This window comes from Lissotriton vulgaris, chromosome 12 (assembly GCF_964263255.1).
Source record: "Lissotriton vulgaris chromosome 12, aLisVul1.2, whole genome shotgun sequence".
NCBI classification, from domain to species: domain Eukaryota; kingdom Metazoa; phylum Chordata; class Amphibia; order Caudata; family Salamandridae; genus Lissotriton; species Lissotriton vulgaris.
Window position 1 is genome coordinate 110,617,194 of NC_141700.1, and position 72,089 is coordinate 110,689,282.

The following is a 72,089-nucleotide window of genomic DNA, read 5'->3' on the forward strand; positions in this document are numbered from 1 at the left end:
GCTTGTGTTTTTCCCAATCTCTGCACTGTGAGGCCTTCTTCAGGTCCTCCTCAATATCACTGGTGCTAACTGACAGAAAACATACACACTCCTAATATTACATAGAGATTTAGTCTTGATTTAAAAAAGTCTAAAGTTCCCAAAGGTCTCCGAGACTACTACAGGCAAGATGTGGCAGTTACCAAAGGAGTATGCCAGGAATCGATTTGTACTTCCATTTTCGCATGAGCAAACATACGCTTGAATATTTGGCCTTACGAAGAATCGACAGGAAAGTGAAAAATCAGTTGCTAACTATTTGTGCTTTGCTTCCACTTGGAAACCAGTGTTTAATTTTTAAAGGAAAAAAATGCCAGGGTCGAAGTGTCACTCAACGGCCCTCGGCCGGCGCTATTCAAAGTTCTTGTGCCAAACACCAAGGCTTCGTAGACTTGGCTCCACCTGATGCCTCTTTAGTTCACCACCAGTGACCAGGCACTCCTATCTGTATCAGTCTGTTGAGAAAAAAGTGCTCGCCCCCAAAAATGAGTGCTTGTTGGTCCCCTCTGCAACCACTGGCTCTAAATTAAGTCATGATGGACACTATGTTGGCCTGAGAGGAAAGCGGTTCCTCCGCACCCCTATTCATGTTACAGGTGTTCCTTCGGCAGTGATGCCCTGGAAAGCAATTTACTCCTGCCCTTGACATGAGACAGTCTCTGCTGGTTCCCAGTGCAAGGATGGGGCGAGAAAAAGTCTGAGAGTTTGAGTACAAACTTCCAAGGGTATCCTTTCCCAGGAACGAAGACCCCAATCGCCTGATTTTACTCGAGCCCTCAAGAGGATATGCCTTCACTCTCTGGAGTAATAGAATCAGATGTTAATAGTTTGAATGACTAGATCCATTGTTCATCTACCAAATCGGCACCGGTATCCAAACGTATTTGTTATAGAACTAAGCCATCAGCCCCTTGGTATAAGGAGAGCCTTGGAAAAGGGAAGAGAGACAATGGTGGAAAAATTACAACATTTGGGATGAAAGAACCTATAAAGAAGCAATACAAAAATGCTATTTAAAGGTATGCCTAGCTAAAAAAGCCTCTTTCGAGGCAAGGATAGCAGCGTTTGGCAATAGGTTCAAGGAAATCTTTAGAATAGTAAAAATGTTCATGAGCCCAGAAGCCGCCATTAAGGACCATCAGCCCACTGTCGATTGGTGCAATCAACTGGCTTCTTAGTTTAAGAGTAAAATAAGAACCATTCAAGCTAGCCTTTCCATCAGATTCTCTGGCTACTGACATCCCACTTAAGGTTGCTTGTATGATGACCACTGGGATGGCAAATTTGAAAAACACCCTCCTATTTCTTTAGAGGATTTATTAGTAGCCATTAAAAGCCTCAGTTTGCAAAAGGGGCTCCTTTTATTAATCAGTTAGGAAATAAAGTGCTCAACGCTTCTTTGCCCACAGGAGTGGTTCCGGTACAATGGAAGCAAGCTAAAATCCTACCCTTGCTCAAAAAACCGTCAGCTGACCCACATGTTCAGGAACATTATAAACCAATTTCATCACTTCCTGCTCTTTTAAAGGTTTTAGAGAAATGGGTAAACCATCAACTCTCACAATATCTAGAAACTAATGATCTTCTGCATCCGAGCCAGTCTGAGTTTAGACCCAATTTCAGTTCTGAGATGGCCCTGATGGAGGTCTCTTAGCATATTAAAGGCACCTTAGATAATTGGGAAAGGCCATCTTGGTCATGCTAGACCTGTCAGCGGCCTTCGATACAGTCCCCCATTCAAGGTTGTTATCCCGACTCCAATCAATTGTAGTCATTGGCATAGCCTTAAAGTGTCTCTCATCCTTTCTGGAAGAGAGGAGTCAGGAAGTCCGGATACCCACGTTCTCTTCAGAAGTGCATGAGGTATCAGTTGGAGTGCCCCAGGGCTCAACTCTCAACTCCACTCTATTTAATGCCTGTCTTACGCCCGTAGGCTGGTTAGCCGAGGAGTTAGGAGCCAAAGTGATTTCTTATACTGACTACATTCAGCTGCTGTTTACCTGCGGAGAGTAGAGATTGCTGGGGAGTCTGTTAAAGAACGCCTTTCATCTGTGCCTCATTGGAAGTAGGCATCAAATTTGATAGGACCCTGTCTTTTCAACCACAAATTCGATCGGTGGTAGGAACGTGTTTTGGTTTGCTACGTATTCTGAAAAATTCCTTCCTTTGCTTTTCTTTCCTGCTAAAGAAAACTGTCATTCTGGCTTTGCTAACTTCCCGATTGGACTATGGAAATGCCCTATACTTGGGCCTTCCAGATTATCATCTTAATAAACTACAGGTTGTCCAGAATGCGGCAGCTCCAATCTCCTTCAAATGCTCATATTTTCTCTTACTTGAAGGCTCTTCATTGGCTTCCAGTAAAAAAAGGGTTCTCTTTAAAACACTTGTTCTTGGTCACAAAGCACTGCCGGCCACTGGGGCAAGCTATTTCAGGGAAAGGCTTAAAAAATATGCTCCTTCTATAGGTCTCCGATCTTCTTCTGGTCAGTTGGCTAAGATCCCAAAGGTTTATCGAGCGAGAATTGGAGGCAGGCCTTTCGCTTATCTCGGGTTGGTTGCCTGGAATAAATTCAGTTTGAAGCTACGCACAACAGCCAAGACATCAATCTTTTAGAATTTTTTTTAAACGTGGATGTTTCAACAGGAATAGTATCACTGTTTGCCTGTGCAGATAGCGCCGGTACACTCATTTGAGTATCCGTGCGCTTTATAAATCTCTTTATCACTAGACTCACTATAAAGGCAGCAGAATTACTCCTCTTTAATGTCAGACCTCACTGGGATAGTGTGATTTGTGGGTAAATAATTTATTAGTTTAAGCCCTTCCATGCTGATGACGAACCCCAGCCGTCATGCACTACGGTGCTCGTGTGCTGATGACGGCTGGGGGTCGTCACGGCCCGCCCCTGTTCGTGTTGTTTACAGCACACCAGGGGAATCGCGGCCGCATGGAAAGGGTTAAATTCAGGTTTTGCAATACTGAAATTCAAATGGCTTTTTGAATGGGCCAGTGTCTATATTACACTTGTGTTTAAAATTTACGGAGGCGTATATCTGGCCAACACTTTATCCCTGTGCAGACATGTGCTCGCAGCCCAGGAATCCCCCACTCTTACCAGGACTAATTATCTATTGTCCTCAAACGTCTCATTTATAACAAAGGATTGTTTTAGCAACCCCAACACACTTTAATTAAACTGTCTGGTCTTGTACTCTTCTGAACTGAGGGGCTTTCTCCAGAACTCTCAGTAACACAATGCACTTAAGAATCAGCCAAGTTTTTACTTAGCGCATTAGTAAAAAATAACCGTATACAAAATACATCATTTCGCGTGTCAAAAACCAGTTCCCTTCAGCTGTGGGTGACAAAGTGCTGTGTACCGCTGGGTCCAAAAGCAGAAGGATGAGCTTGGGGAAGTTGATTGGAGTGAGAAAGATATGTTCCTGTTCAGAGTTCTTACTGCTGACAGAATCACATGTCCCTATGTCGCAGTCTTCTCCTTGTCCTCGCCCCACAGTAGAGTCTTTGCAGAGATGGCCCATGGTGGCCACTCTGGTCTTCAGTCTCTGTAGCCGCACGTGTGGTGGGCAGCAGATCCGTTACACTCACAATGTGCCCTCCTCGATAAGTTTGTTCAGGCCGTCGCAGATCTTCTGAAGATGGGGTCTGAATGGCCCTTTGGGCTCATAAAGCTGGCTGAGCAGTTCTGTGTCGGCAAAATGGTTGAAGACGTGGCAGATGCGCCCCTTCGACTTGGGTGTCAAGTGCTTGTCCACCAGCTGGACCAGCAAGTCCCGGCACTTGCCGAGGATCACGGCTAGTACGTCCTTCTCAAAGGTAAAGTCCACCTCGTGGAAGCTGATGGCTGTCATGGCACCCTGGTGCAGCTTGCTCTTGAAGTCTTCGGCCAGTCGCAACTCCTCCGGGCTGAAACAGTCATTACGGTAAAGCACGCTGATCTTCACCGAGATCTTGATCAAGTTCTTGATGACCTTCTGCGAGGCGGCTTTGTTCTTGGTGTACTCCTTGGAGACCTGGTAAAGCTCGTCCAGGATCTCGCTACTGGTCTCGTCGATTAACTTGTTGACCACTGACCTGGTGGCCATGCGACTAAGAATCTTCTTCTGTGCCTGAAGCGCCAGGTCATGGGAACTGAACCGCTCCATTGTAGCTGAAAGGAAGACACAAAAAAATAGATCTCTCAGATAAGAGGCAAATACATGACAAAAGATGATACACCTTTTAGATCAGAGAGAGAATTCAGTACATATCAAATCTTAGTTTAGATGTATGAGGAAATGCACATCTTGGATCTGAGATGGAAGGAAAAACATTCTTAGATAAGAAGCACAAGGATGTCTCTTAAGATTAAACCCACAGAGTAACCTGTCCTTACATAAGAAACATTTCTTATATTAGAAATACCAGGAAACACCTTAGGTCATAGACATAGTGAAATACATGATTTATATTAGAGGCACAAGTAATTTCATCTCTTACTCCAGAGATACACTCCACATATGCCTCTTACATGAAATAAACAAGGAAATACATATTTTACAATAGGCATACATGAAATGACATATAGTAGACCTTAGAACAAAGAACAGGAAAGGTTCGAGATCAGATTCACAAAGTAGAACTTCGCTTAGGAAAATCCTAGGGAAATACATCTTCTAAAAAAACAGATCCATACAAAAATAAATCCCTTAGAGGCCCTTGTTTATAAATCCCTTAGGTCGTAATTGCAAGGAAGTAAACACCTTAAATCAGAGATAGAAGTAAAATATTTAATTCAAATGATGGTTAGTACCACATATGCTTACAGCATCAATAGTATAACAGCAGTCACAGAGCTTGAGCCTAATGTGGCCAAGAAATTCATGGTAGTCTGTCAGAAACCCTGGTCTCTGCCCACCCCAGACGAGGGCCCAACACCACCTTTATAGATCCCTGCCTGGCTGGCACCTCGAAGCAGAAAAGGAAAATGAAAGTGTGGCTAGAGAATTTGCCCCCTTGTCTTTCACAAACAAACTCCCAAACCCTAAGTATGTTTGTGAAAAAAAAAATCATAAATGTGTTAGTTTCTCCCTGTGCGCGAGAGCATTATTTATTGACCCGGGTAGGGGAAATATGCAATTGGAGAAACTCTCTACTATGGGCAGAAACCCAGTGGATCAGTGGTGGCAACCCTTTGACAGACTTTTACTCAGTGGCGGCTGCTACCTGGAAGCAGCAGTGGGGCAGGGGGGGGGGGGGGGGGTAAGGGATGGGATCGGGGTAAAAAAAAAATCACTTACCTCCCAACCGGCTGGCTGGCCGGCTGCTGCCTCCTCTCCTGCGTCCTCTTCCTGGCTTCTTGGGGGATACAGGAAGCACCAGGGCTCCCACGCTCCCCGCAGCAATGCAGCGTTGTGATTGGTCTGAGCACCGTAACACGGCGCTCAGCCAGGGGATGGAGGTGGGGGCATGTTCTCCACGCAGCCTGCATGGAAAACATGCTATGTGCGCATGACTGTTTGCTCGGCATAAGAGGGCCGGCCAATCACTCATGCTGACATAGGGAGTTCAAACCACTCCACCTCCTGCTCTGAGAGCAGCTCCGCCCCACAAAGACGACGCTAACGTGGAAAAAAAAAAGAACCTCAAATTATTATCATTTTTTTTTCTTTATTACACTGCATGAAGCAGTGGGGCGACGCTCCTCCGCCTCAGCCGAGGAGCTGCCACTGGTGGTACTGGCTTTTATTCCGCCACTGGTTATCACCCACTGGATCCTGCACTCTAAATGGGCCAATGGGCTGCAAGTTTGGCGGCAACAAATCGCCATTTAATGGCAACTCTCTAACACTGCTGAACTCTGCGTGACCCTTTTGTTCCTTCTATGGCATTCCAGAGGGAGAAAAGAGTGAGCCAGGGAGGGCCGGCCGCCCCCATCTGCTCTCAGTGTCTGTTTAATTATGTATTTTACTATCTACAACTGAGGTGCAAAGCAACTGCCTCACCACAACAGCAACCAGCCCATCAACACCTCATTGAACAGAGATTGTTTCTCTGTTCGGACTGATACCGCTCAGATTCCATGCATGCCAGCATTCCTTCTCCACCGTTACTCAATCATTAGCTGTGAAAGAGATATCTATGTTTCCACTCTCTGCTGTCTTCCCTGCTGGAGTTCACGACAAGGGAACAGGAGTTTATGATCATTCAACTTCTACGTGGCCTGCAATATCTTCAAAATGTTTTATTTCTTATATTATCAAAAGGTTTTCAGCTTCTAGGGCTATAGCGTTCTTCCGCCAGACACACAGAGATCCATTTAATAAGCAAATTATTTTTGTAGGTAGGTAGGGTGTTAAAATTGGTTGTTATTGTTCACTAGCACATGAGGTTGAAAATAGGTATTCATTTTTAAAGGTACTTAATATGGAATCTTCCTACTAAACACTATGTAAATATGGGCAGTTATTACCAGTTCTGCGGTGCTCCATTAGTAAACCGCAGAAGGATTAGGGGCTGACAAGCCCTGCTATGATCTGAGGCTCAGGCGATAGGTGGGCTTCTGAAGTGTACAGATTGACCCACTGGATTACTGACTGGTACAGGTTTGCTCTGTTTCATGTACATTTTTATCATTTCTCGCCTCTCCACCTCTGCTCCCATGCTGACAGGGTAGTATGTTTTCAGTTTAAGAAATCAGTGCATTCTGGGAGTTGTAGTCCTAGTTCTCTTCAAGTGAACCAGTTGTAATCCCGCACCTGAAAGTGGTGATTTGAAAATGGAGGACAAGGAAAGCCAACGCCCTGTGACCGTGGAGCCTTCCTCCTCGTGCACAGGTAATACCGCCCCTACTTTCACTTCAGGTGAGAGGGTGGGGTGGGGTTACTGCAAGGTAGTTTTGTGTAATTTCCTATTTTGTCACAGGTTAGTGGGTGCTATTTTGCCCCTATAACCTACCCAATGTCGGGCCTGGAGGCTTATGGGAATAATGCATCTGCCTTGGGAATCTGTATTTGCCATCGTGGTCAGAGATTTGCAACCCCAGCAGGTTCACTCTGCCTTTCATCCTTCCAAGGACAATAATAGGACTACCATTGGGTTGGGTAACAATAAACATCTTTTATTCTGCACCAACTTGCCTCACAGGGGAATGTACGCTTTACAAATATATGTTGTGCTGCCAGGGAGGCAAGCTGTCACTTTGCCGAGGCTGCAGCGACTCCTAAAATTGGCCATGCCTAGACAGAGGCCAATGTCTGGCCCCGCCTCCTCCCATCCTTGGCACCTGAGCTCCGCTGAGAGCAGTGACATGTTCTATAATTACTCCTGCATCCAGAGCTGGCATCGAATCCTGCCACAGGTGGCTTCTCTCCAGCCGCCCACAAACAGCCGGAGAGGAGAGGTGCAGACATGGTGCCAGGAGCGGCTGGCACACATCTGTTCTTTTCTGTAGCCTTGGTCAGGTGAGTGTAAGGCCGGTTCATATATTTATAAAGACCCTCGAGGAGCAAGACATGATGCCTGTAGATAGATGTAAAGTTAATGTAGGGGCCCGGCTGATCACTATACATTAAGATTAGCTTCAGGGAAACATCCATTACAACGCAATGCCTTTACAACGCAGTCAATACAACGCAGGATCCATTACAACTCATATCCCTCAGTGACCATCACCTTCCCTGAGGTAAGCACCCAATGGTGTTAGAATAGTAATGTTTGTTGTACTGGAGCATGCGTTGTAATGGACACTGCGTTGTTTTGCCTGCTTTGTACAGGTATGCGTTGTAATAGTTTGTGTTGTGAGGGCCTACATTCCAGTTTCAGCAGTTCAAGTGAGATGAAAAAGTGGGGTGGCTCTAAAAGGGGCGTTGCCTATGAAGTCCATCTAAGAAACACCCCCAAGAAGCCTGGCTCGAGGGAACTAATGCATGTGAAGGAGAATGCTGTGCTTAAATAAAATCACAGAGCCCCACTGGGAAAAATAATACCAGCATCAGCGGGTAACAAATTATTTATGTAACAGTTTTTTATATCGCCATTATCCTGGGTCATACCAATACAATGACAAGGGGGTCCCTTTACTCTTTGCTGTCACTAGCCTTGGAGAGTCACGTGCACAAAAGGGATCATTTAGTTACTCAGTTAGACTGAAACAGCATGTTAGGCCTTGGTGCACCATCACTTTGTCCTCATTTCACAATTGAGTCTTTCGGTGGCGGTGAAGCTGTGTGAGGCTTTGAGGTACATTTTTGCTTCAGATGGCGAAGGGGTAAAGGAATCCATAGAGATTTGGTTTGCTACCTCTTACATTTTGTTTGCTTTAGATACTTGCACAAGTGCCACCATTGCCTACGTAACGTTTGTTCTTGTGTTTGAGTGTCTGCCATTTATTGCAGTATTATACCTCTACTTGCACTTTGTATGCGTTTGTAACTTGCACACGTCACTTTTTCCTCCTGTAATGTACCGTTTGCTATCTCTTGTATTTTGTTTGCTCACAATTGTCACTTTTGCCTCTTGTAACTTAACGTTTGATTCTTGTAATTTGTTCACTTGTAATTTTCTCCTCATGTATCATTACTGTTCCTATTGTGAAGCGCTCTGACACCTTCGGGTAAAGTCCGCGCTATATAAAAACGCATAAAATAAAAAATAAAATTAAAAAAAGTTATTTGTCTGTTTTTTGGGGGGGTACTGATGAGTGTAGAGCACGGACTATAAAAAACAGGACGGATCACTTTTTGAGTGCGACCCCTTTACAAGACGCATTGATCCACGCTGATCCCTTGAGTGGCTCTAACATACATAGCGACCCACCCAGGTTCCTACCTCGCCCTTGCCATACAAGTGATCAGCGACATCTCCCATATTAGCTCATGTTACTCCCATTTATTTTGCTCACATTCATTGGCTGGGATCTGCAGCGCTTTCATTGGTCCGCGGGTGACTTTCCAAAGGATTCCAAGGTTTCTGTCGGCAACTGAAGTCGGATTCGACATGTGGAGATGCGCGATCAGTGAGTTGAGCAGGTATTTTCCTAAGCTAAGTGACTATGTCAACTTCTGTTAGTCCTGGAAAATATTGTAGTTGTTTACAGCGGCGGCCGACACAGGTAAGCGCGGTGAGGCAGGGTGGGGCAGGGCATTGCATTGGGGGAAGCAGACAGAATAGGTATTAGTTCTTTTTTTAATTAAAACCAGGGCACAAGTCCTTAAAAAGGAAGTGGAGAGACGCTGACGTCACAACAGGAAGTGACGTCACGAACGGTGCATTGCACCATCAGACTCATTGCCTCTCCTCGCTCACCCCTTAGGTGCGATTGCAGCAGAGTAGCCAGCACGTGAGCAGCGTTCTGAATGAGCTCCGATCCTGCCCCATAGAGGCCAAAGAGTGAATATGGGGCTCCATTTGCTCCAGTTATCGAGCTCCCGGGTAAAATAAGTGGGGGGACGCCGTCCACCCGCGTGGTACCCCGACTCGAGCCCTGATTATACCTATTCCGTTGTATGTCGACTTCCAACCCCGTCCCGCCCTGCCCTGCCTCACCGCTTTACCTGTGGGTGGGAGACCAAGCGTTGCAATACTTGATACAGCAGCTTCTGATAAAAGGAAGGGATGAGATACAGCTTATAAAAGCATAAAGTATAAACTTTGGGACCTCTATAGACAACAAGTTTAATCACTCCATTAGGCTCTGCTATTGTAAGGGCTGGAGACTGTTAAATAGGCTATAGGAGCCTGGGTTCATCATTAAATGTGCTGAATGTCACTGCAGGCTACTGAAGGTCATCACTATATATGCTAAGACATTTATTGAAGCCAGGTCCAAGGCCTATTAGTTAAGGCTGCTGTAAGAGGCCAGCTGATCCTTATGAAAGCTCCCAGTTTTCAATTTTTAGATATAAATACAAGCAGACAACAATGGGTTTCCAGTCTGTTGGTTTCTTTTTAACTGGAAAAAATACTGAAAATTGAGCATCTTCTCAGTGACTCTCCTTGTTGTTCATGAATTCCCAGCCAATAGTCGTGCAGCTTGAGAGCATGTTTAGCGAAAAAACACATTACATTTCCTTAAATAACTGCCTATCTTACCATACGTTTGTGCTATTATGCAAGTGTTTTTATGTCACTATAGTGCTAAAATCGGACAGGCATCAAAGTACGAGTGCACATTTATTGGTTAAATAAATGTGGATATATACGAGTTACTGCTTCATTTCTTCATTAAACGCAAAATAAATATGGATAAATACAGGTAAAATGGCCAAAACATAAATATGGATAAATACAGATGGAAATGTTAAAAAAACATAAATACCGTAAAACCGGGAGCCCTAATCATTACATACATCAAGGCTGCTACAGAAGCCTCGGCAGATCACTGTAGGTGGTAAGGCCACTGCAGGAACCAGGTCTGCACAGTACATATGTCATGACTCAATACTGGTCCCCATCATCCTCATCAAAGTCCCAAAGAGCTGAGAAGGAAATGGGACTGGGCCTCCATTTTACTACGTCTTGCTTCCGAAGGAGCTAGAAGGGTTCATTGCATGCGTTAAGCGGACTTGCTCTAACCAACAAGAGTGTCCACCATGAATAGAGCCAGTCCTATCTTAGGGCCGACGCAAGAGCCGGAGCTGGTCACTCAAGGAGAGTTACAATCAATAGACTGAAAGGGAATCACCTGAGCCTTGTGTCCAGTCATCCATCTCTTGGCCTTGTTGCAGTCTTTGTTTGTTTTTAAGACATTTTAGGCAAAATAATGAAATCACACATACTTCTTTTAGAATGAATGGCTTGCTAGGCCGGGCCTCCAAAGCTCTTTTGTAGGGATCTCAGTTTTCATACGTTTTTGTTAATTTCAACCCCAGGCCACGTCCATTGAGAGCTCAAACTTCTCTTCCCTTTGAAGAAACATCACAGCGGCATCGTATCTAATTAAATATCTTAGTGTGGTAGGGAATCAAGGGCTTTAAAACCCCGCCCAGCACCCATCCCTGCATAACTTTAGAAAAAAAAGTAAGTACCTACCTGCCTGGCCAGTGTTACAGATACACCTGTTTTGGGAGGGTGGGGGACAGCAACTCTAAATGAGAAAAATTATACCAAATGGGCTAGGATGAAGGTCGGTGACATGAGCAGTAGCCAAGCAAACTTTTTGAAGCCAGGGGTACCGCCTACTACTGTACAAATTCACTTATGCTGGGGAAATAGCCTTTACCACGCAGTACCTGAACCATGCAGTCTGAACCACGGGTAAGTCTTAGTCGTAAGCCTTATGCTGCACAGGGTCAAGGCTGATTTGCATATGGCCATGTCTGAACTGGGTTGGTGTGGTGAGCAAAGAAACGATGGATTCAGGCCTAGATCTCTGTACTGGAGTAAATGTAGGACATTGTTCTGCATTCTGTCCATCAACTGTTGTTTTTGCATTTGTCACCCCGAGTGGGATGGGTATGCTCAGACGTGAGTCCCATGCTCTCCACACCACTGGAGTCATGCTATCCTGGCTGAAGACGGCTGATAGCCAGAAACCGGTCCTAGGATGCTTGATTCCGGTCCAGGAAAGACATGGCTTGGCAGTTCAGGCTGCACTGTTGCCATGAGGCCCAGGGTCAAGGCTGATTTGCATATGGCCATGTCTGAACTGGGGTGGGGTGGTGTGGAGTGCAAAAAAACGATGGATTTAGGCCCAGATCTCTGTACTGGGGTGAATGTATGACATTGTTCTGCATTCTGTCCATCAACTGTTGTTTTTGCATTTGTCACCCCGAGTGGGATGGGTATGCTCAGACGTGAGCCCCATGCTCTCCACACCACTGGAGTCAAGCTATCCTGGCTGAAGACGGCTGATAGCCAGAAACTGGTCCTTGGATGCTTGATTCCGGTCTAGGAAAGACATGGCTTGGCAGTTCGGGCTGGATTGCTCCCATGAGGCACAGGGTCAAGGGTGATTTGCATATGGTCATGTCTGAACTGGGTTGGGGTGGAGTGCAAAAAACGATGGATTTAGGCCCAGATTTCTGTACTGGGGTGCATGTATGACACTGTTCTGCACTCTGTCCATCAACTGTTGTTCTTGCTGCGCCGCAAGACTAGAGCACCTCTCTGGTCACTCATGCACGACACCAAAACGCTTCGCACATTGGATGACAACATATATAACACAGTAAACCACACACTGATCCTTTGTGTGACACTGTACCCATCCGAAAATGTGTTTCGGCACCCCACAACGGGGTATGAAGTGCTATATAAAAGCCACAATACAATCGAAAGGCACTTCCATCTCGAGGACCACTGCCCCGTGTTGAAGTCATAATCAGTTGACAAAGATAGTCGCGGTCGAGCAAATCTGCAACTTCCTCTCTCAGAGAAGAGGTGTGACCGTTGTGGGTGCAAAAAATATCAAACAAAAACCCAATGTAAATACGTGGCTTTGCTACCTTTTTGTAAATTACAGACATTTCTGTCAGAAAATCGTAAGTTCAAAGAAGTTTTCAAATTATACAAAACAGCTGCAACATCACCCTTTACTTTTAGTTAATGAAGCACTGAAATGAATGTTTGTCTACGGGAGCGAAAAGTTGGCTGATAAAGAATACTTTCAATTTTCATTAAATATAAATATATTTTCAATTGTTAATTTTATATTTAAAATGTTACAGTAATATTTTACTATATACGTCTGAATTACAAAGAGGGTGCACAGTCTTTGTTTGACTGTTCCCATGAGGCACAGGGTCAGACTGATTTGCATATGGCCATGTCTGAACTGGGGTGGTGGAGTGAGCTAAAGAATGATGATGGATTAAACCCAGATCAGTTGACTGGGGGTAGGTGTTTGATTTGCTCAAGCACTCCGTCTATCATCCCCTTTGGTATCGCTTATATATATATATATTTTTTTTTTTTAAACAACCTTTTAACAGCTACAGCAGAGACGTAAATCTCTACTCAGGACTTTAAAGTACTCCTTTCTGAGCAACACTGGTGGTACACTGGTGGTATGGTTGGGTTAGACAGACAAGAACACAGGTGAACCGATGGAACAGATAAGGGAACATACAGGGGTACAGTGAGCTGGAAGAGAGGACAGGTTACTGATTTGTAGAGCAGGGTAATCAAGGAAAAGGTTATCCTGGTGCCAGGCTTGAAACTGACAGAAAGAGAATATGTGATATAGAAGGAAGAGGAGAAAAAGAACGTTTTTAGAGATTTTCAATACAGCAAGCGATTTTCGAGAAAGGAACAGAGATAGGAAGTGAGTTCCATGCTTAGCCAGTCAGATGCAAAAAAAAAACCCTGATATGACTTCTTTTGATTCTGGAAGTACCAGATAAGAGGAGACGGACCATGCCTGCTCACTTGGGATTTACCTCTTATATAAGTGCCCAGTGAAATAAAGGCCTGTTTTTGAGACCGCTGGCCAGCATAGGCATTTGAACAGGGCTCGTTTGACCACTGAGGACCAAGGATGAGACTTCAAGTGGTTAGAGATAGGGACGCGTTTGATAAGACCCCGTGTTAGACGAGCACTGAGTCTTCAACTACCTGGAGTTGTGCCAGCAGGTGCCATGGTGGACCCAGGAGAAGGGAACATCAGTGGTTCATTAGTCACATGATGTCATCTGGCCTAGTGGTTTCCCTATCAGTATGAGTGGAATCAATCAATCAAAGCATTTATATAGCGCACTACTCACCCAGAGGGTCTGAAGGCGCATGGGGAGGGGGGTCCGCTACTGCTCGAACAGCCAGGTCTTGAGTTGCTTCCTGAAGGCGAGGTGGTCCTGGGTCAGGCGGAGGTGGGTCGGGAGGGAGTTTCATGTCTTGGCGGCGAGGTAGGAGAAGGACCGTCCCCCTGTGGTGGCTCTTCGGATGCGGGGGACGGCGGCGAGGGCGTGGCCGGTCGATCGAAGCTGGCGTTTGGGAGCGTAGAAGTTGAGGTGGCTGTTGAGGTAGGGCTTTGTGTGCGTGGGTGAGGAGTCGGAAGGTGATTCTCTTGTTGACCGGGAGCCAGTGCAGGTCTCTCAGGTGTCCGGAGATGTGGCTGCGACGGGGGATGTCCAGGATGAGTCGTGCTGAGGCGTTCTGGATCCGCTGGAGTCTCTTCTGGAGTTTGGCGGTGATTCCGGCGTAGAGGGAGTTGCAGTAGTCCAGACGGCTGGTGACGAGGGCCTGGGTGACCGTCTTCCTGGTCTCGGTGGGGATCCACCGGAAGATCTTGCGTAGCATGCGCAGGATGTTGAAGCACGACGAGGAGACGGCGTTGACTTGTCTGGTCATGGAGAGGGAGGAGTCCAGGATGAAGCCCAGGTTGCGTGCGTGGTCTGTAGGTTTGGGTGCGCTGCCTAGGGCAGGGGGCCACCAGGAGTCGTCCCAGGCGGAGGGTGAGGATCCCAGGATGAGGACTTCCGTCTTGTCCGAGTTCAGTTTCAGGCGGCTGTTCTTCATCCATTCAGCTACCTCTTTCATCCCTTCGTGAAGATTGGCTCTGGCTGTGGCGGGCTCGTTGGTGAGGGAGAGTATCAGCTGGGTGTCGTCGGCGTAGGAGATGATGTTGAGGTTGTGCTGGCGTGCGATGTCTGCGAGGGGGCTCATGTAGACGTTGAAGAGGGTTGGACTGAGCGAGGAGCCTTGAGGAACGCCGCAGATGACTTTGGTGGATTCAGATCTGAACGGGGGGAGGCGAACTGTCTGTGTCCTTCCGGCGAGGAAGGAGAATTCCACTCCAGTGCCTTCTCCTGGACTCCGACGTTGCTGAGGCGCTGTACTAGGGTACGGTGACAGACAGTGTCGAAGGCCGCGGAGAGGTCTAGGAGGATGAGGGCCGCTGTTTCTCCGTTGTCGAGCAGAGCTCAGATGTCATCGGTGGCTGCGATCAGGGCGGTCTCGGTGCTGTGGTTGGCCCGGAAGCCAGACTGCGAGGGGTCGAGGGATCCGTTCGTCTCGAGGAAGGCGGCCAGCTGCTTGTTGACGGTCTTCTCAATCACTTTCGCAGGAAACGGGAGCAGCAAGATGGGGCGGTAGTTTTTGAGGTCGGTGGGGTCGGCTGATGGCTTCTTGAGTAGGGCGCTGAGTTCGGCGTGCTTCCAGCTCTCCGGGAAGGTAGCGGTGTCGAAGGAGGTGTTGATGATGCCCCGCAGGTGGGGTGCGATGACAGCGTCGGCCTTGTTGAAGACGTGGTGAGGGCAGGGGTCGGTCGGAAATCCGGAGTGTATGGAGTTCATCGTGCGGACGGTGTCTTCGGTGCTGATCGGGGTCCAGGCGCGGAGGGTGGCGGTGGGGGGCGGTGGTTCGGTCGTGGCGTGCGTCGGTTGAGTGCTGAAGCTGTTGTGTATGTCCGCGATCTTGTTGAGGAAGTAGGAGACGAGGGAGTTGCAGAGGTCTTGCGAAGGGGTGATGTAGTTGTTTCCGGCGTTGGGGTTGGAGAGCTCTTTGACGATGTTGAAGAGATCCTTGCTGTTGTGTGCGTTGTTGTCAAGTCGTTCCTTGAATGCGGTTTTCTTGGTGGCGTGGATGAGTTGGTGGTGCTTTCGGGTGGCGAGCTTGAGGGCAGTCATGTTGTCTGGAGTTGGGTCTCTTCGCCAGGTTCTTTATACCGTGGTTGGGGAAGGGATCTAGAACTTGTGCAGAGTACCTCAATGACGCCTCATGGACTTCAAATGCCGTGGTCGGTGAAGAGATCTAGAACTTATGCAGAGTCCCTCAGTGAGAATCTTCCACATCACGAAACACGTAAAGCTACTTCACAAGGCTACACAGGGAGTGACATGGCATGGGGTGCCCACCACAGGTATGACCAGGGGATAAAAGGTTGACCAAGGATGAGTGTTTCCTCTTCACCTGAGCTGAAGCCGGGTTGGTTGCTCCGTATCCAGGTGATTGGCATCTTTTGGATCAGTGTTTGACTGCATTGGCGTCTCCCGTTATACGGATCGTAAGTTACGTATCAACGGAATAAGACAAAAAAATAAATTTGAAGGATCAGATGAGAGTGGCAGGGGGGCAACGGAATATAAGAAAGCAAGGCCAGATCGAACAGGTCTGGCCTTGGTGATTGTGCAATGTGAATTTATTTTCAACATATTGTATTGTAATTGCATTTATATAGCACTTACTCCATATGTAACATGCAAATAAATATAAAAACTAAAGAAGTAGCCAAGCATCCCTGGTGCACTAGTCTAGGCAGTAAAGTGCATTCCTTTTTATGCACCTGAGGTCAGAAAGTGCTAGACAGCCAATGGATGGAATTGGCTGACCCATAGCTTTGGTGAATGGCAGAAAAACACCAATGACAGTTGAGCCGACAAATGGATGAAGAGCGCTGATCACAAGCCCCCTGTACGTGTGTCATTATTTTGTGACCATTTCACTCCAGGTCATTACGGACACCATCTGCAGTCCTGGAATTTAACCTACAAATCACAGATTTTATGTGTGTTAGACTAATCAGTTCAATAGGAGCACAACAAACACTACAACACCCAGAAAGCATTAGGGTATCACTCAAAAGCCCAGAACTAGATACCGAGACCAATCCATAATTACATGGAGGCGGCGTGGTTAGGTGGTCACCTTAAAATAGTTGTGAAGTTTCCCAGGTCCATGCGAGATGTGATGCTGCCGTCCAGGTTTGTTTCTTTGAATTCTGGGACTAATCCTGCTTTTTATGGAATAAATAAGACGACAAGTCCCAGAGTTCAAAGGAAAAAACCTGGCCTGGAGCAGCACATTCCACATGGACGTGGGAAACTTTGTAGGGCTGATCCAATCATACATTAAAAAGTACTCAGCTAGCCAGACAGGTTTAGGCCAGACCTAAATAAGGGTCGCAGTTATAGCGCCCCACACTTAAAGGCCTTTAGAGGGATGACCCAAAAAAAAGAGAGTTAGTGGGGGGGGGGGACCAGTGGCCTGGTCAGTGTGAGATGAGATGATCCACCCACGTCCTTTACCTCGTATAGGTGTGATGTCACAAGAAAACAAGCGTGGCGTAAAAACGAAAGAAGAAACAGTGCCTTCCGGAAGCGTTCGCGAGGTCAGACGCACACTGGATGGGGTCATACGTTGGGAGCAAAGATGGGAAGGTGAGCACTGGGGTGGGGACAATGCAGGGGTTAGAAGGCAGTTGCTCGGGGGAGGGCACATGTCAACATTGGGCTATCATCCCCTCAGACGACGGCCCCCTCACTACTCGGCTCCGCCTTTCATCCACAGGGCCCTGCACTCTTTACGCACCCGGGTCAGCTGGCCACGAGTCTCGCCGCACCTGTCTGCCTCCGAGGGGGCTGGCCCTGGCCCGGGCGCGCTTCCTGGTGCAGCGTAATGAGCCGCGAGCCCAATATAACATGTAACGCGAGCCTAATCCGAAGCGTGCCCTGCGTCCCAGAAGGACGGGGGTGCTGGTTTCTACTACCAGAGGTGCGGCCTTCCTCCAGGCCTTGACAGGAATCGCCCTCTCGTGCTTTTCACCTCCTCTGTTTGTTTATTGAGGAGCGGACTCCACAGGGTCTCTTCCACTCAGACAAGTTTCCACCTTTTGGCAGAGTAAAAGAACGACCAATGTTTCTGTTTATGTAGAACTTTATATGAAATCGTCCCTATACATTTATAACATGCCTTTCCTGCCTTTGTTTGCTTTAATTATAAGTCAGGGTTCATTAGGGCATTTCTAAAGATTTATTTCCTTCTTACATTAACTGTATAAACTATGTGCTGATAAGTGGAAAAAAACACTGGCTTTAGGTGATTTTATAAATTTTGTACCAGCCTGGACATTAAAATGGCAGTCATGCTGGCATAAAGCTGGCAAGGTGGCAGGCCTGCGAGGTGATGGTCATCTGAGCCAACCAGAGCCTGGGGCAGAAGCAGCGAACCCGGCTCTGCGTGTGACCCGCTAAATTATTGTACCTGAGTGAGGAAGTGATGTAACGTGGATGGAGAAGGCACTTAGCGAACTCTGGCGAGCACATCCCCAGGTTGGGTGGATGTCTGCACTCTAAGCCCTCGTGGGGCGGGTTGGATAGCGTGGGGTGACCGCAGTGCTTAATTTGAAAAGATGAAATCAAAAAATAGGGCTAGGGTCCAAAGTTTTCTTACCCTGTAGCTGGCACTACCAGATGCTGATATTGAGTCCAGCCCATGACTCAGTCTGCCACCACCCTCCACCTTCTGTCTCTTTTATCTCTTGCATATTCCGTTTCATCCCTGCTTTCTTCCTTTGTCACGGTTTCCCTAGCTCTCGCTTCCTTTTTTTGCTTTCATTCTCTTACTCTGGAAGTCTGACAGTGAAATATAAGTTCCTGTCTCAAACAAGCATTTGCAATGCAATAGGTCTCGCATTTATGCGAGTTTGAGCTATTTGCACTGTAAATGACAATGCCTTTTAGTTATGTTTTGGTTTTTAAAACATAAGTAAAAGGCATTGTCATTTACAAGGCTAATAGCTTAAACTGTCGCAAATACGAGACCAAAGTCAGGCGAGACCGAAGTCAGGCGAAGCACTGAAACCCTGGAGCTGGGCTGACTGCCGCTGCCTCCGCACCCGGGCTCCGTCCTTGCCTCGCGGGTTCTTCTTCTAACCCACTCTGCCGCTGCTAATGGCCGCTGCTGTCCCCTGTGATTTCACCCAAAGCAAAAAGTCGACTGCATCATTCCCAGCAACATTGTTAAAAAAATCTCATGGTTATTGTACTATGTTGCTGGAAACGACGCAGCCGACACTTTGCCCCCATTGCTAAAGCTTGCGTCCTGCCAGTGGTGTTTACATTACTTAAGCAAAGAGTTCTTGCTAAGGGCTAATAAAATTTATACAGTAAGGACACAGTAAAAGGTCCAGTCCTGATGGGAGGTTACAAATAAAAGACAAGGCGGTACTAAGTAGGGACTAACAAGCCTATTAACGAATCAGAAGCAAGCGTTTACGAAGGACAATGACACAAGCCAATGAAAAATATGTGCGGAGAGTGGGCGGGGCTTCAAGTCCATACTCCAATACAGCATGCCTCGCAGCAGCGCATGCGCAGCCCGGGCTCGACCTAAAAATTAGTGCACTCACCCCCATCTGCAAATGCCAGCATAAGTTAAGCGCTGGCCATCCAGTGAACAGACTATATAACATAGTGAACACTGAGGAGAGCTGGAAACCTTTACACAGAGCAGTCTTGCTTGTGTGCGGAAACTGTCCTAAGCTGTTGGCGTTTGTGTGGCTTCTCAAGTGACGGTGCTTCAAGGCCCCTCCTACGTCTCAATCACCTAGTGAGAATTTTCACCAGATTGCTGGGTGTGTCAACTCGTCAACCCAATTAATTCTATTTTCTGATACTGTGCCACTTGGGAAATTATATTTGTATCAAATGGTATTCTTGCAACGATACTCTGGTACCACACCCTTATAAGACGCGTTCCATTGCTATTGATTTAATAGCAATGTTTGGAAACACTTTTATGGATTTTGGCTTGTGGTTGACATAGTATTCAAATATGCACTCAGTAAGGCTCATACATTGTTTGTTTTGCAACACCCAGATTTCAAACATTGTTCAGTGTGGGCATCGTTCAGAGACACAACATTTATAAATTAACTGCTGCTATTTTTGGGTGGCACTTGTAGAGATCAGCATTTGCAAACGCCGTGCCCTGCGGGCTGCCGGTCTTATTTTAGGTTGTTGGATGGTATGTCTGTCTACAGATTAAACTCCTCGAGCTCAGAAAGCTGTTCTATTTCTTATTGGAATTAATTTTAGGAAAAAATGCTACTGTAAAATGCAGCTCTATATTACATCACATAAAAAGCCATGTTATCAGTAGCTTTTCTGAATTTAAAAGTGTAGTTTCTTTTTGTGAATCAAAAGGCAGGTTATTCCAACATTTTGCTGCTAGAGAGAAGGCTCCGCTACCAAGCTGACTGGTTTAAAGTTTGTGGTATTTAAAAGGAACAGCCCTTCTGACCTCAGAGACTGGCAGGGTTTACAGAATGTGCATCCTCCTGCTAGCTGATTGTGCCCGGCAACTTGCAGAGCCTTATGCACAAGGTATAAGGATTTGATTTTTAATTCTTTGAGCTACTGGAAGTCAGTGTAGACAGTAGCGGCCAGTGTGTCAATAGAGTGGCGGGGCGGGGATGGACAGATGACGAGAAACAACAAAATCTCACTTACCTGTCACATCGCACCCCTCTCCACTGTAGGCACAGGCTCCCAGAGTCACCTGCAGCCAATCTTGATGCTTCTTTCATGCTGATTATTATTATTATTATTATTATTATTATTATTGATGAAAGCAGCATCTTTATTGGCCTGAGCGCCGATGATTTGAGAGAGCTTCAGTGCGCATGACTGTTTGGCCGGCCTGAGACGGCCAGCCAGACCCTCATGCGCATGGTATAGCAGTGCAATCACTCCTCCACCGACCTGTCCTCCCCAGGCCCCACCCGCAAGCCTTGTCTCCGAGAGCAAAAATATATTGATAATAAACAAGTGTTTATTTTTGTTTTATTTTTCATTTTTTTGGCTGCTAGCAGGTGGGGCGACGCTCCTCTGCCACAGCGGAGGAGCTGCCACTGAGTGCAGATTTCTCAGTGTAGATCCCAAGAGGTCAAACTTTCTTAACTTAAATATATCTCAACTTTAGTGACTTTTCTTGAAACCCCCACCCATAGTATTTACACACATACACAAGCACCTTTACTGTTACTCCTGGAAGAGTGCCGGTCGATCCTCTAGTGCTGCGGTTCTTAACCTTTTGACTTTTAATATTATTTATTTTGTAAAACAGTTGCGGACCCCCTGAGTAGGCCTCGTGGACCCCTAGGGGTCCTCAGACCACAAGTTAAGAACCACTGCTCCAGTGCATCATGATGTGATGTGCGTGGTGCATTCATGTGTGAGAAGTCTGAGTGTGAGTGTAATGTGTGGGGTGCGTCTCCCCCATGAAGATGGAGACAGATATAGATAGATAGATCAACTTTCTGGTAGAATTTGTTAAAGCCGCTGGGCAGAGCTCAGCTAGACAATACAGCTCTTACTAAATATGGACCTGCCTTTACTAAACTTTCGGTAGGTCCTTGCATGATGTAATTCCATTTATCACTGGGCATGCAAACCTTTAAAACAAGCTCTGGCAAAGCCTCTAGGGTCCCCTTTTCGACCTATTGCCTTTGGCTTTTGGAGGTGCTCTAAATTGTCTGGTTTTTTTCTCGATGCTATGCAGAATAGTAAAAATAAATACATTAATTAAAAAAGGGACAGTGGCGCAACTTCTGGTGGTAGTCATGTCACTCCACTGGTGCGAAAAAGTAATGGCATGCCTGCTCGTGCACCATAATGCTTATGCAAGCTTGTGAGAAGACATGTGTGCCATTTGCTTTCATTTTGTATTTCCCGATCCAAGGTGATGGACGTGTATATTTTAAAACATGTACGGAGGAGAGCGCGATAGGGGGCCAGGGTAGAGAGGTGCACATGGAGAGAAGAACACTGAGTGCGGGAGATGGGAGAACACAGAGAGTCACTGGCGTAACAAAACTTGAGGGCCCCCCTGCAAGGTACGTGGAGGAGCCCCCTCCAGACTCCATCAGGAGCTCTCCAGTCAGAGTATTGTGCTAAGGGGGCCCCCTGGAGCTTGCTTCCCCCTGCACCGTGGGGGCCTGTGCTACACCACTTGAGAGAGCTTGGCTAATGGGAGAAGCACACTAGAGAGCGAAGAGCACATGAAAGTGAGAGCAGCGTGAGAGCGGGGAAGAGGAACATGAGTGTGTGAATAACACAGCATGAGGGGCGCGGTGGGTAAGTACAAGAGGGAAACACAGGAGAAGGAGACTGAAAATAAAGTTCTCTAAAATTGAGCAGTAGAAAGATAGAAGCCAGCCAATCATAGAGATGGTAAATGATGGGAAAATACTGGCGCGATTTTATAAAACCCCCAAAGGGTCTAGCCATTTGTCAATATTTATTGACATAAAGTAACTTAGTTAGTCACCTGCTTCACTACTTCTTATATGTGTAGGTACACATAATTTATTCTCTAACCCAGGCTCTCCTGCAGTGTATCCACATATCAATTAGTGTATTGATGCAGAGAATATTTTTAAAAACAGTCCCCTGTCTATTTTAAATTCCAGTCAATGCCCCTTTTATTAATACTATGTGTTAAATACATATTTGAAAGACTGAAAGGTCACTTGCAGCAGGGCAAGTTAGTGTTTTAGCTTACATCTCACTTACCAACCGGTGACATCACAGTCCTCCAATATATCCCACTTCCGACACCATTTTGATGGGGAAATACTGGCACCCTCCCAGGAGCATATGATTGAAACTCACCAGACATAGCAGGCTTGCTCAGAAACAGAGTGAAATGTATTTATTGGTACCAAAAGCATGCATCATTGCTAATTAGCAAGGAAGAAGTCAGATCTGCCACCTAGGGGCTCTCAGACCGCTTCTTCCCAGAGTGACAAGTTTCTAGGTCTTATATACTCTATGAAATGCCATGTCAGCGGAACTAGGATAAGGCACCAAGCCAAATATGGCTGACATGGATGTGCAATGTCTGCACCATGCAAAACAGCCAGATATGGGCAGACCAGAAAGGCAGGCTCTTCAGTCAAGACAAGCAAGGTGACCTGTAAGGGGGTACAGAATAGCTTGTTGAAGCTTGTCCAGTCAAGGTCAGATATGAAGCCCTTTTGAGCTCCAGGCCTCATGTTAATGTGATCTTGTATAAGCATGAAATCCTTTGAAGTGCATGCACATGACTTTATATGGATATTCATATATATTTTACAACAGTAAAGAGGCTGTGCTCCAGGGGAGGGATGAACTCAAGATGGCAAGTAAAGACATTAAGTAAAAAGCAAGCAAATGAGTCACAATACAACCAACCAATGGTAAGCGATGGATGATCTGTCAATCCCTGCAGGTTCTTGGTAAGCCCATAATAGTTTTTTTGCAAACAGACAGCTTGTGCTGTCTGATAATCTTGAGCCAAAAATGGAAAGTCAAACGATGCTATTTTTAGTGTGGCATTCATCAAGACCTTTTTTATTTTACTAGAATTATATGCTCATGATCCTTAGTTACAGGGGCTTTCAGCCACCCCTCTAAATCCGTTGATTGTTATTTGGGCAATCACATTGTTCCTCTGCCCTCTACAACACACTGTACAGCACAATAGGTCAATCCACATCAGACATGGGCTAACTTCACTCGGAGTGACTCCACTCTTCTCTTTCACATGGAGCACATCCACACACAAAGTAATTTTCTTTATCACTAGCAATCACTATAGCTATGGGTGCTTTTTGAGACCAAAATATATTTTTGCTTTTAATCGCAGATTTCTTTGACCAGACCAAAACAAGCATTAACAAAGCCAAAAGGCTGATAGGCAACACCAGACCTTTTAGCTTTGCCAGTGCTTGTTTGCATTGAGTAGGTTTCCACAATTGCTGTCAGAAAACTTGAATAAATGTGGCCATTGCCTAGTTAACTGGGTAGCTCCGTCCCGTGATCTGCAGTGCACAAGGTTATGCTTGATGAGGGATCTCTATGCCGTGTCCTCCCAAATGCACGAACCCATAGGCCATCTGTGCTACCATCGGGGTCTTGCGCGGTCACCTGCTGATAAACCACAGTGATCAAGGTCAGTTAGTCTGCACTCCCTCCAGTGGAATACTCAATCTTATGATCAGTTGGTGACTGCTACATCCCTCCCTTTTATTGACGAGCCCAGAAGATATGCTTTGCACAGGCGAGTCGAACTTGTAGATTTTAAAAGTGGCACCTCTTGACACCCCCAAAAAATGCTCGGCTGATTGGATAAGATGGCCTTCCATGTCCCATTCCTTGTTTTAGTCTGAAGTTCGGAAGGCAGCAATAGGAAAGAGGGGTCTCCAAGAAATCTGGAGATTTGTCCATGTTCACCTCAAGGCTGGTGCCAAACATATGACATGAAGAAACGTTGCCCTGAGGAGCAAGGAGATTATCTGATGGACTGTCCTGCATGGAGCTGAACCATTCTGCACAAGAGGACATGAGGAAGGCCCAGCCGCAGGGATGTGTTTTAAGGAGAAACGGTGCCGCCTCTGAAGGTTCGAGACCCCGCCACCAGGTTGTTTTGACCAAACCTGAAGATGGGGCTCACCGAAGGTTCGAGATGTCCTGATCTGTGGGAGTACTGCACCTGTTGGTGAGCATCTGTCACCCTAGGATATCAGAGTAGGTCCTGTTGCACTGATGCAGACAGTAACCATTTGAACAGTCGATATTTGCTGCACCGTTCCTGGGAGGTCATGGTTTAAAGGCAAGAAGCCTAAATTTGTGTTCCCCCGTTCAGGTGGCAACTAGTGGGCTCACTGTGTGCCTGAGCCTCATTAGTTCACCCTTGACCCCAATGAACCATTTCAGCGATGACCATCGTTTATACGAAGTAGGTCTCTAACGTTTGTTACCCTAGGAAAATCACTCTGGGTGTCGACCCCATAGTCGGCACTCTTGGTTCTCCCTTGGAAAATTAACTGTGAACCAGTTTTGATATTTTATAGAAATGTATTGCACACAAACAATAACCCGAGGTGTCCAGGTGCTAGCTCCGAGTGAGACAAGGCGAGAGCCCCAGTGTTTCTGCTTGATGGAAGTATACTCTACTGAGAAGAGGTGGTACCTAATACTTCTACTTAGCAAACAGCCAGGGTTTTAATGCCTTCCCAAAGAAACCCTGCAAGTTTAGCTTGAACTAGTTTTCCCCTTTATCCACGGAACATGAATATTTTGTGGGAAGGAAGGAATCTCAATTCACTTGTGTGATGGATTTTTGCACTGTCTGTGTAGCACTGCTGTAGCTTGGGCTCAAACCCACTGAGATGCCATCCTTGAACCCAACGCCAAAGGAGAAATTAGTTCAATCGTGTGGCAGACCGAGCGCCCGCAATAACTCTGTATCAAGCACCATAGACCTCAAGGCTTGTACTTACTAAATGTCATGTTTGAATGGTTTTTGGGATCACCCTATCGCACGAACGTTGAATTCCAAAAAGCGTGCGCTAACCATGGCCTGAGGACACTAATATCTCATTAGTGGAATTCCATCTAATTCGCGGATATCCCTTCTATACTCTGGAAACCTTTCTGGGCTCATAAAATTGTACTCTAAGACCCACTATTCAGGAGAACTTTACGTGCTGTGGATGCGTCAGACTGTCTCCCTACGGACCTTCAGCACCGGCTTAATATCAGCCGGTGGTTTCCGATGCTCTGCACGGCACTTAATCATCAACAACGGCACTTTTCATGAGCACCAGGTAAGGACACATTCATCCAGAATCACAGGATGTTAAGCCGACACAGAGACTCGAACCTGGTTTCCCGGCTCCTGAGTCGGCAGCTCTGACCATTATGCCACATCTGTGCCCCATTTTTCATGATAAGTAGTTGGTTCTGTTTTAGGGGACGCTAACTGGAGAAATGGGCTGGTGCAATCCTGACGAGAGCCCCAGCACTTATTTGTTTACAAATTAACCACTGGGGTGGCAGATGGTCACTTGCCCTGGACTTTATGCATAGAATAAAGCCCCATCAGCCCCCTGGCCACAGCCCTCCACCAACAGGTTCAAAGCAGCCACCAAAACTGTGTTGTTTGTACACCGTTCTCTCCAATCAAGTACCACCAACATAAGATGAGTGCCTAGATGTGCTAAGACTCAAAGTGTGCGCTATACAAGCTTTCTCAATCAACCAATCAGTATCGACTCCAGCAGGCTTTATTCTGTGTTTTGTGTGTTGGTAAATTTGCACTGTCCTGCCTCACCACTCTGTAAATAAAGAACTATTTCTCCTTCTTTGTTCCACCTCTCGTGTCTACCAGTTCACACCTAGTGGCAAGCACAAATACAAGTACCAAAATATGGGACAGGCTGGCGCCTGTGACGTTCTGACAGTGCTGGAAACTGGGGGGGGGGGGGGGGGGGGGTTGCATTTCGGGTAATGGCTGCACTGACTCCGCACCAGTCCTGCTGACGATCCAGATTCACAGCTAGTTAGTCCACATAGTATTTTGTAGGGCTGCGCAAAATTGGCGTAAAATGCTTTCCATTTTGCACTCAAGGATGCATTTTGCTCTTTATCCCCTTCCATGCGGCCGCGATTCTGCTCCTGTGCAGCAAAATCGCAAGTGGGTGGGTTTATGACGGCCCCCAGCCGTCATCAGCACACGAGCGCCGTAGTGCATGGCGGCTGGGGGCCGTCATCAGCATGCAATTGGTTAAAAAAAATATCGCTAAAAACACAAATTCCGTAAACGAGAGCCACTTGCTTTGTGGTTGTTGTGATTGGTCCTGCTTCCCTGCCCTAGAATGTTACCACCAATAAAGCGTAATTCCGCGATGTGGAGCAATGGCGTAATTACACATAGCCGGAATTTCACGAAATTACAAGTGTGTTGTGGAATTTCGCCCGGGCGTATTATTTGTAATCTGAGCCGCCTATCCGCCTACACTGTTTCTGACACTCACAGGAGGCGCGCCTTCCGGCGTGCCCAACAGTTAAGAACTGTGGGTGGCTGGTTGGGGCTGAGAGTTGCTTGAGGAGCCGAGGAGGAAGGCTCAGGAGAAGCGAAACTCGAGCTCACCTCATTGTCTTTTTTAAATGCCGCCGAGCATCCTGGTTTCAGCTGCCACCGAGCCTGTCTGCGATGAAAACAAGCTCGCCCAACACAAAGGCCAGATTGCGTGTGTCACCTGCGAGGTACTTGGCAAATTATAGTGGAGCGGCTCATAATTGAGGCCTCTTGTTTACAAGACATTGTCTCATAAAGAGGTGTCATCAGGCGGCGCTCCGCCAGGCCCGCCTATTCTCTCGTGCCACCAGGGTGAAAGGAGGGACAGACCTGTGCGCACCCAAACACTGCAGACACACACATTGACTGCAGCTGTAACCGTCTCTGGAGCTGGAGCCGCGTGTCACGCTGCTCCTCATGTTATCATCACCAACATTCAGGTATTTCACGTCACAAGTCCTATAAAAGATGCTCTACAAGTTCTGATATTGCTCGCCGGCAGAGCGCTAGACTCGTTTGGGTGATATGGGCACACACAAGGTGCCACTCCTTTTATCCTCTTAGGAGGTGCCTGTTTTTTCACTGTGGGTGTGCTGCTATTTATTTTCCAGGAAGGCTATTCAAATATTATCTCACTTACAAAATAACATTGGTGTGAAACATCTGATTAAAAGAAGCATTGGGAAAGCCAACAGTCCTTGCCTTGTGTAACGAGGGATAGCTATTTGCCCTGCCAATGCTTGTTTGCCCCACATAATGAAATTCCAAAGTGCCCCTCGGTCTCTGGATTCCAGTAATGATTCAGTGCGGGTCCACAGAAGTCGAAAAGTTAAGAACTACTGCCCTAAATGTCTACTGTACATATTATTTTAGTAAAATCAAAAGTTCTTGGTTAATGCCAGACCCAAAATTAATAGAATTTTTTTTAAAACAATGAAGCATAGGCCCTGAACTTCAGGGGTGTGGGACCAATATACAAAGGGGTGGAAATGTGGTTCCAAATAGCAGAAACAGAGCTGCTTGGGAGAGAGGGGGGGAGGGAGACAGACTGTGCTTCAATAGAGTGACAAAAGTAAAGTGAGATAGCAGTTTGCGCATGTCAGGCGTGGACGTACACAGCTTATCAAATCGAAAGGATGGTAATGCAGCAGCATTCCAGCCGCTGGGCAAACACACTAATACAAAGGAAAACCATTGCATCAAGAGCAAGGCATCCGACAGATAAGACGGTCATTCAATCGGGAGCGGGGGCCTGCCCAAAGCCCACTCTGGATATTTTATTGTATTGTTCAAAATAAGTCTCCAACTAAAACTTGCAGTTGGCAAGACTTAAACTGCTGTAGGCCAAAAAGGCACAACACGAGTTGAAAAAGAGGTTTGTAATTACCCTCCCCATGATGTCCCCCCCCCCCTCTTTTCCATAATCCATAAATGGTTCCTTCCTTTCAGTATGGGTAACTAGCTGGAGCCAATCCTGACCCTTCCCACCATTTTTCTTCCCTCCTACCTGTGAGATGTTCATTGAGACATCAATAACCCTGGCTAATCTCTGCTTCAATCTCACTTCACTCATAGCAGGGCCTCTGGAATTATGCGGTTCTATAGCTGCAGCTTTTTTCATATAATTAAGGATTTGCCACATAATCATTTGCTGCATAATCTCCAGGTTTTAACTCCAGAAAATTGTTTCTAGCTCAAACAGATCAAAAGTTACTTACTAATAATATGGCGATGTGTTCGTGTGCAGTGGAAGTTCCTTTGCAAAGGTTAACTGGTCATCTTTCAGCTGCTGATTTTAGTTTTTTGTTGTTAAACTGCTATATTGAGCTGACATCTTTGTCCTGGCAGTAGTATCTTGAGTAAAAATTACAAAACAATGAAGGAAATCTATATAAAAAAAAAATGTGCTGTATAGCTTGCGTTTTCTCGCTACATAATTTAGTGAACCCTGTCACATAATTTGGTGCTTCCTTGCCACACAATTCCAGTGGCCCGGCTCACAACCCAACCGCACCATGATCTAATGGGGCAAAGTGTTACATGGGCCACACCAGCTCCTTGGGTCCCTCAATGCCCAGTTTGCTGTTCGTTGTAAATTTTGGGGTTAATGCCACATGGTGAATTTCCCTATCCATGAACAGTGTCACCAACGCCCCCAGGTCAGCACTTGACGTTGATATGGTGCGCTGCTCATGGCCAGGACACTCATTGGCTGTTTGAGTTTACGCAGTGTCACCAGGAATTTCACAATCATCCATGGCTCCAAATAGCCGCCTTATGCGTTCCATCGCGCCATGGACCAGTTTTTGTGGCCCTCGCTCACTCGGAATATATATATTTCTATTTTTCGAAGCGTATGCAATATACTAAAAAAAAACTGCCAAACGAATAAATCATCTATAAAAAATAAACGAATGATCCAGCAGCCAGGGGACCAGCTCTAGCACTGAAGAGCGCTCCTTTTTCGGCGGATGTGCACCTGTGACCAGTCAAAATGTCCTCACTTGGAGTACAATAGGGTAAGTCTCTGAAGTGGACTGAACCATTTCCCCGTGCTGCAGGAGGCAGAAACATGTGCATGACACCTGGAAAAGGAAAGGATGAAGACACCAGACCTAAATCCACTCCATATAGGTCTATATGTTTACAATGTTATCTGAACTTTCAGGAAAACATGAGGTTGGCGAGATAACTAAAGCTGCCTCGTGCCAGACCCAGGGTGCTCTGAAATGAATCACATAACATTCCTGCTCGAAGTAGCGCTGAAGCTTGTGCAAACAATTCCTCGCCATCCACTTACTGACAAGGCCGAGCGTTTACGTGTGGCCAGTAATCCAAGCGCCGACAGGCAGACGCAAAACGAACCGATTTATTTGCCGGGATCCGACGTGTAAACGCGTAGTTTTGTTTTTCCAGAATAAATGTTTAGAAGCCTGAGTGAGTCACGCAGAAGGAGCGCTGTTTGCACAGATGGGGCTGGGGAGTGCTAAAGACGGCGGGGCCCGCCAGAGCCCGAGGGGCGAGGGACTGCCCTAGAACCACTGACCTCTCGAAGAGGACAGCCTGTTGGCTGAACTAACACAGCAAGGAGTAGGACAAGCATTGGCAAAGCCAATAGGTCACGCCTATGCGAGAGCTTTTGGCTTTGGCATTGTGTTTTAGCCATGTTGTGCACCAGCATGGGTGCGGTTCAGCATGGCTAAAAGTTAATGGGGTGGAAGAGAGTGGTGCGGGGTCTCGTAGAGTGGAATGGTGAGGAGTAGAGTGTCATAGAGTCAGGGTGGCATAGAGTCTCATTGGAGTGGCATACAGAGTAGAGTGGCGTGCAATGGAGTGATGTACAGTAGAGTGGGCTGGTGTAGAATGCATAGATGTAGAGTTTTGCAGAGTATAGTGGCATAGAGTGCAGTGGTGTAGGATGCAGTGGCATATAATTCAGTCGTGTACAATGCAGCGTCATAGATTAGAGTGTTGCATAGTAGAGTGTAGTAGAGAAGAGTGAAGTGGTGCAGAGTAGGGTGGGATAGAGTGCAATGGCGTAGAGTGGTACAAAGTAAATAGTTGTAGAGAGTGTAGTGACAGTGAGTGGAGTGATGCAAAGTAGAGTGCATTGGCATAGAATGCAGTAGTGCAGAGTAAAGTTGAGAGATGTAGAGTGTTGTAGATTACAGTGGTGTGGAGTACAATGGTGTAGAGTATAATACAGTGGCATAGAGTGCAGTGTTGTAGAGTGCATTGGCATAGTATTGCTGAGTGCAGTGGCATAAAGTGCAGCACCGTACAATGCAGTCGCATAGAATGGACTGTTGCATAGCAGAGTGCAGTGGCGCACAGTAAAGTGGCGTAGAGTGCAATGGAATGGCATAAAGTGAAGGGATGCAGGGATCAGTGTCGTAAAGGTCAGTGTTGTAGATTGTTTCACAGCAGAAGAGTGAAGTGGCGTAGAGTGGAGTGGTGCGGGCTAGAGTGCAAGTCAAGTAGATTGTTTCAGAGTAAAGTGAAGTGGCATAGAGTAAAGTGGTCTAGAGTGCAGTGGCATAGAGTGCAGTGGTGCAGAATAAATGAGAGTGGCATAAAGTGGATTGGTTTACAGCGCAGTGGCGTACAGTGGACTTAAACAGAGTATAGTGCAGTGGAGTTGTGCAGAGTAGAGTGGAGTGGCCTAGACTGAAGTGGTGTAGAGTGCAGTGGGGAATGCAATAGTGTAGAGTGGCGTAGAGTGCATTGGCGTACAGTAGAGTGGTGCAGAGTATAGAGATGCAGAGTAGAGTAGTGCAGAGTGCAGTGGTGTGGTGCAGATTACAGTGTAGAGGTGTAGAGTGGAGTACGCATGGCGTGGTAGCTCACTGCCATTACAGACAACACATTTGCAATTGAAATGACCATTACATTTGCACATATTTTACCAATAAAACTATACAGTGCACAAATGAAAATTTGTGGAAATGGCATCACCTAGTGTGCTGATTTGTTTTGATCGTATTCAAGTATTTTTTTCCAACACATTAGCAAAAGTGTGCTTCATTTGTGCTTTCCTAATTCTGATATATTCTGAAATACTTGCGCAGTTCATATAAATTTGGTATACTAGAAAGAAAAACATTTCCTATCCCTAGTATACAGCAAGATTGTCACATAAATCCTCTCACTTTGAATTCAGAGAAAGAATGTAAACACCAAGCTCCCTCAGAACACTGAGCCTGACATTTGACCTCTGTCTTTGAATGTGACAAGATCAGAACAAGATTTACAGGCCTGTTTACAGAAGGGAGCACTTGTGTAAGAATACAAGGAGAGGTAGCATGAAAAGGCTTTGCTCTTTGGGAGAGACAAATTTAACATGGACAGCCTAAAACAAATAAAGCCAGCACATAGCCAGAAAATGTGAGGTACAAACCGCTAAGCCAATGGTAAGCAATGAGTAGAATACATTTCCAGGGAAGCTTTCTGAATATCCCCAAGGTGCCTTTAGAAAACCAGCCTGGTAGACTTTGACCTAAAAAGGTTTAGGAAGGGGACTGATCCTCCTATCTTGCAGCGCAAGAGGTGGACATATGCCATGTGCTGTAAGAACTTCTTCCTGACATCGGCCTTAAGCTTTAACCACATCTGGCCAAAATAAGTGTGATTCTGTGAGAAACTGAGCCCAAAATAGGTCTGATTCAGTGAGAGATTCAGCCAAGCAAAGGCCTGATTCTGTGGGAGGGTCATTGTAATGTAGGCCTGATTCTGCAAGAGTTTCAGAGTAATAAAGACCGGAATCTGGGAAAGCGTGTTTCGAATATAGGACTGATTCTGTAGGAAATTCATCCTCATAGCTTCAGTAAAACCAGGCCTTAGACATATTCCTGATACTGTATATATTTCCTTCAGCGACAGCTAGATTCCTCATTACTTGACCCACGAGCTAGGCCTCATTGCTTAAGACTAGACCCAGGCGTTAGACCAGGTTTGGCAGGACTTTCCAGGCATTGGACTGATTCAGTAACATTTGCCACCAGTCAATGGGTGGATTATGCAAGCATGCGACTTTGCATAGACTTGACTATAATAAACCAGACCCTGGACAGATCTACATTAATAAGCATTCAGGTCTGTGTATCCTCCTTGAAAATATAGCAGATTCCTTGAATTATTGCTAGTATGTGAAGAAGCAGGTAAATCAATGTTTCTTGATTGAAACCGATGTCAAAGGAGGGTTTCGCAATTCCACAAATGGGCACAGAAAACACCCTCTTTCTTGTTCCGCTAATATTAATCTTTGTGATCCTCGCTGCTAAATTAAGTGTCTGCAACATCAATCTGTAATCTAATGTGGCGAAGACATACGTTTTGTGGAATTTGCAACTTGGTGTTGACGAATTGCTACGTCTGACTTTTGCGTGACCTCCGAACCGGATTTACTCAGAGCTTTGCCTTGTCACAGTGAGTGAGCGATTCGACAGAAAGTGGTGTGGCGAAAGCATCTTACGCCACTCTAAGAGTTATGAAGCTGGTGTCTTCGAAGGAGCGTAAGGCTTGAAGCGGTGTTGGGCAGACTTTTAGCAGTCCAAACGTTGGTAGCGGTGGTGAAATCTTTTATGGTACACAGTGTTTGCATAGCGCAACAATCCCAACTTAAAGGTATTCTGAGGATATGTGTAACCTGCCCCGAGATGGGCTACCCAAGTCTCACCAGGCTTTTGTCCCTTTTGCCAACCACTACACCTTTTCCTCCATTTCTGTAACAGAACGGGTCACATGACTTTTGATTGGTGGTAAAAGGCGGCAGTTTATTAGCATTATGGAACATGATTGAACCGTGGACATAAGGCATCACAATATTAATTGGTCATTATTCTGTCATAGTTCTTGCCCTACTGACCACCATAAACATCAGCAATCGTAGCTCGGTGTTCCTTTGGAAAGGACTATACCCTCAAGCCAGAAGTCATCATTGTGACAGCTCATTGTGTTGTGTGCTGCAGATCTAGGCTTCCGTTATAATCGATGTGTGGCCCACAAGGCCTTCTCCGGCTGTGCCCAGGCTGCAAGTGCGATATCTGCTCTGCCACTCTCTCTTTGGCTCCGTTGTTGCCCCTCGGTGTCCCTGCCATGAGGCATCCCAAGAACTACCCTTCTGGCAATTTCTTATCCTCCACCGGCCTACCAGCCACCCTTCAGAGTCTACTGGTGCAGATTAAATGGTGCTAACTCCACCCAGGTGGCTGCGACACCCGCCTGGCTTGGTGGTGTAGGCGGTGGGACAACAAGGGTGAACTGCAAAACAGACGTCGCTCGCTGTTCCCTTTGGATTGGGGGGGTCCGCCCCAATGCTTCCAATTGGCCCGTTCATGCTGGACCCAACCAATTGTACACATGCAGGATTTCCTGAACGCGCCTAGTAGCAATAGCACCAAGTTGATAGGGGGGAGGGGGAGTGAGATCAGGACCCGCCTCTCCCTAGCCCATGCCTCCGGCTGCCTGCCTCACTGCTGTGCTCTTGGTGCCTGTTAGCCATGGCCTTCTTAGGGTCCAGCTGCGCATCCCTGGCTGCTTGTCAACCTGCCTCAGTCGAGCTACCCGTTGTACCCCAGGGTTACAGCACTTTTGTCAACTACTACCCTGTCACCTCCAATGCCGAAACAAACGGGTCACATGACTTCTGGGTGGTAGTACAGTTTATTAGCATTATCTAACATGACTTAATGGACATAAAGCATCACAAAATTAATTGGGCAATAACCTGCCATAGTTCTTGCATTACTGACCACCATAAACCTCCACGGTCATAGCTAGGGTTCCTTTGGGAAGTACTATTCCATCAAATCATAATTTTGCATCATTGTGACAGCTCGTTGTGTTGTGTGCTCATTGGGCTTCCCTTGCTACTGATGTGTCGCATAATAGTTCTTCTCCGGCCGTGCCTGGGCGCAAGTGCTGTCTCTGCTCTGCCACTCGCTTCCTTGTTGCGCCTCAGTGTCCCTGCCGTGAGGCATCCCAAGGACTAACTTAATGGCAAATCCTTACCCTCCACTGGCCTATCGGCTGCCCTTCAGAGTAATATGGTGTTGACCCCGCCACGCTGCCTGTGATTTCTTGACCTTTGACTGCTCCTCCCTTTACAACATCCCCAACGTCCTATAACCCCTTCCGTCGGCAAACGGCTGTCGCAAGCACTACCTGGCTAGTGCTGCGCATGTCCGTTTGCCGACGCAGCCCCACCCACTCTTGCTAACCACAATCTTGAGAGCTCACGCAATATTTAGGAGGAACATATAAACAGCCACTCCGTGAGATGAACACTGTCCTCCGACTAGTAGCCTGGTGCCTTCAAATTAATAAGGCGGTGCCTAATGAACTCACATCCCATGCCCCTGCAGAATATGCTATGATTCCCGACCACACACATCTTTGGTTCACACCTTTTGGCCACTTCGGCCAGGCCAATTTTCATGTCTTGGAGAAGCATTCACCTGCTCAGAGTCACGTCTGTAACACAACTGGGGCTCATGTAAAGCTCTAGGATACCTTCGGGTCAAGTTTGTGCTTTATAGAACTCCAGAAAAAAAAAAAAAACAACCACTTGAACTGTTTCTGCGAATTTGCCCATTGTTGGAACATTTACATTTTTTTACAATAGCCGTTATTTCCTATCCTATTTACCTCCGCTGGGGTTGATGGCGACTTTCCACCCCAACCTCGAGGTCTTATGAGTCCTCCGAAACCTGAGCGAATCATAATTTTAACATATTAATTAAGAACTGCGATGAATCACGTTTTTTTTTTACAGTTTTTTAAAATCACAATTTAGCTTAACTGACAAACATATCTAAAATACACCTAAAAGCCTGAGGAGCCTGCATCAAGCCACACTTGACGCATTTACCTGAGGTCACTGCTGACACCAGTGCCTAAGGTCACCCTGGACCTGCCTGCCCAAGGTCAACCTTGTGACTCTTTCCTCACGGCAACATTGACACGCCTGCCTGAGGTCACCAGAGACTCTTGCTCCATGTCACCATCGACACGCCTGCCCGAGGTCACCATTGACACTCCTGCCTGATGTCACTGCTGACTCTTGGCCGGAGGTCACAGTTCACATTCCTGCTTAAGCTCACGTTGAGAACCCTGGCTGAGGTTGTAGCTAGCACCCATGCCTGAGGTCACAGACCGCACATATCTGAGGTCGCGGTTGCCACGCAGGTCTGAGGTAGAGGACGACACGCCTATCTGAGATTAAATCAGACTGGTATGACATTGCAGCTGACTCATCACCTTGGGCTGCAGCTGACACAGGTGACCGTAATCCTTACCGGCTCACCTGGGACGAGGGACTTGTAACCCGGCCAGGACTGAGTACGACTCACTCTAGAGGCGCTCAATTGATTCTTACTGATGAGAACCAATCCATCCGGTTCTAGCTGGACCACAGCCAAACCCAGGAAACATCAACGAGAAGGATCAAAGTGAACACGACACAACCCGAAATCATCACAATCAAGGATGGCCAAACCAGTTTAGAAGCACAATGGGGAGCCACCAAGAAGGAGTAGGCCTACTAACTTAAAGGCACTCCCTACTCCAGACTCTAAGAAACGTTTAATATTCGGGACAGATCTCAGATACAGAAGATATCGCGATTTAGCTAATAGATGTTCTCCGCTAACAGAAAAACAAAGTCGCGAGCACCAGGATCCTGCATGCAACACAATGTGAAAATATAGGATTGCGATGATCCTTGGTGAAAACCCTTTTTCTGTAAAATCCTAACAATCCCCGGCCAGTAATGCTCAATCAGACTGGTTTAGAGTTTGGGAGAACTGGGACATCTGTCTAAAAGCGACAGATGTTTCATCTGCCCTATTAAGAATGTACTGTGGTCTGTGGACTGTAAATAGGGTAACAGTATATGTACACATACCGCTCTTTGGCAGACGTTTATGCTGCAAATTATAAATCAGGCCCTAAGGTATCGGTTGCAAAGATGCCAGGTATAGCTGGTGGTGTCTGAGCTCCTGGTCTATGATCTGCTGTGACTATGAGACGGCAGATGTTTGCTTTGGTAATAAACAAAAGTTGACTAGATCCATAAACCATTATTATTTGGCCTTCTCTCAGCTCTCTGACTTCTTGTATCCAGGGTATATCTGATATCTGGGGATCGCCAATTTGTACTGTGGAGATTCTCAACTAATTTTCTTCCCTCCACTGACATACGCTTCTGTGCATGGCCTGAGCAGGTTCAGTCCATGCAACGATTGATTTATTTATTCGCAAAACTAATCAAGACGGTGCTGTTCTGATATATAATTTCCTGCAGAACGCGGTTTCTTTAGTCGTCGACACCCATTTCAGGTTTTCGATTTATGTGATAAAGATTCCATTTCAGTGAGTCTGGACTCACATGTGACAGCTTGCATTTCCTTTTATTGCGAACAAATCTACGATGGGTGCTTTCCATTTTGAGAAAGTGAACTAAGCTAAACTTGGGTTAGTTCCCATTTGTGGTCTTCTGTCAGTTTCCTGCTCAGGGTGTTTCCTCCTACATTCTGTACACTCTCTTGGGAGTCCTTCTTGTATGTACACCTTTACTGATGTTCCATTCTTATAGCAACTGGGCCTTCTAAGACTACGGCACAGTTTTTACTGTTTCTAAATGGTGGCCCGTGCTACAAAACATACAGCCATTTCTCAACTAGCGATGAAAGGAAGATTTTAAGAGCCTGCCTGTGTTCTTTTAGCTGCAGTTGATGTATGTGAAGAGGAGGAGAGCCATTAAAAATGAAAAGACCCCAAAGTGAGAATTTGCCTTAAAGAATTCTCCAACCTCAAGGGTAGGCACCTGTTACCAAGGACAGAAGATGGTTTTCACATTGATTTCCTTAAGCCTTTTATCTGGAGTTAACACTTAAACCTAGTAGCTTTTCCAAGCATGTGTGTGGCCTTAGGTGCAAGTTTTTCTGCTGTCACTTACTTTAATTATGTGATTGATCCTGATGAGACCTTTGGTGTCCAGGTAACTTGGAGAAAGCTCTTTGTTTGATCTATTGATTGAATATTGAATCCAACAACCTTCCACCCAAACACACTGAAAGGGCGTCAATCAACCGGTTGAAAATCAGAACGCTTTGCGCCTCATCCCAACCACAACCCCCAAAAACTGACTAAAGAAACTAGTGCACAGAGAATAAGCCATGTATATATATTTTTTTTTTATAAAACTTGTATTGGACATGCTGTTTGGATCAAGTGCATCATTGATGATTCACCCTAAGTAATTTAATTGAATCTGTTACAGTCCTCGACTGCTAGAGTAATACTGCTTTACATTGGGTGTCTTATCCATGCAAGTATTATGTTTGTTTCATTCTCCTATAATGTGGATTCAAACCATACAATGTCTTTGAACAGATGTAGAAATTAAATAAAAAGGAAACTATACCTAGAGTTGAGTGAAAATCCTGGTAGCACCCTCACGAATACCTGTAATTTGGCAGAGTGCCAAAGAGAAGTTTGTATTCCTCTTATTTTTATTATTTCCGTTTTAGACACTTGAAAGTCTTGTTTTTGTAAATGCCTAGCACTGCGTAGACCTATAAGATAGGAAATTGATTTTGCAAAAACTGTCGTTGTATTGTGTTGTCTTGCTGCTCTCCGCTGTGGAGAGCCCTAGTAAGCAATAAAGTTTCCGACCCCTCCGTGGTGTTCTTTGGTGGGAGCCCGGTCACACTGTGCCTTTCAGGGGTGACTTTTCATTGCCATTGAAAACCTCTGTCTTGTAAATGTCCACAACATCAACCCATTGCCTTCTCACTCCACTGAGCGGGAGCCCCAACAACCCCATCTTACTGGTCCTTGAAGCATTCTCCAGGTCCTCCACTTTGGATTCTGGTGACTTCTATGATGCAAAAGCATATTTTGCACTGGTGCAACATAGAGGGGGCATGGGGGTTTGACTTCATTACATGGGGGTGAGTTTCTGTGCAAATGCAGGAACATGCTGCCTTTTCCTGATGCACCACATTTTAGTCTGATGCAGGTGCACAGGTAGATGAGCTTCTTGTTATATATTTTGATCCCGAATCAAATATTTATGTTGTTAAAATAGAGCTTCCACTGTTCAATATGCTTTAGTCATCTTAAGTGGTCTCCACTGTGATGTGCTTTTGTGCAACCACCTGATCCACCTTAGACACTTTCACAGAGATGTCACAGGAATACTATTACCCACCGGCGATGGAATCCCTGATAAGTGGATGCGCAACTTGAACCTAAAAACATAGGGACCTAACCACACCACCCTGCCATGGTGGGCCAGCAAGCATTGCACGAGTTCTCTGATGGTGCCCCAGCCATCTTGAGAACCGGGGTAACTTTAGAATGGACTTGCCAGTACCTCTTGGATTGGCGGAGGAGGTCTTTTCAATGCTCTAGGTACATGGAAGTCATTACATCTAATGCTAAAAAAGGCCCCAAGGGCCACAGAGGCTGTTTCTACTCTCACCTGTAAGAAGTAAACAAATCATGAGCCATGATAACACCTATTGATACACTATGTTTCCTCTTTTGTCTGCACCACTGTATTTTCTACATCATGTGTTTTTACCATTTCTGTCTGCTTGCATGTATCTCAGCATGCTGATCAGAGATGGCAGCATAAAGTGAAGTAAGGTGGATCCTTACAACACACAAAATGAAACTCTAAAATGCTCACTGTCTGATGTACATAAAGCAGTGGGGCAATGACTTACATTTGTGGGCAAGGATATGTTCAACCTTTTTTAGCCACAAATATGGTTTCTCAAAGGCTTGGCGACTCCATGTTGGGGTCTATGTTGCATACATGCCATTGAAAGAATGTACCTTATTTCTAGCTCAAGCGACTGTACCAACCATAAATTAGCTGATTCATTACCAGAGACGTGCTACAAAAAGTGCACCTGGGTTGTAGTGGGCGGTTGCACCCGCTTCTTGCGCTCCTGGGATGCTTCTGGATTATAGATGTCTGGCGGGCACTTCTGTAACACAGTTCGTGCCGGTCCACATATTGCAACATGAGTGGATGTTACCTACATTTTAGCCCTGCACACAAGGGAACACTTTGCCTTTGCGCCCGCACCGTATTCCAGACGGAGGTGCATAGGTAATAGATATACACCAACTATGTGCCAACTGGAGATGGCATAAGTCAGTGCAGTCCTACTGATGGGGGCATTGGGGACCCTTTAAAAAGAGGCCGGTCCACCTCCTATGATTCATGGAGGTGCGGTTTGAAATTGTTCATTTTCACATACGCGCTCTCTCTGCACAGATGTTACCTGTCAGTCTTTGTGCCTGCACTGAGGACAACACATTTTTTTTGTAATCAGGCGCAGTGTCCCTGGTGTGCTCACCCAGAGAAGTCTCAATAAACACGTCTTAGATCTGCTGGTAACTATACACGACAGCCATATGTTGGGCGCAGATGTACCTTTTTTTGACAGATTCTGACACGTCACCTTGGAACTTGAAAGCAGCGTGACAGGTGTGTGACGCAGGAGATGGTGACGCTGTTAAGTGTGAGGGAACCTTGGGCACATCTGTTTGGTCTTCTGTTCTCTTATATTTGATTCGGTTTCTTTCCTCTTATCCTTCAGTGGGAGCTGACCTCACTGCAGTGGCACTGAGAGATGTCCTCATTGCAGTGATAACACACTGCAAGCTGCATTGCAGCATGGAAGAAAGTTTCACTGCAGGTTATGACATGAACCTATGATCAGTGACTTCTCACTAGAGGTCGTGCTCAATGCAGTGACGTAACAGAGCTGCTTCACCACTGAAATACCACACTTAAAGCTGCCTTCTCTGCATCACTGGCGTAACGAAAATTGAGGGGACCTCCCTGCAAGGTACGTGGAGGGGCCCCCTCCGGGCTCAATCAGGACCTCTCCGGGCAGAGTGCTGTGCTAAGGGGGCCCCCTGGAGCATGTGCCCCCCCGCACCCTGGGAGCCTGTGTTACACCCCTGTTCTGCATGGACACACAGGTGCTGTCTGTCCTCACTTAAGTAACATCACACTAGGGCAGTGGTTGAAATAGAAAAATTAAAGTGTCTGTACCAGAGTACCTCCGTGTTTCCGAGAAGTGCTGGTACTCTCTAATTAAAGGTATTATATTTCTCTTGAGAAGTGCCGGTACTCTCCCACTCAGAAAAAAAAGTCCCTGTAGTCAGTACCGGACAGTACCGGCCTATTTAAAGCACTGCACTAGGGGCTGTATTCTGTGTATCACATATGCAGCTACTCTCAACGCCACTGCCACAGCACCATGTGTGACTGCTGAAGGTGCAATATTAATGGACAACCACTCTGTAGGTATCTCTGCAACAGGATACTTTGGGGTATCCCTGCTAAGGGTGGAGGGGTGCAAGAAAAAAACCAAGATTGTTTCTCTGAAGGCTACCTGGAATAGAATTACATTTCGAGCACAGGGTCACGGTTTGTGCCTTAGCACACCCTTACCTGGCCTACCTGCCTCGCATAGATTTGAGAGCATGACCTATTACTAAAATATGCTGCTCCAAACGTGAACTCAGGCTTGCACCTTATATAGTGCGTTAATGGAAAGTGGACCAGTTGTTTGAGGTTACCAGTCCGCCTTTTGCTGCAGGCGGCAGACCTTGCCCTGAAGGGAAAAGAGGGATCCCACCCAATAGGATTCAATGTGTCAGTCTGCACCCATAAGTGAGAGTGGTCCCTGGTAGTCCATGGCAACCTCCAAGTGGCCCGATCGCATTAACAATGGGCACCAACTCCTAAGCAACTCACAATCGGTGCGCCTCCTGACAGCTTTCTTCCCTGTGCGCCCGCATCTGTATTATGGTGTGTGCACAGTAGAAAGGGGTTCCCACATTTGCATGAAGCCACGCCCCTATGTAAATGAGGGCTCATTCATAGGTGATGCAATCCATCTCACAGAAGGCATAATACTTGAATCTGCAGCCCCTTCTGTAATACCAAAGTGCCACAAAGGGATCTAAAAGTGGGCCCAAAGGCCCTTGATTCAATAGAGCCACTGAAGGGATGAACAGCTCTCTGCAGATGCCTCTGTACAATGTCATGACCTCGATTCAGTGGTAACCTCTGCGGGAGGGATGTGGTGACTGACCTGCTTGCTGGCTGAGAGGTGATGGCCAGCACCTTCTGGGTGCCTCTGTATCACGCCCCCATCTGAGGGGCCACCAACCTGTGGTACCTTTGTAAATACTGCAGGATGATCAACGAATCCCCTGGCCTCCGTTTACCTCCAATGCCGATGGAGAGGATGGAGGTACCGCTGCTGGCACCTCGGCACGATGTGTATTACGCAAACAAATGATTGACAGAATGCTAAATGAATCAAACAGTCAAGAGATCTGGATTCAATTCATCGTTCTTTTGCTCACAATGCCACCCCAGTTCAGACCCAACCATATGCAAATCAGTCTTGACCCTGTTCCTCATGGGAACAGTTCAGCCTGAACTGCCAAGCCAGGTCCTCCCTGGACCGGAAACAAGCATCCTAGGACCGGTTTCGGTTGATCACCCCTCATCAGCCAGGCTAGATTGAATCCAGTGGCACAGCGAGCACGGGACCCAAGTCTGGGCAAACCCCTCACGAGGCACAGATGTGCTGCTGTCACCTGCTTATGTCTGGAAGTTCAGAGGTTCTTGGGAGGTTTAAACTCTGCTGAAGCCACCTATCCTTTCCCTCCCAACCACCTCGACAGAGCATGCAGTCGCATTTCATGCGTGCTCCGCGACATGCCCGTATTTTCACTCTCTTTACATAGGTTGCTTGCGTATGAAAATATTTGTTTCTTTGTGGACCTGCAATAACGTTGTGCCCAGAATATCGACTAACAATATTATCAAGGAAAATATATGTATTTACGTATAGATTTCCTTTACTATTCCTGACCCCACAGCTATGTACCTTGACGATGGATAGGGCGCTTTAAGACAGAGGAGTGAAGTTAGAAGAGAGATGCCGACCGTTTGTGACAGAAACACCGGATGTGGGTGAGGTGACGTTGCTGCCATCGGAAGGGCGTGACGACACCAACCGCACGCTTCCGGTTTTAAGTCTCTGTGAGAGGTAGTGTGTGACACCCACTCAGCTGAAAGCCAACGACGCATTTCGCAACACAGGTTTTTGCCTATGGCACATATCCGGAGGTAGCCAGCCCATGAGACAATGAATCAATTAAATTAAAAAATATCCATTTCTGGCAACGACCTCTTAACTAAGCAAATAATAATACCTCAAAATCTGTATGAAAGTTGGGCCGTTTCCTACAGTGGATGGACATGTCCCAGTAACTCACTGAAATTGGCATCAGTGACGAAAAGGGGGCACTGCGGCTTCTCCCGGCTGGTGGGGGCCTCGGCTCGGCAGAGGAGCGTGCCTCGAAGGCTGCTCTCGAGTCTGCCGGGTCAGGCACCGCAGACAAGACCAGGCACCGCCGCGAAGGAATCCGGGAGACATTCTCGAAAGCCCAGCGCGTGCCCCGACACGAGGGGCCCGGAGGCAGAGGCCCGCACCGCGGCCGGGGAGGGAAGCTGAGCACACAACGCATCCACACACACACGTCAGACACACCACCACTGCAGGGGCCTGAGGGCTCCAGAGACCTGCTACGCACCAGCATTCACGTCAGGCGCGCGACTTCCGGTTACTGAAGCCCTTGTTGCACACACACAGGGCCTAGGCACCGCAGCCGCACTCACGCGACATCCGGTAATTAAAGCTGTCACTTCACACAACAGATCCTCACACACGACTGTAGAGGCTGCTGCTGCCCACAGTCACGCACCACAGTCGCACTCACGCGACTTCCGGTTACTAAAGGCATCATTACACACAGCGCATCCACACACACAGGGTAGGCCCTCCCAGAGACACTCACGCGAGGCACGCGACTTCCGGAAAATAGGTCTGTCACTACAAAACCTCACACACGATTGTAGAGGCTGTTGCCGCCCACAGTCACGCACCACAGCCGCACGAGGCACGCGACTTCCGGCGAAGGGAGCTGCTGAAACACCCAACGCATCCACAAATTAGTGGCAGATACGCAAGTGCAGGTGGGGGCGTGACTATCATCGGGGCAGCAGGTGCAGTGACACCAGGGTCCAGGCCCAGTTATGCCTATCTGTAGGCCCCACGTGGATACATGTGGGCCCATGTCCCCTCCTTCCACCAGGGTCCAGTGCAGCCTCAGGATGCGCTGAAGGGCAGGGCCTGCGGCCGCCCAACACACGCCACATCCAGGAAACGCTGCTTCTGCACACAACAATACACAATCATGTCAGACACACGTGCAGGAGCCTGCGGCACACATAGCATTTGTGTCGGTATACAACCACAGGGCCTTGTGACCGGACACACAAGCACACCATGCATATTCCTGCCAGACACGTGTGCAGGGTCCTCATGCAGCCACAAACATGATACACAACACAACCAAATTCATGTCAGACACATAATTGAAAGACCCTGCAGCGACCACCGCTGCCACGAACAACCGAACCAAATTCACATCAGGTATATTGTATTATATTGTAATTGCATTTATATAGCGCTTAGTACCCCTGACGAGGCGTCGAAGCGCCTTTTCAATAACTGAATGCTGTCTGAACAAGGTACAGAAAAAAAACACACACATTCGTGTGAGACGCTCCTACAGCAGACTACAGCCCCCACGCAAAACACACAACACACACTGCTGCATTCATGACAGGGCCCCGGCACTTAGACCGCCTTTCACATATACACCGCAGCCCCTTTGAACTCTCTCACTCACTGTCTCACAGACGCCCCCCCCTACCCCACCCAATTCGGGCACCTACCTGCAGAGCCATGACCGTCACGAAACACACCACAGGTGAACATAGGCGGGGGCGTTCAGCAGCTCGAAGACACCCACACGGAACGCACAACTTATTTAGGCACGCGAATACGGGTACTCCTGATAACGCACACTTAATTTTCATTTCTTTTTCATTTCAGTTTTTTAGCTGGAATCTTTCAAAGAGTAAGATTTGTTTACGCTGTCGGAGGCACGTGTGTCAGCGAAAATCAAAAGCAGTTTTGGTCTTGATGTAAAAAGGATCGAAACGTTTTATTATTTCTGTTTACAAAGTGATCAACAATATTTATGTGACATTTTATGGAGAAGAGACAGAAGACCAACCCGATCGCCATGTGTACGAAAAAGGTTACAGAATTGTAAATTCAGTAGACTAGTGCCAGAAGTCGCTCCAGTTACAGGTAACCAATTGCATAGAGCGTTGCAAACTCTAGCGCAGACCTAGAGAGTTCCCCGGCGGGAAAACGGAAGGACACAGCGAAGGCCACCTTTAAAGCCTGGCTCAACTGGGTCATTTTCCTAAGGGGAGCAGACACCATAACGTCCAACAGCCAAAGAGACTCAGGGAAAAAGAGCGAGATATGGCTGTCACTAGACAACTATTTGTCCTCTCACAAGCCACCCTAAACACTCAGACCAGATAATACTACAAAACGCACCTATGCACCCTACTTAAACAACATAATGCGCCTACGTCTCTCTCTACTCAGACACCTTTCTTCTTTTGATCTTCTATCTCCTCACATCACCAGGGGGGCGGAAAGATAACCATACTGGTTTGCAAAGAGACAAGGGGGGAAACTGCAACGTGCAAGAACGGAGAGAAGAAGATGTAACAAACTGCAGAATGGACTGTCAAGAGCCAAACTAATTTAAGCCAATGTATACAATGCTTGACAACCCCCCCCCAGCCCCCGGCGCTTTCTTCTATTCTTCCTTTTCCCCATGTGTTTCACCCAGTACCATGTAAATATGCTCTTTATTTTCAATAAAAAATTACTGAAATAAAAAAAAAGATATTTTAAATCATATGGAAAAGACGAGAACATAAGAAGTCTGCCACAAGGGGAGGGCCAACTCATGCCGCCTGGTAGAGCGAAGTATGAGGCAAGAAAAAGGTAAATGATGTGGCAAAATGCAACTTACTTTTCTGCAAAGTTATTTAGTAAGTGTGTAATCTTAAGGCATATTAATAATGTCTAATCAAAATGCCACCTTGTTAGCACCAGTTTAACATCTGAATATGACAATAAGCCACTGAAAGGTGAGCAGTTAACTTTTCTGCCACTGTCCTGCACCACAGGTGGCACTTTTTAAAGTAACTTTCGAGCCATCCGAGATAGAAATATGTTTTTTGTTGAAATCTGCAAGTTATGCAACAGGTTGTGGCTTGCGTGCAAGTACATTAACGGAAAGCGCCACTGGCGCGGAAGCACAAAACATTGATGTGTCCATGAACATAAGTGAAAATAGAGCAGTAAATAATGAAGCAGTGACGTGGTTGCTAGAAAGCAAAATCACTTGTAGCAGTGCTTAATTTGTGCCATAATAAGTGACAGGGCTCAAGATATTTCTCAGGAGGCCACTGCTGCTCGCCCTACTTCAGGCCACTGCCAGGGCTGCCAAATACAAGAACCAACGACACCTACTATCCAGTGTAGGACTAAAAAAAAGCAAGTATGTATACCCACCCAGTCATGCATCTGCTCATTGCCAGGCCTAAGAGAACAAATTTTCAGTTTCGAGGAACACTTTCACCAAATGGCTGCGGTTTCGCGAAACAGGGATGACAACAAAAGAGTGTCAATGGTATACCATGAAACGAGCCCCCTAAAAAGAATGAAACGCAAAAATGATCACCAAACTTCCTCGATTTGACAAACCACTCGGGGCAGTGTCCGCGGAACTTCGCGTAAATCTGCCCCATAGCGAAATTTCCCACGGTGACGGATTTCGCGCGTTTCATGTTGCAGTGGAATGCCCACACAAGTCTTCACACTGGTTGACGTGATGATAGGCTGAGGTGCACTGTGTAGAGGTAGCGTGAGCACTAGTGATAGCCGTGCCAACATGGCCGTGCCAACATGGCAATGCATTGTCTCACTGCATGAAACTGCATTTCACGCTGCATATCATATCCTAGGTATAGCGGACTTTTCATAGACTTGAATGTTCCACTGCTGTTAATCTATCGCTCTGCACATCCAATTTCGCACTGCGAAATGAACATTCTAGTATAATGTAAATGACGCTCAGTAGGCTGTGCGCTACGCCGCGCGTTGCACTGTACCACGTACTGTAAGTGTTCTCCATCACGCTGTCGCACTGCGTATTCTCTATCACACTGCACTGTAAATGGCACTGCGTATTACACGCATACATTACGCACCCCAAAGGGTCGAAACGTCATACCGAGTATAGCACTGCATGTGACACTGCACGCTATAGCCCGTCGACGTAACCGGGCTGCACAAAGCAGTTCGCATTGAATATTGCATAATACATCTAATTGTTTATCGTTCCGCGTGCCAGTACACACTGCAGCGCACTGCGCACTGCACATCCAACCGCAGTTAACGACCCTATGAATTCTATGTTAACTAGTGCAGATGTGTACTTCACGCTGCGTGTTGCACTGTATACTCACGTCACGCCGCTATGCATCAAACTACATTGTGCTGAAAGTCAGCTTGCAGAAATCAGTGCATCATTGTATGTCGCACTGTACACTGCACTGTGAACAACTCTGTGCCGCGCCCCCCCCCCCACCCCCAAAAAAGCTACTCTGTACTGTATGCTAAATGTTTGCAGTTGCTCGCTTCTCTTCGTCTTGTTTTGGGGGTTGGCACACTCATCCGCACCGCTTTAATGCTCGTCTCCCTCGCCCCCCCCCCCCCCCCCCCCCCCCCCCACCAACCGGTAGTCGGCAGGAACCGTCCGAGTCTTCATCCACATTACCTGGCGTAGCTTCCTGCGGCCCTCCTCCGTATCTTTTCATCTCCGTGTACTGCACAAGCGCCTAGATAACCCCCATCCTGGCGGAGTACCCCCACCAGAAACTTCACTTGTTCCTCTTGTTCTGTGTATGGGGAAACGTTCCTTCTTCGAAACCAAACAGCGCTAAAGCCACGCAAGTAACTACTTCTAATGTCCTCCCCTTTCGAGAATGTAGCGCCTAGGGTCCCGCGAGTTGTGCGATTAAACTGCAAGTCCCCATGCTCGGTGTCAGCACTGCATAAGCCCCCCCCCCCTCTGTTAATTAACTAGCACTCATAATCCCCCTCCTACCCAAATCATTGCCACTCTGGCTGTAGTGGAATACACTAGGCGCTATACGAAGAGATAAGCACCCATCCCCTGAGTCTCGCAGCCCGCACAGTTGCACTGGAACCACTCATAACCTCGCCTCTCCTTGTCCCCCCCTTCTATATCACCTCGGATCTCACGGTTCCCCTAACTGGTCAGTATATGAGCATCTAGGCGCTATGTGACTCCACTCACTGCTTGGCTCGCCCCCGCAACCTCTACAGCGCCGCACCAAGGCGAGGACGGATCATAGCTCGCACTCTCCCCAATCTCACTGAATTTACTGCACCACACCTGGATACCTGGGAGAGTAGGCACTATATGGCTCGATGGCACATAGCGCTGTGTGCGAAAGTTCCTTTTCAAGAAAGTTTCTTACCTCGGAGTGTGTCTGTCTGTCTCTCCCAGACCCCCACACATGAACCGAGAAGCGCCCGGACACCCCGACTCGAGGCGCTATAGGACTTCTGGTCGCTCAGACTGCGGGCGCGGGGAGGTGGCTGCGGCCGGGACCGATGCCTCCGAAGGTGTGGGCGAGCAGCAGCCGGAGCCGAGAGCCGTGCGGCACTTCCTCGAGGAGCTGTGAGCGCATCTCCACGCCCTCCTCAGCTGACCCGCAGCGCTGCGCTCCTCCACGCTCCCGTCTCGGCTCTCTCTTCCCTTATCTGCAACCGCACAGGGACCGGGGGAGGGAGGGACGGCTGAATCACATAAAAGAGTGATTCGGGTCAGGGTTCAGCCCAAAAACTTCCGCTGGGTGAGTGAATGAAAGAATACTTTTACCTTGCGCCTCTGCGCACTGATTGCGTCTTGGCAGCTCGACTCACAGGTGTGTCGAAGGTCACACGACTCGTATTCTTTCAGACACTGAAATCGTCCCTCGTGTGACAGTGACGCAGCCATATGCACATCAGTCAGGATGGATTGGAGTGCGGCCAGAATTGATCACCAGTGCCTGAGATTCATTCAACGTTTCTTTTCATCGCTTTTTTGTATACTTTGGGGCAGATTTACTACTTCTGGCGCATCTCTGCTAATCAGCAGGGATGCGCCAGGGGAGTTGGACGCATCTGCCCACCCGTGCGCAACCCCTGATGAGCCGCATTTACAATGCGGCGCACCGTGGCGCACGGATGGGCAGATGCGTGTTGCATCCTCCCGCGGAAAGGTGGCGCATTGCTGGAGTTGCGTCGCAAGCGCGACGCAGCTCCAGCAAGGCTCGGGGGTGCCCTTATGCCTAACATGCTGCGTCAATCGTTACGCCTGTTTCAAGCAGGCGCAGGGTTTTGACGCTGCATGGCCTGAAAAGTGACTGAGACTCAGCCACTTTTCGGAGGCGTCCCTGCGCCGGAACGCCCCCCTACCCTGTGCAAGAACGTCCATATGCGGCGCACGGCTTTACAACGTGACACATTTCGCTAGATGCGTCACGTTGTAAATACCCCGCAGCATGGCGCTGGCTTTGCACTGCGTCACATAAGTGACCCAACGGCGGCGCAAATCTGGCGTAAGGGGCTAGGAAATCTGCCCCTGAGTTGCTAGCCGCGGCCCGGGCAGGTAAGAGCAGTGGGCCGGGTATTTCGACAGACTACGAGGGAAAAATCATTATTTATTTAATTATTCTCGGCGAGGGCAAATTATTTATTTATTTTCCCTCGTCTGTCTAATTCACCCCCACTCCCCCGAGCCCCACCGCTCTTACCCCCACCGCTCTTACCTGCACCGGCCGCAGCTATTTGTTGCTACACCCAAAGTGGGACAGTTTTACCCCGGCGAGGGCTCACTGTGCCACTGGAAGCAAGCTGTACCCGACTGATGAGCCCTGTTAAGGGGTTACCGGGTCTTTGGTTGCTTGTGTTCTGGTTCAGGGAGGACCTGACCTGGCAGCTTGGGCTGGACTGTTCACATTCCAGAAGGGTCCAGACTGATTTGAATAATGCTGGGTCCAACCTGAGGTGGCTTGGTGGGGGCAAAGCGATGGACGGGCGTGCAACCTGCGTAATTACAGATTGGTTAAAGCGTTCCATCCATCACTTTTCCATTTTCTTGAGTGCACACCAAGTGTGTGTTTTTACTAATTAATGGGTGTGTGTGTGGGGGGGAGATAGAGGCCCAATTTTGGTTCTTGTATTAGGGCTCATGTTACCCTTTCTGCGCCACTGGTTTGCGGGGAGCCGTTAACATAGGCCTGTCCATGGGTAGAAAATTGACTCATGTTATAGAGATAAGCGTGCAGTTATGTTATGTTATTTGGTATATGGTACAGCACACAACTCGGCCCCAGAGCGACATAGTGGCGATGTGACCGACAGGTAGATGAAACAAATAGAAGCAGTATTAGAACAGCCAGGTCTTGAGATGATTCTTGAAACCGGTCATACTGGTACATGCACGGATGAACAGGGGGAGTCTGTCCCAGTGGTACGGGCTGGGGTAAGAGAAGGCTGGGCCACCATGTTTAGCTGTGATGATGAGGCGTGGACGAAGAAGTTGATTCGTAGATCTTAGATTTCTGTTCGGGAGGTACACACTGAGTCTACCCTGTAAATATTTTGGACCTGAGCCTGACGAAGATTTGTAGGATCAGTTTGAACAGAGCTCTCTTTCGGATGGGCGGCCAATGTAGGGCTCTAAGCGTAGGGGCTGATGGTGTCCGTGGTGGCCAGATGTTGATCATGTGGGCCGCAGTGTTTTAGACAACCTGCATTTTGGATAGAAGGGATTCGTTTGAGGCGAGGGTTAGGGCATTGCCATAGACCGATGAATCACATCGCCACAAGGAAGATGCCATACTCGGGACTGGACAGACCAACAGGCCATTGTGGAGCCATTTGGGACAATTGGAGTGACACTACCTAAGTCAATTTGTACATCTAATCCATCATTGACGTTACACCCACGTCTGTCCAGACCTCTATACCGGAATTTACTCACCGACTACACCGATACAGCGTTCCTCTTTGACTGTCCTTCCTCACCCGCCCAACAATCTTTAGATACTCTTACTGGGTTGGAATTGTCACCAGTTGTGGGGGATTGATTTTTTTCGTATCTATTAGGATCTAGCCCTGAAGAATTGGAGTGTACTGTACTCCAATGAAACACGTGTCGGTTGGCGCATTAAAACAACAAGATCAACAAGCGTCAACTGCTTTTCTGTTCTAATTTCGCAAACTGTCATATTACATGTTTGATGGTTATGTGTGTGCACAGGTTTCCTTCACATGTGGGCCGCAGTGCTTTGGACAACCTGCATTTTGGATAGAAGGGATTCGTTTGAGGCGAGGGTTAGGGCATTGAATGTGTACGGGTACTGCACTCTGCTTAATCAATGTTTTGAGTGTTTATGCGATAAGTATACTGCGCTAGATTAGTGCCTGCTCACTGTATTATGATAAAGTATATGGCCTGGTACCTAAGGTCACCAGGACTCTAGCACACACTACAATGAATTCAAATTCTCCAATAGTACATTCAGGTCTGATTTTATCAAATTATCAAAGGTAAAGCATCACAAGTTCATATTGTTGTCATTCAATATTATATATACAATAAACAAATTAAATTTCCATTGTATCATCGTATACGCAAATCATACTAAATAGTAAATGCAGTAAAAACCCAATGCATTTCAGGGCTGAGGCCCCTTCGTCAGGGGTCTGTTTTAGAGGAAAGAGAAAAGAAAAAGAAAAAGAAACTCAGTTACTCTTGATGCTTGTGAGGAATATGAAGCTTCTACGACTTATGCAACTTAACGGTTCTTACCACGAGTGTAGGATCACACGACCAATCTTAGATTGGGTGATTTTGTTATACGGCAACGAATCATCTGAAGAATTTTTTTTGTTGAAAATATCATATTAACACTTATGTTTTAGAAAATGCGGGTGTCTCTGGTTATTTAAATTAAAAGTCGGTTTACCTGAGCCTTCTTTGATTATTAAATATCTGCAAAAGAAATGTTGTGTTCATGGTTAAGGAGAGGACGAAACTAAATCATATTAACCACGCTATACGTTATTTTTCAGAAAAGCGTGTCAAATTGCTCACCTGTGGAAATTCTTGTAAGCACGTAAGCGGAAAATCCTGCATGGATTAAAGAAATGCGAATTCTAATGAGCATTGTTTAGTGCGTTATAAAAATCTAGTTTCCAAGCTCTCAAGGTTTACATATAGGATTTTTACCTGCGAGCCTCTTTAGCAGTATCTCGGTCTCGCTACTTCATTCTATGCGTTCCGCTGTAAATAAAAAGGTAAACGCATTCAGAAGCCTGCTCTCGAGTTTTTAGAGAGACGATGTGGTACACGCTAATACTTGCTCAAAGTTTCGAGATTACCGTTTACGCGAAAGCGTCTCGTTGGATACGGTGTCCTGAGTTGAGTACGCCGACCGGAATGAGCCTTACTTTTAAGTCCTTTCTTTATTGTTTGTTTACTTGTTGCTCGCTATGCAACAATAGACGAAGGACTTATCCATGTAATAGTTTACGGGTGCCATTAGTGAAGAGTGAAAATTAGCTGTTTGATACTAATGCAAACTTATTGCATGATCTATGGTGTGAATTAAATATGGTATCGCACAACAAATAGTTGCATGCCTAAAGTATAATAGAAACCACGACAGAAAAAGAGAAGAAATAGATAGGTGAAAATTAAACAGAGTATAACAAAAATAAGGATGACCATTTCTCAACATACATCTTCCTGCCTATTTACAATCTTGTTCAAAAAGAAAGAAAACTCATTCCTAAGCAAATATACCCTTTTCAAACTCATGTGTGACTACATGTGCTTATATGCGATCAAAGAATATGGTTGGTGTATTAATATGCCAAGTGAGCATACATATCACTGTGGGTTCGAGTCCCTCGAGGGTCCTGTTACTAGAGTATTATAGAAAGCAAATCAGTTCCATTTTATCATTTAACCCATTTGGGGTCAGTGTTTGTAATATACGCATCCAAAAGGCTTCTCTCTGGAGAAGGATCTTCGCATTATCCTGTCCTAGTCGCTGTGGAATAAGTTCGATGATTTGAAATCTCAATTGGGCTATTGTATGCCCTGTGTCCATCCAATGCTTAGCCAACCGGGAGGTACAGTTCTTATTACGAATCCGACTTTTGTGTTCAGACAATCGCAATTTTAATTTCCTATCAGTTTTCCTGACATACAATAACCCGCAGGGACATTTGATTGAATAGACTACGTGTTCTGAGTTACAATTGGTAGTATGCCTAAGTAGAATTCTTTCACCTGTGCGTGGATGCAATAAAGTATTCCCCAGTATAGCATTATTGCAATTCTTGCAATTAAAGCATCGAGTTGTGCCTTTGTAGGCTTCTTGTTGTTGGATATTCCTCTCATCTCTTAGTGGTTTATTTAGCAGTTCCTTCAGATTCTGTGCTCGTTTATAAGCAAACAAAGGTTTGTCAATAAACAATGTTCCAAAGTCTTTTTCAACTTGCAAGATCTCCCATCTTTTTTGAATTATTCTTTTTATGTCTCTAGATGCAGTCGAGTATTTTGATACAAAGACCATCCTCTTATTGACTGTTTTTTTTTTTTTTTGCAAAAGTTCTGTCCTTGGAATTGTCTTAATTTTTTCAATTTGCGCTTCTAGCAATTTTTTGGGATATCCCCTGTCCAAATATCTTTGCTTTTGTTCTTCCAAACTTTTCTCACATTTTGCATTATCAGATGATATCCTCATAAACTGTGATATAGGAAGGTTGTTGATTAGACTAGCCGGATGAAAGCTTCCATAGAGCAAAGCTGTATTTTTATCAGTTGTTTTTTTGAATAGTCTTGTTTGAATTGAATCATCCACTATTTCTGCCATGACATCCAGAAATGGTAGAGCTGTTGTACTGATGTTGTGCGTGAACTGAATTCTTGGGTTAGCTAAATTCAGACTCTTGATGTTCTGCAAAAGTTCTGAGGCAGACCGTCTCCATATTATAAAAACATCATCAATCTACCGTTTGTAGTACACAATTCCTTCTTGCCAAGTGCAATCTTCAAGAATATAATCCAATTCAAATTTTGCCATAAAAATATTGGCATAAATACATGCACCTGGAAATCCCATTGCTGTTCCAGCGAGTTGGGTGTAATATTCATCGAGCCATAAGAAGTAGCTATTTTCCAAGCAGAATTCCAATAATTGCATAACCAGATATTTTAGTTCCTCTGGTTTATCCATTCTCAATAGAGCCCATTCCATGGCTTCCAATACTTGCTTATGAGGGATTGACGTGTATAGAGACGTCACGCCTATAGTGCATAATGTCCATTCCATGCACTCTTCAGTTGTGATGGTTGAAAGACTTCTAAGAAAATCAGATGTATCTTCCAGATATGTTGGCCATTCTTGGATAAATGGTTGCATCTGAGCATCAATGTAAATTCCTAAATTCTCAAAGATTTATGAACATCCGGACACTATAGGTCTGATAGGAGGGTTCCTCAAATTTTTATGTACTTTCGGTAGAAAGTATATCCTTGGTCTTGGAGTGTACTGTACTCCAATGAAACACGTGTCGGCTGGCGCATTAAAACAACAAGATCAACAAGCGTCAACTGCTTTTCTCTTCTAATTTCGCAAACTGTCATATTACATGTTTGATGGTTATGTGTGTGCACAGGTTTCCTTCACATGTGGGCCGCAGTGCTTTGTACAACCTGCATTTTGGATAGAAGGGATTCGTTTGAGGCGAGGGTTAGGGCATTGCCATAATCAAGGCAGCTGATGATTAAGGACTCAGTGAGTGTGTTCCGTGAGATCGGAGGAAGCCACCGGAAGATTTTCTTGAGGAGGCGCATTGTACCTAAGTACCACATATGGAGGTGATATGGTCTTTCATAGATAGTTTATCATCTAGGAGTAGACCCAGGTTCCTGGCAGTTCTAATGGGCACAAGGGTGAGGCCAAGTTCCGCCGGCCACCAGTCATCTGCCCAATAGAGCTAAGCTTTGCCAAGTGGAAGGATCTCTGTTTTGCCCCCATTCAGTTGGAATCAGTTGCACGACATCCAGGTGGTAATTTTTCTCATGCAGGCGACAAATCGCTGTTTGACATTCTCAATGTCCTGCCCAAACGAGATGACCAGCTGAGTGTCGTTCGTATAGGAAAGGGCTCTGAACCCACAGGACTTAACTAGTTGAGCTAGGGGTGCTACGTAGATGTTGAAAAGCGTGGGGCTCAAAGAAGAACCCTGTGGGTCCCCCTTGTCCAAGAGGATGGTGTTGGAGTGGTAGGGGCCTATCGAAACTCTTTGGATCCGGTCCTTGAGAAAGTCCTTGAGCTAGTCTAGGGCGATACCCTGAATGCCACACTGATCAAGACGCTGAATCAGAATGGAGTGCGAGAAGTTATCCAACGCCGCAACAGGTCTAGCAGAACCAGCATGGCCGGATTTATGGCATCCAGGGATAACCTAATGGTATCTACTGCTGCAAGCAGGGCATTTACGGTGCTGTGTGAAGGTCCAAAGCCCATTTGAGACGCGTCCAACAAACCTGTGTTCTCCAGATAGGAGGAGAGCTGTTTGTTGACGTGGGGCATCAGAATTTTGCCCAACAGTGGGAGGAGACATATGGGGCGATAGTTTGCAGGGTCCTTAGGATCTGTGTTAGGCCTTTTCAGGATAGGTGTAACATCTGCTGTATTCCAGAGCCGTGGAACGGTGGCTTGGGTCAAGGACAGATTACACAGTGAAGTGGCGGCAGGTGCTATTAGGGTGGTTTTAAAGTACCCCTCTAACTACTACAATATTTCAAATCAGGAAATAGGACATTTTAAGACTCTTTGAACCAGACATATTGTCCAGCATTTTCCCCTCGTCTGCGCGAGTGTTTGAAGCTGAAAAAAGTATTCAACTTGTGAGTTTTTTGTAAAGAAGTTGCCACTAACTGCTGATACTTGTGACCACGACTGTATACTTTCCTACGTTCAGAGCATAGGTGAAGCAAATTCTGCGTTAGATTGTTTCAAAGACTGTTTAGAAACCACGACAGAAAAAGAGAAGAAATAGATAGGTGAAAATTAAACAGAGTATAACAAAAATAAGGATGACCATTTCTCAACATACATCTTCCTGCCTATTTACAATCTTGTAAATACTAACAGGAGGGGGGAGAGAGAGAGTCAGTGGATTCAGTCTCCCGAGTCATATACATAAACAAAGTGGAATCCACTCAGGTGATAGTGATCCCTAAGGTGATGGGGAACACACAGTGTTGTTTAAATGCCCCTCACACACCAACAGGCCCCTTGGTGTCATGCTTCATCATCGGGGCCTTCGCACCCCTCTACGGGATGCGGCGTGCTACGACTCGCGAATACGCAGGAGCACTTGACGTGAACTATGTGTGGGGGTGTGTGTTTTTTACAAGGATGTGAGTGAGGTGAGGTGAAAAAAGTGAGTGGTTAAAAAATACCTGGCACGTGGGAAGAAAAAAACTTTATTAAATCCCCGGCTGGTATTATTAAAATTTAAAGTGCAGGGCGTGGTTATAGAAAGATACGTATTAGGGTATCAAACCACTGTATTAAAAGTCAACATGTTTCGGAGGTCAAAGCCCCCTTCTTCAGGACAAGGGTGTATGCACTTACCCTCCCCTTACTCACATGTAAAATATAAAAGTGAAAAATAAAATTACCACAATGTGTAATGTTCCTCACAATGTTATATGTAAGTGAGTGTAGTTGCGCCCAGTTGGCGTAAGAACCTGTGGAAACAAAATCATATATAAACAGACAGTTTATCACAGGTTTAGAGGAGAAGGATAATGCTTCTCTGAAAAAACATCAGGTGAAACCAAAAAATAATTGGAACCTGGAAGAAAAAAGAAAAAAACACACTACACACATATACACACGCATACCAACACAAATTGCTGCTCAGATGGAATATGAGCAGAACAAAGAGAACAAAAGATCTTACTTAAAGTTCACAACTAGAGGACTTCATGAGCCTTTAACGTATATTGGGGAATCCTTTCCTAATCAGAAACCTAGGAAATCAAAGGTTCAGCAAATCAGTGGAAGAACTCAATCATCTGAGCGCCACAAGAACAATGTACAACTGCTTCTCAAGATGGTCTCATAACTCACGGTTACAGCAACAAACAAATCGCCTGCCATCCCTCAACGCGGCTCCGATGAAGTGAGCAGCAGAGGGATTCGTGCCTTTAAATACGCTTGTCTGGGGGTAATTAGTGAGGGTTAATTGATTAATGCAAAACGGGACAAGCCCAAATACGGAGAGATATCACCAAATACCCGGTAATGCGCTAACGTCCTACACTGATCCTTCGCGCATGCGCACACCAGAATACAGCCGGCGCATGCGCGATAGACTGATCTAATGCGCATGCGCACATGCAAACGCTTTGTAAAAGACGCGAAGCTAGCGGTATTATATTGGAACGCTTGGAAGTGGATGGCAAGAGCTAATGCGCATGCGCACCTGCAAATGCTTCGTGAAAGACGCGAGGCTAGCGGTATATATTGGAATGCTTGGAAATGAATGGCAAATGGCCTATTTAAACCCAAAAACAAAAATAAGGCAGGGATATGGTGTTATGGCCAGTAGACAAAAAGAGGATTACCCTATTTCAGGGATGTGCCTACCCTTTCCGTAGTCGCTCTCACGGGTGTATTTCACATATAATAATTCTTAAAGGGAAATTTTTAAGAAAGACTGTGGTGAGAGAGGTTAAGGTCAGCTCCAGAAAGGGTTCAACATCCATCAAAAATCGATGGTACCACGTTGAGCTGATGTGTATAACCCTATTGGTCCACAAAAAATATTAAGTAACCATATGAGTGTATTGACCAAAGCTCATTGTAAAAGGTGGGCAGATCGAGTGTTTATCTAAGAAGGTTCCATGGAATGGAATCATTCAATCCAGTGGTGTCGGTCCCCAACCGAAACACCCACCGTTGTTCTTTTTCCAGCAAGAGCTTTGGTCAATACACTCATATGGTTACTTAATATTTTTTGTGGACCAATAGGGTTATACACATCAGCTCAACGTGGTACCATCGATTTTTGATGGATGTTGAACCCTTTCTGGAGCTGACCTTAACCTCTCTCACCACAGTCTTTCTTAAAAATTTCCCTTTAAGAATTATTATATGTGAAATACACCCGTGAGAGCGACTACGGAAAGGGTAGGCACATCCCTGAAATAGGGTAATCCTCTTTTTGTCTACTGGCCATAACACCATATCCCTGCCTTATTTTTGTTTTTGGGTTTAAATAGGCCATTTGCCATTCATTTCCAAGCATTCCAATATATACCGCTAGCCTCGCGTCTTTCACGAAGCATTTGCAGGTGCGCATGCGCATTAGCTCTTGCCATCCACTTCCAAGCGTTCCAATATAATACCGCTAGCTTCGCGTCTTTTACAAAGCGTTTGCATGTGCGCATGCGCATTAGATCAGTCTATCGCGCATGCGCCGGCTGTATTCTGGTGTGCGCATGCGCGAAGGATCAGTGTAGGACGTTAGCGCATTACCGGGTATTTGGTGATATCTCTCCGTATTTGGGCTTGTCCCGTTTTGCATTAATCAATTAACCCTCACTAATTACCCCCAGACAAGCGTATTTAAAGGCACGAATCCCTCTGCTGCTCACTTCATCGGAGCCGCGTTGAGGGATGGCAGGCGATTTGTTTGTTGCTGTAACCGTGAGTTATGAGACCATCTTGAGAAGCAGTTGTACATTGTTCTTGTGGCGCTCAGATGATTGAGTTCTTCCACTGATTTGCTGAACCTTTGATTTCCTAGGTTTCTGATTAGGAAAGGATTCCCCAATATACGTTAAAGGCTCATGAAGTCCTCTAGTTGTGAACTTTAAGTAAGATCTTTTGTTCTCTTTGTTCTGCTCATATTCCATCTGAGCAGCAATTTGTGTTGGTATGCGTGTGTATATGTGTGTAGTGTGTTTTTTTCTTTTTTCTTCCAGGTTCCAATTATTTTTTGGTTTCACCTGATGTTTTTTCAGAGAAGCATTATCCTTCTCCTCTAAACCTGTGATAAACTGTCTGTTTATATATGATTTTGTTTCCACAGGTTCTTACGCCAACTGGGCGCAACTACACTCACTTACATATAACATTGTGAGGAACATTACACATTGTGGTAATTTTATTTTTCACTTTTATATTTTACATGTGAGTAAGGGGAGGGTAAGTGCATACACCCTTGTCCTGAAGAAGGGGGCTTTGACCTCCGAAACATGTTGACTTTTAATACAGTGGTTTGATACCCTAATACGTATCTTTCTATAACCACGCCCTGCACTTTAAATTTTAATAATACCAGCCGGGGATTTAATAAAGTTTTTTTCTTCCCACGTGCCAGGTATTTTTTAACCACTCACTTTTTTCACCTCACCTCACTCACATCCTTGTAAAAAACACACCCCCCCACACATAGTTCACGTCAAGTGCTCCTGCGTATTCGCGAGTCGTAGCACGCCGCATCCCGTAGAGGGGTGCGAAGGCCCCGATGATGAAGCATGACACCAAGGGGCCTGTTGGTGTGTGAGGGGCATTTAAACAACACTGTGTGTTCCCCATCACCTTAGGGATCACTATCACCTGAGTGGATTCCACTTTGTTTATGTATTTACAATCTTGTTCAAAAAGAAAGAAAACTCATTCCTAAGCAAATATACCCATTTCAAACTCATGTGTGACTACATGTGCTTATATGCGATCAAAGAATATGGTTGGTGTATTAATATGCCAAGTGAGCATACATATCACTGTGGGTTCGAGTCCCTCGAGGGTCCTGTTACTAGAGTATTATAGAAAGCAAATCAGTTCCATTTTATCATTTAACCCGTTTGGGGTCAGTGTTTGTAATATACGCATCCAAAAGGCTTCTCTCTGGAGAAGGATCTTCGCATTATCCTGTCCTAGTCGCTGTGGAATAAGTTCGATGATTTGAAATCTCATTTGGGCTATTGTATGCCCTGTGTCCATCCAATGCTTAGCCAACCGGGAGGTACAGTTCTTATTACGAATCCGACTTTTGTGTTCAGACAATCGCAATTTTAATTTCCTATCAGTTTTCCTGACATACAATAACCCGCAGGGACATTTGATTGAATAGACTACGTGTTCTGAGTTACAATTGGTAGTATGCCTAAGTAGAATTCTTTCACCTGTGCGTGGATGCAATAAAGTATTCCCCAGTATAGCATTATTGCAATTCTTGCAATTAAAGCATCGAGTTGTGCCTTTGTAGGCTTCTTGTTGTTGGATATTCCTCTCATCTCTTAGTGGTTTATTTAGCAGTTCCTTCAGATTCTGTGCTCGTTTATAAGCAAACAAAGGTTTGTCAATAAACAATGTTCCAAAGTCTTTTTCAACTTGCAAGATCTCCCATCTTTTTTGAATTATTCTTTTTATGTCTCTAGATGCAGTCGAGTATTTTGATACAAAGACCATCCTCTTATTGACTGTTTTTTTTTTTTTTTGCAAAAGTTCTGTCTTTGGAATTGTCTTAATTTTTTCAATTTGCGCTTCTAGCAATTTTTTGGGATATCCCCTGTCCAAATATCTTTGCTTTTGTTCTTCCAAACTTTTCTCACATTTTGCATTATCAGATGATATCCTCATAAACTGTGATATAGGAAGGTTGTTGATTAGACTAGCCGGATGAAAGCTTCCATAGAGCAAAGCTGTATTTTTATCAGTTGTTTTTTTGAATAGTCTTGTTTGAATTGAATCATCCACTATTTCTGCCATGACATCCAGAAATGGTAGAGCTGTTGTACTGATGTTGTGCGTGAACTGAATTCTTGGGTTAGCTAAATTCAGACTCCTGATGTTCTGCAAAAGTTCTGAGGCAGACCGTCTCCATATTATAAAAACATCATCAATCTACCGTTTGTAGTACACGATTCCTTCTTGCCAAGTGCAATCTTCAAGAATATAATCCAATTCAAATTTTGCCATAAAAATATTGGCATAAATACATGCACCTGGAAATCCCATTGCTGTTCCAGCGAGTTGGGTGTAATATTCATCGAGCCATAAGAAGTAGCTATTTTCCAAGCAGAATTACAATAATTGCATAACCAGATATTTTAGTTCCTCTGGTTTATCCATTCTCAATAGAGCCCATTCCATGGCTTCCAATCCTTGCTTATGAGGGATTGACGTGTATAGAGACGTCACGCCTATAGTGCATAATGTCCATTCCATGCACTCTTCAGTTGTGATGGTTGAAAGACTTCTAAGAAAATCAGATGTATCTTCCAGATATGTTGGCCATTCTTGGATAAATGGTTGCATCTGAGCATCAATGTAAATTCCTAAATTCTCAAAGATTGATGAACATCCGGACACTATAGGTCTGATAGGAGGGTTCCTCAAATTTTGATGTACTTTCGGTAGAAAGTATATCCTTGGTCTTGGAGTGTACTGTACTCCAATGAAACACGTGTCGGCTGGCGCATTAAAACAACGAGATCAACAAGCGTCAACTGCTTTTCTCTTCTAATTTCGCAAACTGTCATATTACATGTTTGATGGTTATGTGTGTGCACAGGTTTCCTTCACATGTGGGCCGCAGTGCTTTGTACAACCTGAATTTTGGATAGAAGGGATTCGTTTGAGGCGAGGGTTAGGGCATTGCCATAATCAAGGCAGCTGATGATTAAGGACTCAGTGAGTGTGTTCCGTGAGATCGAAGGAAGCCACCGGAAGATTTTCTTGAGGAGGCGCATTGTACCTAAGTACCACATATGGAGGTGATATGGTCTTTCATAGATAGTTTATCATCTAGGAGTAGACCCAGGTTCCTGGCAGTTCTAATGGGCACAAGGGTGAGGCCAAGTTCCGCCGGCCACCAGTCATCTGCCCAATAGAGCTAAGCTTTGCCAAGTGGAAGGATCTCTGTTTTGCCCCCATTCAGTTGGAACCAGTTGCACGGCATCCAGGTGGTAATTTTTCTCATGCAGGCGACAAATCGCTGTTTGACATTCTCAATGTCCTGCCCAAACGAGATGACCAGCTGAGTGTCGTTCGTATAGGAAAGGGCTCTGAACCCACAGGACTTAACTAGTTGAGCTAGGGGTGCTACGTAGATGTTGAAAAGCGTGGGGCTCAAAGAAGAACCCCGTGGGTCCCCCTTGTCCAAGTGGATGGTGTTGGAGTGGTAGGGGCCTATCGAAACTCTTTGGATCCGGTCCTTGAGAAAGTCCTTGAGCTAGTCTAGGGCGATGCCCTGAATGCCACACTGATCAAGACGCTGAATCACAATGGAGTGCGAGAAGTTATCCAACGCCGCAACAGGTCTAGCAGAACCAGCATGGCCGGATTTATGGCATCCAGGGATAACCTAATGGTATCTACTGCTGCAAGCAGGGCATTTACGGTGCTGTGTGAAGGTCCAAAGCCCATTTGAGACGCGTCCAACAAACCTGTGTTCTCCAGATAGGAGGAGAGCTGTTTGTTGACGTGGGGCATCAGAATTTTGCCCAACAGTGGGAGGAGACATATGGGGCGATAGTTTGCAGGGTCCTTAGGATCTGTGTTAGGCCTTTTCAGGATAGGTGTAACATCTGCTGTATTCCAGAGCCGTGGAACGGTGGCTTGGGTCAAGGACAGATTACACAGTGAAGTGGCGGCACGTGCTATTAGGGTGGTTTTAAAGTACCCCTCTAACTACTACAATATTTCAAACCAGGAAATAGGACATTTTAAGACTCTTTGAACCAGACATATTGTCCGGCATTTTCCCCTCGTCTGCGCGAGTGTTTGAAGCTGAAAAAAGTATTCAACTTGTGAGTTTTTTGTAAAGAAGTTGTCACTAACTGCTGATACTCGTGACCACGACTGTATACTTTCCTACGTTCAGAGCATAGTTGAAGCAAATTCTGCGTTAGATTGTTTCAAAGACTGTTTGTGTGAAAAAATATTCTGAAAATATGTAAATAAGCAAGCATTGGCACAGCCAATATGTCTTGTCTAGGCAAGAACTATTGGCTTTGCCAGTGAGTTTTAGCCATGTTGTACACTAGCGTGGCTGCTGTTCAGCAAGGCTAAAAGTTAGTGGCATAGAGGACAGTGGTGTGAAGTGGAATGTTGTAAAGAAGAGTGTCATGAAGTGGAGCGAAGTGGAGCGGAGTAGAGTAGAGTAGCGTGTCGTAGAGTGGCCTAGAAGGAAGTGGCATAGAGTAGAGTGGAGTATGCATGGCGTGTTAATGCACTGCCATTACAGATGACATCTTTTCAATTGAAATTATCATTACATTTGCACAGACATACAGTGTTTCTAATAAAAGTATACCGCGCACAAATGAAAATGTGTGGAAATGGCATCACCTAGTATACCAATTTGTTTTGCTCATATTAAAATATTTGTTTCCACCACGCTTCAGAATTACAAAAAAGCGCTTCTTTTGTGCTTTCTCAATTCTGATATATATATGTTTATACAGTTCATTCACAGACATTTACATTTTGAGTTGTGCTAGAAAAAAAGCCCTTTCTTTCCCAGTGCCCAGCAAGATTGTCAGATAATTCCTCTACTTTTGCTTCTCTGACTTCAACATGATACACCAGTCTCCCTCGCAAAAGAGAGCCTGACATTTGACCTCAGTCTTTGAATGCACTGCAAATGCAACCAGCCTGTTTACAGAAAGCGAGCACTCATAGAAGAATACAGTAAGCAGGCGATGCTCCATGGGAGGGATGAAGGCATGCTGGAAAGCCTGAAACAAATAAAGCCAGCAAATAGCCAGAAAATGTGAGTTACAAACCACAAAGCCAATGGTAAGCAATGGCCGGATTCCATTTACACAGAAGTTTTCAGAATATCCACAAGAAGTCTTTCTGCAACCAGACAGCTGTGCTGTCTGCTAGGCTTCAACATAAAAAGGGAAAGGTGTGGCAACCAGTGACAACGAGTCGATGACCTGTATCCAATTATATATTAGTGCATGAGGTAGAGGGTCGCGCAGACTCAGCAGTCCTTTGTTCTCTTCGCAGCCCCCTCCATTTAGCTGCTCTACTAATTGAAGCTTTCTGTGGATGAGGGTAGAAGGATTACTGTCAATTTAATATAATATGTTTGTGGCAGGCCTGAAAAGCTCTTAATAGCTTCCAAGTTTAGCTTTACATCTGAAGTAAGATAGAGTCCTTATAGAATTATTGCATTAATTATTACATCAATCAGATCTCTAATTCGTTTTTATAAACGATCCATGGTCAACACGTGTTTAAAAAAAAAACTTGCTTCATTGGGTCTGTCACTGTATGTAACAAAATAAAAAACACAGACACCACTGGTGAAACTTCACTTACGACAAAGGAATAACCAGAAAATTAAAATATCCCCCACTTAGAACCAAAACTCTTATGACACCAAGCAAGCGAAGCAAGTCATCGGGACTCTCCCCTGAAGGGCTTGCTAGTCTCTTCCATCCAAGCATCTATCCCTTCATCTATTCATTCTTCCACACACTCGTGGATAATCACCATTTCTCGTTTCCATTCTGTCATCCATTCAGTGTTTCATCCAATATTCAGACCTTCGCCATTTCCTCCACCCATCCACATGCAAACCTATTCATCTATCTTCAAACCTATTAATCAAACATATCTATCCTTTCACTCAGTCATTCATCCTTTCACTTGTCCATCCCCATTCATCTACCGATCCTTTTATTCATCCATCCTTTCACTCATCCATCCATCCTTCCATGCATCCATCCACCCTTTTACTTATCTTTCCATTCTTTCACTCCATGCATCCCCCCTTTCACTCATTCATTGATCCACTCTTTCACTCAGCGATCCATCTTTTCACTCATCCATCCACTATTTGACCCATCTATCCTCTCATCCATCCATTTACCCGTTCACTCATCCATCCATCCTTTCACTACTCATCAACCCACCCACCCATCCACCCTTTCAATCATTTATCCATCCATTCATCCTTTCACTTATCCATCCACCTACCCTTTAAAACAGCCATCCATCTACCCTCCCTTTCGGCCATCAATCCATCTTCTCACTTATCCATACATACATCCTTTTATTCATCCATACATTTACTCATGCATTCATTCACCCTTTCGTTCAGCCCATCCATCCATCCATCCACTCAGTCCTTTCACTCACCCATCTATCCTTGCTTTCATCATTTATCCATCCATCCATCCTTTCACTCACTTATCCATCCTTCCTCCTTTCGCTCATCCATCCTTAAATCTATTGTGTCACACATTTATCCATGCATCTATCCCTCCACCTTTTCACTCACACATCCATCCATCTTTCCTTTGACTCATCCTTCCATCCATCCTTTCACTCACTCATCCATCAATTCACCCTACTATCCATCTATCCTCCTTTTACCCATCCATCATTTTAACCTGGCCTGGCCATTAATCCAGCCATCCATCCTTTCACTCATCAGCCATCCTTTCACTTACTCACCCATCCATCCTTTCACACATCCATCCTTCCTCCCTTTCAGTCCTCCACCCTTACATCTATCCTTTCAATCTTTCACCTATCCATGCACTCCTTCACTCACCCATCCGCCATTTCACTCATCAATCTATCCTTTCAATCTTTCACCTATCCATGCACCCCTTCACTCACCCATCCACCATTTCACTCATCCATCCATCCTTTCACCCACTCACCTTCCCACACTTCCGTCTGCAGGCAAAAGAGACCCATCAAAAACCCCACCCTCGCCGCACCTGCTAAAGCAGGGTGGGGGCCAAGCCGGGGGTGGGGGGGGGTTTAACAAAGGCACTGACTTATGATTCAGTTATCATATCAAACCTTATTTTAAGACATGATATAGCTGGTTTAAAGCAAGAATACATTGCGTATTGAGTCACTTTGGTGTATCCGTAATTCATCCTACAAAATGTATTGAATTCATCCATATGGAGCAGCACTCTCTCCTGTAGGACTTTGACCTTGAAAGAGAAAAGGACAAAGTAGTAGTGTGTACAAGTCAAAGTTTAGGCTACTACAGCTCTACAGTTTCTTTAGATCAAGGTTCTTTAATGTTGGTCCTGGAGGGCTGGATTCATGCCAGATTTTTAGAATATGCACATTTAGATAAATGTAGTTATTTTAAAAACCTAAATCCTAGCCATTCAGTTAAATAACGTATCTTCTTTAATTTAACATTTTTAAATTAAACAAAGCCACCTATTTCCTCCATTATTCATAGTATCCCATACTACCTGTGATTTAGCTGAATTATTGTTTTCTTAAAAAAAAATAGGCATCCTTCTAAGAAATTTCAACAAATGTTAAATTGTTTTCTATTTTGGCTGTTCATTATTTAAAGGTAGAACTAGAGACGTATGACAACCTATTTCATGATTGAATGCGTTTCTCCCACTTTATATACAAGACGCACAACTTGTGACTTTTACGTCTCCTAGGTTTTCAGATAATCTGTTTTAAAGTGTTGGAAAATAGGTAAGGTTTGTTCAGTGCAATCCCGTCCAAACCCAGAAAATATTTATGGGTTGTGGTCGGTGCATTTTTACAATCCCAGTCATAAGTGATATAGTTTTTAATAATTCTTAACCTTAATGTCTGTTGACGATGGCCGTTCAAAGACTTGGGATCCAGGTTGCGGGCACACAGTTCAAAGTTTGTTTATAAAGATGAGCCTGGCATCCACTGAAGTGAAACTTTGGACCAAGAAAAAAGAATAGGCTGCATTACAACGCATGAGATACATCGCATGGCATTCCAGCGCGGTCATTACAACGGCCGCGTTAGTATAATTTACTATTCCAACTCCAGTCTGTGCAACAGTTGGGATGGTGTTGGATTTTAAATCCAATACCTTTTGCCCCCCCTACAGCAAGTTGTTGTAACGACTTGCGTTGTAATGGTAATAGTATGCAATGTATCCCAGAAAAAAATACAAACATTCTCAAAATTCAGTGGAGCTTTACAAAATATTATACAAGCCTGTGAGTGCAAATGTTAGTAAATATACACTTTGGTCTCGGTGTGCCCTCAGCCACCGTAGAGATAGTGAGTACGATTCATGAAGACATTTGTGTGTCTTAGTTTAACTTCGGTGCACAGAAGAGATCACCGCGTAGCCTCAGGATAGGTGAACTGTTTAATTCTCAAGGTGGATTTACAAACAAAGAAAATTCTTCTAGGAAATGTGCAAGTTTGGAGGCATTTTGAAGTTCCTGCTAAGCACAACCATTCTTAGGTATAATAAATTTCACCTTGGCGGCTGTGCATTCCCCGATCACTGCTCAGGCTTGGAATAGCCTCCCTCTGGGGACCCGTTGGGAACCAATTCTTCTCTGGTTCTGCAAATCTTTAAAATCCTATTTCAATAATCCCACTGCATAGTGAACTCCTAGCTCTCAGCGCCTGGACTTCTACGGGTATTTTCGCGTTATACAAAACCAATTATCAATTCCACCTGAAAAAAAAGTGACCCACCACAAACTTGGAAACTACACGCTTGGAAACTACGGCCTTTGGAGGTAGTTTCTACCTGGACGAAAATGGACATTTGCTACGTCCAGGGCAGGAGTAAGTGCATTTCCAGGGTGGGGATGAGGATTGAATACTATACTATTTAAAGGAGGTGTAATCAGTGCTTTAAGTGGAACTATAAAAGTGCTGATACTCACTATCCTCAGCACCTGTTTGCTCCTGAGAGGTGCTGGTACTCTCCCATCAAGTGTATTTCACAAGTGCTGAGAAGTGCAGGTGCTCTCCCTCCCTTTCAGATTAAAGAAGTGCTGGTACACAGTACCGGGCAGCACCTGTCCATTTAAAGCACTGGGTCTAAAGGAAGGGTTTCTTTATGTGGAACATTTTTTTCCCTCTAGAGAAAAAAGTGTCATTTGCAATGTACATTTGCCTCGCCTTACATTCTTCGGAGAAGACCAGAAAACCTAAGACAGTTGAAGGTTTCTTGCGGCATTATGGAAATACTTTATGAACCTGTGAAAAGTTTGAAATGTGCTCCAGGTGTTGAAAAGAGCCCCACATGAGCAATGTCCCTACTTTTCTCGCTCCCCTTTGTGCCACTGATATCTCCTCAGTAGCACTGCCATAAAACACAGTCTGATGAACTGGCCTACTGACAGACAGAAATCAATAAAAGATCTCAAAACAGCACCATCCTTAGACACAGCATCACTAAACGTCACCATCTTGAGACTTACTTTTCTATACTCATCACTGCTCCGTAGAGCCTGTCATAAGCCAAACTACACTGTCTTTGACAGTGTCACTAAATCCCACAACTGCCATTCCAGCGCCAACACTCAGTAACAGTGCTGCTAAAATCCACCGCACTCAGTCACTGTGTCAGTAAATTGAACCTTATTCAGTTGCAGTCTCAATAACCTCCATTGCCACGAGTAACTGTGTCACTGAACACCATCACCCTCAGAAACAGCACCATACTGTCTGAGACAGTTTCACTACATTTCACCAACCGCCGCTTACAAAGGCCACCACACGCTCCAGCATAACTTGGACAGAGTCACAATACTTCATGTACTCCACTACCTTGATAAATCATGTCCCTGAACTTACCCACCCTCAGAGACAGTGTCCCCAAACTCCACTGCTCTCAGGAACAGCGTCACTAAATTCTACCTCTCTGTAACAGTGTTACTAAAGACCACCACTCTCAGTAGCAGCGTCACTAAATTCTAATTCTCTTGGTAACAGTGTTACTAAAGACCACCACTCTCAGTAGCAGCATCACTAAATTCTAATTCTCTCGGTAACAGTGTTACTAAAGACCACCACTCTCAGTACCAGCAGCACTAAATTCTAATTCTCTCGGTAACAGTGTTACTAAAGACCACCACTCTCAGTAGCAGCATCACTAAATTCTAATTCTCTCGGTAACAGTGTTACTAAAGACCACCCCTCTTAGTACCAGCATCACTAAATTCTAATTCTCTCGGTAACAGTGTTACTAAAGACCACCACTCTTAGTACCAGCATCACTAAATTCTAATTCTCTCGGTAACAGTGTTACTAAAGACCACCACTCTTAGTACCAGCATCACTAAATTCTAATTCTCTCGGTAACAGTGTTACTAAAGACCACCACTCTTAGTACCAGCATCACTAAAGTCTAATTCTCTCGGTAACAGTGTTACTAAAGACCACCACTCTTAGTACCAGCATCACTAAATTCTAATTCTCTCAGTAACAGTGTTACTAAAGACCACCACTCTTAGTACCAGCATCACTAAATTCTAATTCTCTCGGTAACAGTGTTACTAAAGACCACCACTCTTAGTACCAGCATCACTAAATTCTAATTCTCTCGGTAACAGTGTTACTAAAGACCACCACTCTCAGTAGCAGCATCACTAAATTCTAATTCTCTCGGTAACAGTGTTACTAAAGACCACCACTCTCAGTACCAGCAGCACTAAATTCTAATTCTCTCGGTAACAGTGTTACTAAAGACCACCACTCTCAGTAGCAGCATCACTAAATTCTAATTCTCTCAGTAACAGTGTTACTAAAGACCACCACTCTCAGTACCAGCAGCACTAAATTCTAATTCTCTCGGTAACAGTGTTACTAAAGACCACCGTGTTACTAAAGACCACCACTCTTAGTACCAGCAGCACTAAATTCTAATTCTCTCGGTAACAGTGTTACTAAAGACCACCACTCTCAGTACCAGCAGCACTAAATTCTAATTCTCTCGGTAACAGTGTTAGTAAAGACCACCACTCTCAGTACCAGCAGCACTAAATTCTAATTCTCTCGGTAACAGTGTTACTAAAGACCACCACTCTCAGTACCAGCAGCACTAAATTCTAATTCTCTCGGTAACAGTGTTACTAAAGACCACCACTCTCAGTACCAGCAGCACTAAATTCTAATTCTCTCGGTAACAGTGTTACTAAAGACCACCACTCTTAGTACCAGCATCACTAAAGTCTAATTCTCTCGGTAACAGTGTTACTAAAGACCACCACTCTTAGTACCAGCATCACTAAAGTCTAATTCTCTCGGTAACAGTGTTACTAAAGACCACCACTCTTAGTACCAGCATCACTAAATTCTAATTCTCTCGGTAACAGTGTTACTAAAGACCACCACTCTTAGTACCAGCATCACTAAATTCTAATTCTCTCGGTAACAGTGTTACTAAAGACCACCACTCTCAGTACCAGCATCACTAAATTCTAATTCTCTCGGTAACAGTGTTACTAAAGACCACCACTCTCAGTAGCAGCATCACTAAATTCTAATTCTCTCGGTAACAGTGTTACTAAAGACCACCAAAAGACCACCACTCTTAGTACCAGCAGCACTAAATTCTAATTCTCTCGGTAACAGTGTTACTAAAGACCACCACTCTCAGTAGCAGCATCACTAAATTCTAATTCTCTCGGTAACAGTGTTACTAAAGACCACCACTCTCAGTAGCAGCATCACTAAATTCTAATTCTCTCAGTAACAGTGTTACTAAAGACCACCACTCTTAGTACCAGCAGCACTAAATTCTAATTCTCTCGGTAACAGTGTTACTAAAGACCACCACTCTCAGTAGCAGCATCACTAAATTCTAATTCTCTCGGTAACAGTGTTACTAAAGACCACCACTCTCAGTACCAGCATCACTAAATTCTAATTCTCTCGGTAACAGTGTTACTAAAGACCACCACTCTTAGTACCAGCATCACTAAATTCTAATTCTCTCGGTAACAGTGTTACTAAAGACCACCACTCTCAGTAGCAGCATCACTAAATTCTAATTCTCTTGGTAACAGTGTTACTAAAGACCACCACTCTCAGTACCAGCAGCACTAAATTCTAATTCTCTCGGTAACAGTGTTACTAAAGACCACCATTCTCAGTAGCAGCATCACTAAATTCTAATTCTCTCGGTAACAGTGTTACTAAAGACCACCACTCTCAGTACCAGCAGCACTAAATTCTAATTCTCTCGGTAACAGTGTTACTAAAGACCACCACTCTTAGTACCAGCAGCACTAAATTCTAATTTTCTCGGTAACAGTGTTACTAAAGACCACCAAAAGACCACCACTCTTAGTACCAGCAGCACTAAATTCTAATTCTCTCGGTAACAGTGTTACTAAAGACCACCACTCTCAGTAGCAGCATCACTAAATTCTAATTCTCTCGGTAACAGTGTTACTAAAGACCACCACTCTCAGTAGCAGCATCACTAAATTCTAATTCTCTCGGTAACAGTGTTACTAAAGACCACCACTCTTAGTACCAGCAGCACTAAATTCTAATTCTCTTGGTAACAGTGTAACTAAAGACCACCACTCTTAGTACCAGCATCACTAAATTCTAATTCTCTCGGTAACAGTGTTACTAAAGACCACCACTCTTAGTACCAGCATCACTAAATTCTAATTCTCTCGGTAACAGTGTTACTAAAGACCACCACTCTTAGTACCAGCATCACTAAATTCTAATTCTCTCGGTAACAGTGTTACTAAAGACCACCACTCTCAGTAGCAGCATCACTAAATTCTAATTCTCTTGGTAACAGTGTTACTAAAGACCACCACTCTCAGTACCAGCAGCACTAAATTCTAATTCTCTCGGTAACAGTGTTACTAAAGACCACCACTCTCAGTAGCAGCATCACTAAATTCTAATTCTCTCGGTAACAGTGTTACTAAAGACCACCACTCTCAGTACCAGCAGCACTAAATTCTAATTCTCTCGGTAACAGTGTTACTAAAGACCACCACTCTTAGTACCAGCAGCACTAAATTCTAATTCTCTCGGTAACAGTGTTACTAAAGACCACCACTCTTAGTACCAGCAGCACTAAATTCTAATTCTCTCTGTAACAGTGTTACTAAAGACCACCACTCTTAGTACCAGCAGCACTAAATTCTAATTCTCTCGGTAACAGTGTTACTAAAGACCACCACTCTTAGTACCAGCAGCACTAAATTCTAATTCTCTCGGTAACAGTGTTACTAAAGACCACCACTCTCAGTACCAGCAGCACTAAATTCTAATTCTCTCGGTAACAGTGTTAGTAAAGACCACCACTCTCAGTACCAGCAGCACTAAATTCTAATTCTCTCGGTGACAGTGTTACTAAAGACCACCACTCTCAGTACCAGCAGCACTAAATTCTAATTCTCTCGGTAACAGTGTTACTAAAGACCACCACTCTCAGTACCAGCAGCACTAAATTCTAATTCTCTCGGTAACAGTGTTACTAAAGACCACCACTCTTAGTACCAGCATCACTAAAGTCGAATTCTCTCGGTAACAGTGTTACTAAAGACCACCACTCTTAGTACCAGCATCACTAAAGTCTAATTCTCTCGGTAACAGTGTTACTAAAGACCACCACTCTTAGTACCAGCATCACTAAATTCTAATTCTCTCGGTAACAGTGTTACTAAAGACCACCACTCTTAGTACCAGCATCACTAAATTCTAATTCTCTCGGTAACAGTGTTACTAAAGACCACCACTCTCAGTACCAGCATCACTAAATTCTAATTCTCTCGGTAACAGTGTTACTAAAGACCACCACTCTCAGTAGCAGCATCACTAAATTCTAATTCTCTCGGTAACAGTGTTACTAAAGACCACCAAAAGACCACCACTCTTAGTACCAGCAGCACTAAATTCTAATTCTCTCGGTAACAGTGTTACTAAAGACCACCACTCTCAGTAGCAGCATCACTAAATTCTAATTCTCTCGGTAACAGTGTTACTAAAGACCACCACTCTCAGTACCAGCATCACTAAATTCTAATTCTCTCGGTAACAGTG

The 72,089-nt window shown here is 45.4% G+C and overlaps 1 protein-coding gene across 2 annotated transcripts; it reads right to left on the reverse strand.

Moving 5' to 3' along the window:
* Positions 1–3,304: 3,304 nt before the first annotated feature.
* TIPE2 (TNF alpha induced protein 8 like 2) lies at positions 3,305–48,144 on the reverse strand. Of its 2 annotated transcripts, none has more exons than XM_086947430.1 (2): positions 47,658–48,144; positions 3,305–4,214 (listed from the first exon to the last, which is right to left on the reverse strand). In XM_086947430.1, exon 2 carries the CDS (start codon positions 4,207–4,209, stop codon positions 3,649–3,651), a length of 561 nt encoding a protein of 186 aa, XP_086803556.1. In that variant the 5' UTR covers positions 4,210–4,214; positions 47,658–48,144; the 3' UTR covers positions 3,305–3,648. The 2 variants fall into 2 exon arrangements, with proteins under 2 accessions (XP_086803556.1, XP_086803557.1); XM_086947431.1 differs by lacking the exon at positions 47,658–48,144 and adding an exon at positions 42,365–42,389.
* Positions 48,145–72,089: the final 23,945 nt, after the last annotated feature.

Bases quoted from the DNA above. Each gene is read 5' to 3' on its own strand.
- TIPE2 (XM_086947430.1), bottom strand. From the start codon at position 4,209: ATGGAGCGGTTCAGTTCCCATGACCTGGCGCTTCAGGCACAGAAGAAG.